The sequence below is a fragment of the Elephas maximus genome, chromosome 7 (genome assembly GCF_024166365.1).
Source record: "Elephas maximus indicus isolate mEleMax1 chromosome 7, mEleMax1 primary haplotype, whole genome shotgun sequence".
NCBI classification, from domain to species: Eukaryota; Metazoa; Chordata; class Mammalia; order Proboscidea; family Elephantidae; genus Elephas; species Elephas maximus.
The window spans coordinates 109545946-109618034 of NC_064825.1; the positions used below are offsets into that span (position 1 = coordinate 109545946).

The 72089-nt window shown below is 36.7% G+C and overlaps 3 protein-coding genes across 3 annotated transcripts; all 3 read right to left on the reverse strand.

The window, feature by feature from the left end:
• Window positions 1-1129: 1129 nt before the first annotated feature.
• LOC126080316 (olfactory receptor 8K3-like) lies at window positions 1130-2077 on the reverse strand. The gene has a single exon (XM_049891568.1). The coding sequence runs from the start codon at window positions 2075-2077 to the stop codon at window positions 1130-1132; it is 948 nt and encodes a 315-aa protein (XP_049747525.1).
• An 8966-nt stretch (window positions 2078-11043) lies between these two features.
• Window positions 11044-11997, reverse strand: LOC126080317 (olfactory receptor 8K3-like). Its single transcript, XM_049891570.1, has one exon. It carries the CDS (start codon window positions 11995-11997, stop codon window positions 11044-11046), a length of 954 nt encoding a protein of 317 aa, XP_049747527.1.
• Window positions 11998-63745: 51748 nt separating this feature from the next.
• Window positions 63746-64525, reverse strand: LOC126080318 (olfactory receptor 8K3-like; the record flags this gene model as incomplete). Its single annotated transcript, XM_049891571.1, has 1 exon — window positions 63746-64525. A coding segment is annotated over one exon (780 nt), but the record flags the coding sequence as incomplete, so codon positions are not given.
• Window positions 64526-72089: the final 7564 nt, after the last annotated feature.

A 72089-nucleotide genomic window follows, 5' to 3' on the forward strand; every position in this document is an offset into this window, starting at 1 on the left:
GAGGTCATCCAGAGTTGCTCCTAGGTGGAATTCCTTCCCCACTCTTAGATCTAGGCAAAATGGGTTGATTATAACAAAGTCACATGCAGAGCTGAAACTGTAGATTGCTCAATTGCAAACTATGTTGAGTTAACAGATTTACATGTGGAAGTAAAGGCATTAATAAGAAAAGAGTGGAACTCCAAAGTCTAGAATGGGGGCATTTGAGCAAATTTAGATAAGAGAGTAATTCAAAGCATCACCCTACACTGAGATTCCTTGCAACCTAGCCCAAATCTGATACTCCCCTCAGAAACTATGAAGGCTAAAACAGAAGGCAAGTGCTTACACAAACACACATACCCAAACCCTAGAACTGACACTGCAAAGTTTATTCTAATAGTTGAAAGAACACCAGAATCATTGTAGCGCCACTTTTGTACCTAGTACTTTTTCCCACTTCCACTCAGCATATCCACTCTCCTTCCCTGACTTCATGGTTCCCAGCACATTCTCCTGGAGCTCTGGAGGTGCACTGGTTAAGAACTTGGCTGCTAAACCAAATGTCAGCATGTCAAATCCACCAGCCACTTCTTGGAAACCCTATGGAGCAGTTCAACCCTGTCCATTAAGTTTTCTATGACTCAGAATCAATTCAGTGGTGAAGGGTTTTGTTTTACAGCACATTCTCAAAAAAAAAAAAAAAAAAAACAAATCCACTGCTCTTGGGGAGATTCCAACTACCAGCAACCCTATAGGACAGAGTAGAACTGATTCATAGGGTTTCCAAGGCTGTAAATCTTTGTGGAGAACAACTGACATATCTTTCTCCCATGGAGTGGCTAGTGGGTTTGAACTCCCGGTCTTTCAGTTAGCAGCTGAGCAATTTAATGACTGCACCACCAGGGCCCCAACACATTCTTCTGCACTATAAAATTTACTTATTTATTATGTTCGTGATCCATTTTTTCCCTTCAAGGTAGGAAAAGGTTTTTACTCTTTTGTTCATCAGTGCATTTAGAAGAGTGACTGACACATAGAAGGAAATTTATGAATATATGTGAAATATATTTTTGCTCACCATCCCCTATGGAGGCACACAGACAAGGTTTGAAGCCCATCATGTAATTTATAGGACCCACATGATGTGTTAAACGGTAGAAAAGATATTGCTTATTTTTTTCAATGTCCTATGTACGCCATATTTTACATCTTTGTTCCTCAAGCTATATATCAAGGGATTCAACACCGGAATAACCAGGGTGTAAAACATGGAAGCCACTTTATGAGTTTCAAAGGAGTGACTGGGCTCGGGCTGCACATACGTAAAGATTAAAGTCCCATAGAACAAGACCACCACAGTCAGGTGGGATCCACAGGTGGAGAAGGCCTTGTGCCTGCCCTCAGCTGAGTTCATCCTGAGAATGGCTACAAGAACGAGGAGGTAGGAAACAAGAACTATTAAAAGGGATGAAATCAAATCAATAGCTGCTGAGATGAGAATGATCAATTCAATTTCATGTGTGTTTGAGCAGAGCAGAGATACTAAGGGGAGACAGTCACAGTAGAAAAGACTGATGACATTGTAGCCACAGAAGGATAAATTAAAAATCTCTATGGTGATAAGAAGAGAAATAAATGCACTATAAAGGTAGAGAATTGCCACCAGCCCCCGACACATCCTTTGTGACATGATGACTGTGTAGAGCAGAGGATGACAGATGGCCACATAGCGATCATAAGACATTGCTGACAGAATGAATAATTCACTAATGATGAACAAGAGAAAGAAAGCTAGCTGTATAGCACAAAAATAATAGGAGATTGTATTTTCATCCACAAGAAAATTGACTAACATTTTGGGTCCCACAGTTGTTGAGTAACCAAGATCAGTGATAGCCAGGTGTCTGAGAAAAAAGTACATGGGAGTTTGTAGCTTGGAGTCTATCTTGGTGAGGATGATGATGCCCAAGTTGCCCACCACTGAGATCACGTAGATGATGAGGAACAGCCCGAACAATGGCGCCTGCAGCTCTGGGCGGTCTGTGATTCCCGTCAGAACGAATTCATTCAGCAGTGTTAGATTGTGTTTGCCCATCTTGGTCTATTAGGAAATCTGTTCTGGATAGAGATGTTAGCATAGCCAGTAGTTTTTATGCAGTATCATCTGGTAGGTTTTTATTATTCAAAAGCAATATGCTAAATGAATAAGATAAATGCAAACTTTCCAATATAGTTATTTGAAATTAAACCCACCTCCCTCAAATAAAGTATAGGCACATGAAGATAGAGATAGAGAGATAGGGAAAGAAGGAAAGAAAGAGGAATTTAATTTGTTATCAGTTGGGTAAAATTTGCTCCCCAAAGAACATTTGTCAATGCCTGGGACATTTTGGATGTCACAACTAGGAGAAGGGTACTACAGGTATCTAAAGGGAGCCTGGGATGTTACTAAACATTCTACTATATACAGGGTAACTCCACACAATAAGAAAATTTCTAGTCCAAGATGTCACTATGGCAGAAGTGGAGAAACCCTGTATTAAACATAGAGCTAGAGACAGACACAGATAAAGACATAGGCGTAAGTATGTGACAATGTAGATAGATGTACACATACATGCACATATACATATACATGTACATAGATTGGATACCTGGTGGAGCAGTGGCTGAGAGCTTGACTAATAACCAAAAAATGGGCTTTTTGAATCTACCAGGCTCTCCTTGTAAAATCTCTGGGGCAGTTCTATTCTGTCCTCTAGAGTCTGTATGAGTTGGAATCAACTTCGTGGCAACGTGTTTCATTTTTTATTTTAATACATATGGATATATGAAACAAAAATTAAAAAAAGTTAAAAATTTTAAGTGGTGTATATATGGATAATTACTGAACTTTCTTTTATTCATTTATATAATGACATTTACAAAATTATAATACAAATGTCTTTTTCATTATAAAAATTTTAAAGGGCAAATTCACTAAATGTGTGGAAACATTTAATATGCCTTACTTCAAAACAGAGGTGTATAAAAGCCCTTTTGCCACTGGTGTTACAGACTGACACAAAACACTTGACAGGTATTGAACAGATATATTAACAAGGAAAATCTAATCAATCATGGTGGTGATTATCTGTCTTTTACAGGGAAATATCTAGGTGGTAGATCCATGCAGATATAGGCCCTGTTATATCTCCACTTGTGGGTTATAAAATAAGGTACCTTAATTTCTTTATTCACATCTGCAAAATGATCACTTCCCTTCAGTGTTTTTGGAGAAATAAAAGACTATTAAATATTTCAATGCATTTACATTATGGGGATATAAGTCTCAAATATCAAGTATATGGTGGTTTTGTTGTTTTTAAAATGATGACAATAAGTTACCTGAAAGGAGTTTTCTTTACATATGCATATGTAAATTGTTCTAGCGTGACTTAGCTTCTATGTCAGGTTTATGATGATGAGTAGGTTGGGTAGCCTGTAATCCATGTAACTGAGCCCAGCCCTTCCCTCCCCCATCCTCAACTCCATGACTAAAGTTGGACCATTAGTATGCCAATGTTCTGGGTGATATATCTTATACTTTAATTAATGCATTTTAGTATAAGCTGATGGACTACTTACCTAAAGTTCAGCAGTTCAAAACCACCAGTGGCTCCCTGGGAGAAAGATGTGGCAGTCTGCTTCCATAGTTATTTACAGCCTTAGAAAACCTGTGGGGTCACTGTTGCATCAGGATCACCTCAACGGCAGTGCCTTTGAATATAAACTTACTTAAAATATGTCCTGCCCTAGAAGCAGCTTCATTATAACAAACATATACTAAGCTGTTTGTAACAAATCCGATATATTTTCTCATGGAAGTATCTAAGATAGTGAAAGGAAATTGAGAAAGTGTGGTCCATGTCACTGATGTTATATAATTTAATGCCATTAAAAAATTCCATTTAGGTAAAGAAATCCTCTAGCTTAAACTATTAGATAGTACATAATTCATATAAACACAAATACATTTAAATTAAAATGTATATACATATACTTAATATACCACAGATTAAAAAAAGAAAAATGCCAGAGAAGGATGAGGATGGCAGTATAAGGTAAAAGAATGAATGGTTTGAAATGATACTACTTACATGAAAATAGCAGTACCAGCAACCTCTGAGTCAGGAATAAGCAAGTAGAAAAATACAATCATATCATATTTAACAATAAAATGGTAACGGGAAAATACACTATCTCACATGAAATGTTGCTTGTAAGGTTGTAACCCTAAAGACACATATTGCTTATGTCACAAAAGAAGCCATTGGCCTCTTTCCACCTAAAACAGAGGAGAATGAGGAAAAACAAAGACTTAATGAAGCAATTAACCCAAAGGACATATGGCCCACATGAACCACAGCCTCCTCTATCCTGAGACCAGAAGAACTAGATGGTTCCTGGCTACCACTGCAGACCGCTCTGACCAGGATCACAATAGAAGTTCTGGGGCAGAAGTGTGAAAAAAAGTACAAAAAATTCAAATTAAAAAAAAAGTCCAGATTTACTGGTTTGAAAGAGGCTGGAGAAACTCCTGGCACAATTGTCCTTAGACAATCTTCTAATGTGAAACAATAGACAATCCCCATGGTCACCTGTCAGCTCAATAACAGACGGGGCTATTAAATTAAACAATAAAATCTGTGAAGAATGTGCCCCTTAGAACAATCAAATATAGGAGACCAAAAGGGCAAGAAGGTGAGGAAGGGGACAGGGAAACTTGACTAATGAACAGAGAGAAGCCAGGGAGGAAATGAGAAGAGTGCTGACAAATTTTGTGTAAGAATTTTTGATTGGAAAATTAATCTGCTATGTAAACTTACACCTAAAGCACAATAATATATATATATATATACATTTTAAAGAAGTTCAGAATTGGGTATCAGTAGATATTACAATTATGAGATCAACTACCATCAATGAATGCAATAAAAGCAAAGTAAATCTTGTTTAGTTGAAATGATGAAAGGCTGAAGGAAAAAAGTTCTTATATTGGTAAGTACTGCTTTTCCTATAAGGTAAGGGAAGGCAAGAGGACTTCCTCTCAACAGCTCTTGAGTTTCATGGAGAGCACCAAGTTATTTTCCATAGTTTACTATCTGTGTTGAGTATCTCATTCTCATTTTATAAAGCTATATTCCTTGAGAAAATTATGTCTTCATTTGGCCAAATTCCACAGGAAAATGAAGAATATATTATGTATTATACCATTGCCATAAAACTGGGTTCTTAAAAGTATCCTAGACTCTTAAACCATAAGTTGTAAGATGCAAATTTATTTCCTCATCAAGAGATTAGCAAAAATGTACATTTATACAGTTATTTAAAAATGCATTATATACTAAATTACACTTAAGAGGGACATATGAAGAGCCTAGAGCCAGCTTGTAACTACGGATTTGAAAGGACATCAACATTGAAGACTGAATACTGTAGCTTCATAATTCTGCTACAGTATTTTTAATCCTGCATTTTTATGTTTCCTTTACTTGCATATTTGAGCGCTATTTTTCACATAATTAGGCCACCTGGGTGGCAAAGACAGTTAAGCACTCAGCTACAAAGTGAAAGTTTGGGGGATCGAATCCAGTCAGAGGCGCCTTGGAAAAAAGAAAGATCTACTTCTGAAAGTTCACAGCCATTGAAAAACTATGGAGCACAGTTCTCTGATGCACACGGGGTAGCTATGAGGCAAAATTGACTCCAGGACTTTTTTTTTTGGTTAGTTTTTTATTCATATAATTACTTATAAAAAGTAAAAATATTTAGACATAATGATGATGTTTCAAAGATGCTTAGGAGCATTTAGCTCCTGAAACAAAGTGTGAATATTTGGAAAAAAAAAATGTGAAAAAAAAGGGAGAGAGGTCCTAGTATCAGGAACTACTGAAAAGTAGAATGCTCACAGAACTGACTCAGAAATCTTAATATTTTGCAATGACTTTGCCATTGAATAAAGGTGGAACCCTGCAAGTGTCACTGAAACATTCTAGATATTGGTAAAATATGGAAACAGTTTATCTTTTTACCTGCAATGAAGCCTCTATCTTGACTCCCCCAACTGTTTCCTAACATGGCAGAGTGAGAAGAATTTATGGATTTTTTTTTTACCCTAGGAGATTCTCCCCTAGGAGATGCCAAGCAATTTGGTGATTGTTCCTGAAGTATATGAAAGCTTAACAAAGTACCTGGGGGTGGCTTGTTAATTGTCCAGGACATTGTGTATTCATCGGTGACCAAATTTTTATTCATATCATGTGTATGCAGGTCTATGTTCATCTATTTCATGTAGCCTTGCATTTTACTCTTTGTTAGCATTCCATTTTTACCACACAGGGATCTGGATTAAAATATTGTATCTATGAAACAGAACTGTCAATATTCCCATTTCTATAGTGGTCTCTCCAAATGGATGACAACTGAAGAAATGCTTAAACGCTTTCTTATCACATTATTTAAGACTTAAATGGAATAAAAGTAATGCATTGTGCATATGTGAAGTATTACTTCCTAGTTTACCGTTTTTTTGTTGTTGTTGCTATTATTGCTATTTTCAAGTTTTTTTTTCTTTTTGACCTCATAAACAGAAATATTTCCCTTGCTTCTCATTTCATAGTCAATTGCCATCACGTGATTATGCTTTTTTTCTTGTTTGTCTTATTTTCCATCCTTATATTTCAATATTTTATGTTTTATTCATCCTGTCTGAACTTCATTCCAAAATTTTTTTCTCACCTTGATACATGTTCTGCTGTGCTTGACATAATGCTCTACCATATCAACACACCCTGGTAAAGTGTGAAATTTTGTGTGTAATGTCTCACTGTGGATATATATTTACTGTGCTATAAATATTTCTGCTGCACTTTGTAAATATTTTTAATGCATACATTTGTGATTTTTTTTTTTTTTTTTTTTTGCTTATTTCTCCTATATAACAGTATGTATACGGCGTAGTGGTTAAGAGTCTGGCTGTTAACCAAAAGATCGGCAGTTCAAATCCACCGGTTGCTCCTTGGAAACTCTGTGGGGCTGTTCTACTCTGTCCTATAGGGTCATTATGAGTCAGAATCGACTTAACAGCATTGGATTTCGTTTGGTTTTGTATACACATATATCTGCTAACTGAAAAGTTGGCTGTTTGAACCCACTAGCCTTTCTGGGGAGAAAAGACCTGGCCATCTGCATCCATAAAGATTACAGCCTAGGCAACCTATGGGACATTTCTACTCTGTCCTATAGGTCGCTATGATTTTCAATGTACTCGATGACACCTAACAAAACAAAAATTCTTGAATAGTACATATTTTGTTGCCCTCAACAGAACATTGTCTGAGTTTCTTGCTTCAGGAATGTTATCAGGAAAGACCAGTTTCTGAATGAGGACATCATATTTGGTGAAGTAGAGGGCCAATAAGAATGATGGAATCTCTCCATGAAATGAACTGACACAGTGGCTCCAACAAAGTAGTCGAACAAACATAATTGTAAGGATAGGACAGGGCCAGGCAATGTTTTGTTCTGTTTTTCATAAGGACATCATGAGTTGAGGTCACTCAGTGGCAGGTAGCAACAACGACTCTGGTGACTGTTTTCATTTCACATGATTCTATTGAGGTCCATCCATGCTGTTGCGTGCATCAATACTTTGTTCTTTTTTGGTGCTGAGTATTACTTTATGGAGGTACGGTTTGATCACCCATTCCCCCATGGAAGGACAGTTTGGGTTATTACTAGTTTTTAGCTCTTACAAATAATGTTTCTTTGAACATTTGTGTAAGGGTTTTTGCATGAACATAAGTTTTCATTTCTGTGGGATAACTGTCTAAGTGTGGGTTGTTTTAATATTGACAAAGTCCAATATACCATTTTGCACTTGGCATCCATATATTGGCATGTACCAATAATTCAGTAGTTTTTAATATTGAGTGGCATTAACTTGTTGGATATGCTACAATTTGTTCATCCATTCTCAAGTAAATGAACATTTGGGTTGATTCTAGTTTTTGAGTGTTACAAATAAAGTTTTTATGGACATTTTTATACATGAAATTATAAGGATAGATGCTGACATTTCACTTGGGTAGATATGAGTAAACTGGTTAAATTTTAGGGTAAAACTATGTTCAGCTTTTTAAGACCCTGATGCTTAAATTATTTTTTTAAGTATTTTCATCATTTTAATTTTCCACTAGGAGTTTATGAATGGTCCATTTCCCCCACATACTTACCAAACACCTGATATTCTAACAGATGTATAGAGTTATGTCATCAGTGTTTTAACCTGAAGTTCATTGAAGAATAATGAACTGAACATTTTAAATGTGCTTATTTGTCAGGAGAATATGTCCTATGAATTAGTGAGTGTTTGTTTTTATGATCATTTTTGGGGACTGTTTCTTTTATTCTTTTATTTTATTATTGTTATTATGTTTGCATTTTCAGGCCTCTCTCTGTATATATTATGGAGTCCTGGTAGAAAAGTGATTAAAGAGCTGGGTGGCTAACCAAATGTTTGGCAGTTTGAATCCACGAGCTGCTCCTTAGAAACCCTGTGGGGATGTCCTACTCTTTCCTATAGGGTCATTATGAGTCAGAATCTAATGGACACCAATGGGCTGGGGGGAGGGGATATATATTACGGACACAGGCCATTTATGAGATATATTATATGAAAACATTATCTTCCAGAATATATCTTGTTTAATACAAACATCTTTTGAAGAGCAGAAGTTTTAATATTTCATGTGGTTAAATTTTTTATAGATTATGTTTTTGGTGTTATCTCTATGAAAACTCCAAATGTATCTATAGAATCAATGAAACGGCAACTTAAAATTGAAAAGACTTTTTTGAAAGAAATTATAAGCTGAGAGTAAATTCACAAATAAATTCTAAGTTTTTTTTTTTAGTTCTATGACTTTATTATAGGCTCTATTAGATTATTTTTACATAAAAATTCTTGTCATCTATCAATAAATAGGGTTTTCCTCCAATCTGGATGCTTTCTATTTATTGATTGATTTACTTTTTTATTGCCTTACTGTGTTGCCTCGAACATCCACTAAAATGTGGAATACATATGGTGAGAGTAGATTTACTTGTTTTGTTCCTGGTCTTACTGAGAACCTATTCAATCTTCTATACCATGTGTGATGGTAGTTGTAGGTTGTCCCTGGGTGCTGTCTTTCAGTTTGAGAAAGCTCCATTTTAATATTAATTTGGCCAATGTTTTATCATAATTATTGGGACTTTTGAACTGTTTCTCTACATCTATTTATATGACATTGTCATTTTTGTTTGAAATTAAAGTGCCTGTCATTCATTGATTTTTTAATGTAAAACTATCCATGCATACCTGGGGCATGACTATTTGGTGTACTATTATTTTTACATATTGCCAGACTCAATTTCTTAAATTTTTCTTTAGATTTTTCACATACCTGCTCTGTTGTTTTCTTTTTCTTTAATGCCTTTGTTTACATTTGATATCACATTGTAATAACTATCCTCCTCTCTTCAGTTTTGTAGAAGAGTTTGTGTAGAGTCGGCTAATTCTTTTTCCCTGAACACATAACAGAATTTCCCAATCCAGCCACTTGGAATGATTCAGAATGGGCTGTGTTTTAAATTTCCATTTTGATATCCTCTTTATAAATGATATTTTTCTCACATGTTTTCTAGCCTTTACATGTATGGAAATATATCATAACCCACCTTGTAGGGTCCTAAAATAAAACTCAGTTTGGATTCTTTTCTAAAGACAACCTTAACATATCTAAAATTTAATGTTTTTTCTCTTTACAGATTTTCTGAATATTAAAAGACTAAGAAAATATGCTTGGAAAATTCGGAGGGAATATGTAGCAACTATGTCCAGAAATCATGGGAAATATATACAATGCTACATATCACACCTCACTCACTGGAAACACAGCATGGTCCAAACCGTGGATTATCTCCTTATGCTTTTTTCAAGCAGGATTATCAAAATGATGAATTCAAACAATCCATACTGATCAAACTAAAGTGCACACTCATATTCATCAAGTTTAAGAAAATTCAGCCAAACAAAAACAAGACAACAAACCTAACTCATCATACAATGGACCTCTTATGCAAGGCTACATAAACCATTAGAAAACGACTTCTAAACAAGAGTAATTGTTCTTTTCTAGAGAGATAAGGAGAACAATCTATGAGACAAAGACATGGAATTAGGAAGCAATATCAATCTGGGACAGAAAAAATGAAAAAACCTGGAAATTTCTGTGGTTGACCTCAATAAAATTATCTTAACTGTTATACCCACTGGATACAGACAAAATGGGGTAACTTAGACAAAACCAGACACCTAGCTGAACCTGTTGAAAATAATTTTATTTTGTTACTGTTTATATCAATATTACAATATGGTAATAGTAAAAATAATAACAAATAAACCAATTCTAAGGGCTCAAATATGATAGTAAAGGCCCTGATGATGAAAGGCAGGGATTTCAAGGTTTAGAAAGTGGACATCTGAGCAAATTCAGATGATTGAGTACTTCAAATAAACCCACTACACTGAGCCTTCTTTTAATCAGAATTAGCCACCCAGGGCAGAATGTGAGCAATAAAACAGAAGGTGTGTGTAAGCGCACACACACACACACACACTTTCTACTTTTTTTTTTCTACTAGATGAGGAAAACGCCAGGTACTTGGACATCTTCCTGTATCTACTATAGTTTCACTATCCCACTCAAGATATTCAATTTTCTTTTTTTTTAATCTAACATGCCCCTATCAAGTTTCTTAATTATTATGCTTATAATGCATCACTGCTGCTCAAGGAAGGCAACACTTTGTACTGTGCCACTTATTGATCTACTTACAGCTCTTAGTAGAGTGACTGGTAGAAGGCAATAGAGAAATATACGTTCAACTTACCTGTGTTTTTTGAGCTTGCTATTCCCCTTGGATGCACACAGAAAAAAAGTTTAAAGCCCAAATGTACTTTATATGAATCATATGTTAGAGTGAACTCTGAGAAAATATATTGCATAGTCGTCCTAAAGTCCTATGTAAGGCACATTTTACATATTTATTCCTCAAACTGTAGATCAAGGGATTCAACATGGGGATCACCAGGGTGTAAAATATGGAAGCCACTTTATCACTGTCAAAGGAATGACTGGACTTGGGCTGTAGATACATAAAGATTAAAGTCCCGTAGAACACTACCACCACAGTCAGGTGGGATCCACAGGTGGAGAAGGCCTTGTGCCTACCCTCAGCTGACTTCAATCTGAGAATGGAGGCAATTATAAGTATGTATGTGAGAAGAACTATTAAGAGGGATGAAATCAAATCAAAAACTGATAAAATAAAAATAACCAATTTGATTTCATGTGTGTTTGAGCAGAGCAAAGATACCAAGGGGAGACTGTCACAGTAGAAATGCCTGATGACATTGTGGCCACAGAAGGATAAATTAAAAATCTTTATGGTGACCAGAAGAGAAATAAATGTGCTGTAGAGGTAAGGGATTGCCACCAGCCCAGAACACGTTCTTTGTGACATGATGACTGTGTAGCACAAAGGGTTACAGATAGCCACATAGCGGTCATAGGACATTGCTGACAGAATAAAAAATTCAGTAGTTATGAATATAATAAAGAAAACTAGCTGCATAGCACAAAAATAATAGGAGATTGTATTTTCATCCACAACAAGATGTGCCAACATTTTCGGTCCCACAGCTGTTGAATAACCAAGATCAGTGATAGCCAGGTGTCTGAGAAAAAAGTACATGGGAGTTTGTAGCTTGGAGTCTATCTTGGTGAGGATGATGATGCCCAAGTTGCCCACCACTGAGATCATGTAGATGATGAGGAACAGCCCGAACAATGGTGCCTGCAGCTCTGGGCGGTCTGTGATGCCCATCAGAATGAATTCATTCAGCAGTGTTAGATTGTGTTTGTCCATCTAGGTCTATAAGGAAACCTATTCTAAATGGAGACATCAGCATCATCAATAGCTTTTATATAACATCATCTGGTAGATTTTTAGTATGCAAACCCAGTATGAAGAGTATATATCCAAATGTTCCATTTTAGGATATTTGAATACATACCCAACTCCCACAAATTTTACACACACATATACATATTAGATAGACTGATGGATACATTGGTAGATAGATAAAACAAAAATGAATGATATGTTAACCCTTTAGGTGTTAGGTACATGGATATTGATTGTATTCTTCTTAAAACTTGTCTTTTTCACATACCTAAAAAAATGCATGAATACATTTGAACCCTCTCCTTCAAAACATTATCTTATGAAAACTCATGCATATAGACGGTCCAGGATGGAACAATCAACATACTAAACAGGTTTTCAATAGATACATAATTGATCACAGTGGAAATTATTTGTCTTTATACATGAAAACATCCCTAGAAATATATATATATTGATGGAACCTCTGCTATTTTTCCATTTGTAATGTATACAATATGGTACTTTGGGCAAATAGCATAGGTTTTTTTTTTTTTTTTTTTTTTTTATATATATATGAATCTTTTCATCCCCATCTGAAAAATCATAACCCAACTCTTTAAATGAGAGTTAAATTCTTCAAGGTGTCTATGCTAGTTGAAAATAACTCTAAAATAGTATGTGCCTAGTACTGTTTGTTCTACCTATTTGTCCATCTTTCTGTCTGTTTATATACCTATCTATCTATGGGGCAGTTCTACTCTGTCCTGTAGGGTCGCTATGAGTCGGAATCGACTCGACGGCAACGGTGGTGGGATGGATCTCATTATCAGCTATCGTTTTTTGATGTTGACAGAAATTACTTGAAATTATCATTTTTTGTTGTTAGTTGTTTTGATCTTTAAGATATTTATAAGTATATTCTTCTGGACTGTGACTTAAGTTCTTTGTCACCATTTTCAGGATGAATAGGTTCATTAGAGATGTTATGCTTGTAACTGACCCCAGCCCCAGAGTCTATAACAACCACTGTATGACTAAAGCACCTAAAAGTGCCATTCTTTAGATTACTTTTTTTTTGGTCTACTTAAAATACTTTCTCCTCCAGTTGGGCATTCATATTGTAACTGACACATTCTAAGTTTTTTGTAACAAATCAGGTATACATTTTTTTCTCATGGAGAAACCTAAGAAATATGAGGAAATCTGGACAAGTAGTGAAAACCTGATGCCATAAACTCTCCCTTGTAAAAAAGTATCCCGTACTTTTTATGAAAAAGAAAGCATAAAAAATCACAATATGATACAGTAGCATAGGTGAAGAAGAAAATGCACTGATGATGATATCTATGGGAATTACCAGAAGTTATTTAAAATCTTTATTAATACAAAGCATGCTCCATTAAAATTGGGACTTTTATGTGGCATGAGATATCACAGATGAATTAAAGTATAATCTTTAAAAAATGTATCTGAATATACCACAGATGTTTTAAAAATAAAACAGTAGCTCTACAGATTAATATAAAAAAATCAGAGGTTTGAAACTTTGCGATATCATTGCTTCAGAAGTATGTGTGTGTGTCTATCCAACCGTCCATCTACCTATCTATCTACCTATCATCTATCTACCTATCTACCTACCTATCTATCTATCATCTATTATCTATCTATCTATCTATCATCTATCTATCTATCATCTCTCTAGCATCTATCTATCTAGCATCTATCTGTCTATCTATCTATCATCTATCTATCATCTATCCACCTAACTATCTATCTCTATCTATCTATCTACCTATCAATCTATCCATCTTCGTACCTGTCTAAGTATGTATCTATCTGGCATGTATCTTTTCCTGAATACTACGAGCAGAGCAGTCTCTGAGTAAGTTATTAGTCAGCAAATGCAGACATTAAATTTCATAGCATTATGTTATAAAAGTGAATAAATGAAGTGCACATTTATCTCATATAAAACACATCAAGAATAATGGTGGAAAGCAGACAGAATTGAAACAAAATTCTTAATATTTTTCTATGGCTTTGTTATCAATTAAAATGTCACTAAAATATTCTAGTATTAGTAATACATGGCAATGCATAAAAATTCTACATTTTACCTGTAATGAATCTGTTTTGACACCCATGCGCTTCTAAACATGGCATAGTTGGAACAACTTATAGCATTCTCTCAGCCCTTGAGGCTCTCCCTGAGGAGAAACCAAGAAATGTGTTAATTATTTCTGAAGGACTTGAAAGCTTAACAAAATGTCTAAGATATTTGTTAGTTTTCTAAACAATTTGTATTCACCTGGAAGTAAGTTTCTTTTAGATACATTTATTCATTTATTCTCAGTTAGATTTCAATTTGTCCATCCAAGGATTTAGAGTAAAATATTTTACCTTTGTTTCAGATCACTCACTATACCATTTGTATAATGTTCTCAAATGGAATAAAATTAGTACATTTCATAAATATAATTCACCACATCTTTGTGTTTTTTTCTCTGTTTTCCCTATTTTTTTGCCTTGGGGAAGGATATTAGACACTTTGACATCTCCTATTATTGCAAATTGTCTGTTTAAAGCTTCTCTCTTATTTTAATTTATTGGATTAAAATATTATGTTCTATTGGCGTGACTCAACATGAGAAGTAACAGCTACATACATCCATTAATAGTTGGAATATGGAGTGTATGGAATATGAATCTCAGAAAATTAGAAGTTGAAAAAAAGGAAATGAAATACATAAAGATCAATACCCTAGGCATTAGTGAGCTGAAATCGACCTGTATTTTCCATTTTGAATTGGACAGTCACATGGTATACTACACCAGAATGAAAAATTGAAGAGGAATGACATCATACTTATCCTCAAAAACATTTCAAGACCCATCATGAAGTGCAATGGTGTCAATGATAGGATAATATCCAAAAGCCTCCAAAGAACACAAGTTAGCACTACTAGTATTCAAATTTACCCACCAAGCAGTATTGCAAAAAATGAGAAATTGAAGACTTTACTAACTTATGAAGTCTGAAATGCATCAAAATTGCAATTGAGATGTATTGATTGTTAATGGTGGATTGGATTGTGAAACCTGGAAAAAAAGAAGAATTGGTAGTTGGAAAATATGGCATTGGTGATAGAAATGACACCAGAGATTACATGTTTGAACATTGAAAGACCAACAAATTCTTCATCACAAGTAACTTTTTTCAAGGACAGAAAAGGAGAGTATACAAGTGAACCTTGCCAAATGGAATACACAGGAATCAAATTGACTACATCTGTTGAAAGAGATGATGGAGAAGCTCAATAACATCAGTTAGAGCCAAGCCAGGGGCCAATATTGGAATGCACCATTGGTTGCTCATATGCAAGTAGAAGTGGAAGCTAAAGAAAATTAGAGCAAGTCATAGAGAGCCAAAATACGACCTTGAATACACCCCACCTGAGTGTAGAGATCATCTCAAGAATAGATTTGACACATTGAACACTAATAAGCAAAGATTAGACAGGTCTGGAATAACATCGAGCATCATAGACGAAGAATGCAAAAAGGTCATTAAAAAGGAAAGAAAGAGAAAACCAAAATGGATGTCAGAAGAGACTCTGAAACTTGCTCTTGAACATAGAGTAGCTAAAGAGAATGGAAAAAAATAATGAAGTTAAAAACTGAACTGAGATTTCAAAGGGTGGCTCAAGAAGAGAAAGTAAAGTATTGTAACGAAATGGGCAAAGGTCTGGAGTTTAAAACCCAAAAGGGAAGAATATGCTCGACATTTTTCAAGCTGAAGGAACTGAAGAAAAAATTCAAGCCATGTGAGCTAATAATATGGCATGTTATTCATACCTTACTAAAAGGTTTTAATAAATAAAAGTAACAGGAAAAAAAGCCAATTTCTCTGACATTCTAGATAAGAAATAAGAGCTATATCCATGCATAAAGCACTTTAAAAGATGCAGAACCCATGCTTACTCAAGTAGATATTAAACATCTTTATGATTAGAAAAATTATGAAAATTTAATGACTTTGTAAAAAAAAAAAGCCTTGAAAACAATCATTATTTTTAATTTCTGTGTCAGTCATTTTAAAATATGTTCAAAATTTCCATGGAATCAATTGGTTGACCTGGACAAAGGAAAGTTCAACGAAGAAATGAGTTTTAAAAGTGCCAGCATTTTGTATGAGAGAATAAGTGTTCAATTTTTATTTTGCCTAATCTAGGGTTGACTAACTTCTGTTGCTTCAAGTAATAAACTAATATTTTAGGCTAAGAATTATGGAAATAGAGAAATACACCTAATTCAAGAAAGAGGGTTTAATTGAAAAAAAAAAAAAAGTCTAGTAGTGGGACCTGATGGCTCTCATTGATCAGTACCTCAACAAAATCAAAGTTAATACATTTGCCAATTTCTTGTCCTTACATTAATTCCAAAAAAAAAGTTGAAGCTCTCCCAGTAAAAATGTCCAGGAAGCAGAAGATGATAGGCAATAAATCTCCTCAGAATTCCCCCTTTTTTGTGATTAACATATTTTTTTATTGTAATTTAAATGAAAGTTTCCAGAACAAACTAGTTTCTTAAATAAAAATAGTACGCATATTATTTTAAGACATTGGCTAACAACCCCACATTTCAACACTCTCCCTTCTCAACCTTGGGCTCCCTGTTACCAGTTTTCCTGCTCCCTCCTACCTTCTAGTCCTTGCACCTGGGCTGGTGTGCCCCTTTAGTCTCATTTTATTTTGTGGGCCTGTCCAATCTTTGGCTAAATGTTGAACCTCAGGAGTTACATCATTACTGAGTTAAAAGGGTGTCCAGGGACCACACCCTCAGGATTTCTCCAGTCTTTGTCAGGCCAGCAAGTCTGGTTTTTCTTTCAGAGTTAGAATTGTGTTCTACAATTTTCTCTAGCCCTGTCCAAGACTCTTCATTGTGATCCCTGTCAGAGCATTCAGTGGTGGTAGCCAGGTACCATCTAGTTGTACTGGACTTATTCTTGTGGAGGCCGTGGTAGATGTGGTCCATTAGTCTTTTGGATTAATCTTTCCCTTGTATCTTTAAAAAAAAAAAAAAGAAAAAGTTTTTTTTTTTTTTTTGTATCTTTAGTTTTCTTCATTCTTGCTTGTTCCCAAAGTGGCAAGACCAGTGAAGTATCCTAGATGATCTCTCATGGGCTTTTATGACTCCAGACACCACTCACCAAAGTAGAATGTAGAACATTTTCTTTATAAACTCTGTTATCCCAATGGAGCTAGATGTTCCGCGAGGCTATGGTTCCCACAGCCCTCAGGGGAGCAATTCAGGCCTTCAGGTAGTTTGGATGTGCCCATGGAGCCTCCATGACCTTGCCTTGTACAAGCTGTGCTGGCTTCCCCAGTATTGTGTACTGTCTTTCCCTTCATCCAAATTACCATTTAGCAATTGCCTATTTAGTGTGCTTCCTTTCCCAACCTTCCTCTCCCTTGGAGACACCCCTTTTAAAGAAGTAACATCAATCTTGACAAGCCACTGACTGACTTCTACAAATCATTAGCTGCTGTGATTTAGCTTTTTTGCTTTGTTTTGTTTTTAATTCTACTTCCATCTTAATTTTTTAAAAAGCTGGCTGAACTCACAAAGGCAGAAAGCCACAATTTTTTTTTTTAAATGGGAACTTCCTTGTTTATTTTTAACATCTTCCTTACCAAACCAAAAACCAAACCTTCACCATCAATTCGATTCTGACTCATTTTGACCATATAGGACAGAATGGAACTGCCCCCTAAGGTTTGGAAGGAGTGGCTGGTGGATTTGAACTGCTGCTCTTTTCATTAGCAGCTAAGCTCTTAACCCCTGTGTCACCAGGGATTCTATTTCTTACTACTTAATGATAATTCCTGAAATCCCCCACTGCAAGTTTATTACAAACCTGCTCAGACTATGTCTTGCATCCACTTTATTATGGTTTTCCCCTGGTTTGAGCAAGTCAAGTATCCAAAATGTCCAAAATTAACCCATTAGGTTGCTGAGTCAATTTATTAATTCATTGTCTTTATTGAATTTATTTTTTCTCCCGGGCCTTTTCCTAGTAATTCACTATTTTATGAATCCCATTGCTACTTCTCTTCTTTTAATCTGATACTTTTTGTCATCTCAGAAATGACATCACTAATGCAGAAAAATGACATTAAGAGGTAATTTAGAGTAGTTATTATGAGCCTGGAACATGGAGCTAGACCTTGTTTGAAACTTGGTTCTAATGCTTAAGACCACTGTTACTTTCATGATTTATTTATCCTTCATGAGTTGAACTTGGATAATTTATTTACCCTCTCTGAACCTCCATTCTTGGGGAATCTCACCAATGCAGGAAGGTGTCAGGAAAACAAGTACTTAAGGTTCTCAAATGGCTCATAAGTCCAGTTCTGATGAATTTGTGGTTTTCTTTACTCCAGTATGGTCGATTCGAGCTTTGAGCCCATTGAATTGGACAGCTTTTGAGGTAGCCAAGAGGACTTCAAAGGGGCTGGTCCACTTCTGCTGAATGGAGTTACCTTTCCACGCCTTGAGAAGAACCTAGTCACCAAACTGGAATGGATGAAGGACACCTTTGTCTCAGTCAGGCTCCTCAGGTGAGTGTACCTGTGGAGGGAAGACAGAGGCACCCGAAGGACCAGCAAATATTTAGTAACTTGAACATCTCCAACCTCATGGAGGGAAGGAGGTTAGTCATAATTAAGGCAGGCTATGTTGGTCGTGTTGGGGTTATCTGATAAAGTGTGCTCATATAGTAGCTCAACAGAACTAAGATCTAATTTGCCTCTAGGAATGGATTGAACTCTCAGGAAGGCCAAAGGCAGAACAGTTTTCCATTATCAATTTGGTCTCTTGGCACAGCTTTGCTAGGTGTCTCCCCCAAAGTCTGGTTAGCCCACCATACTTTGCAGCTGGACTGGCATCTCCAGGCTATGTGTAAGTTCCAATTAATGTCCTGGTCTGTTGCCATCAATTGTACCTCCAAGTTCACAAAATGGGGCCCGTTGTTGTTGTCAATTAGATGGGAAGCCAAATCAAGGGATGACTTCATTTAGGAGGTGTTTCACAAACTCATCATCATCATCATAGTGACCCTATAGGGTCGCTATGAGTCGGAATCAACTCGACAGCAGTGTTTTTTTTTTTTTTTTTTTTTTTCCGCAAACTCAATTGCCCTTTCAGTTCTGCAAGGAAAAGCTTCAACCCAATTAGTGAAGGGGTCGATAAAGACTAGCAGGTGTTTGTAATTGCCAGGAGCTCGAGACATCTCAGTGAAATCTCTAGGCGTTGCCTCAGTTCACTGGACTTCTGGGGGCACTTCAATAGTGTTCTTGGGATTATTCACACAGGAGGGGCAGCTCTTTACCACTTCCGAAATAGTGGTGTTCACCTTTGATCCAATTAAATGTCTCTTAACCCAGTAATACAATTGTATCAAAAGCCTATTGCTCCATCCTGCTGCATTCTAAGGGGTCTGTGTCATTTTCCACTAGGCTTGGTGTAAAAGCTTGGCAATACATCTGAATTTTGGAATCCAGATGTTGCAAAAACTAACCATGCCCAAAAAACCTGGGTGCTATCTCCAGTTGGTAAGGGCCGCCAGTCTGCAGATAGCATCTTGTTAGACAGGGAGGAATTCTCACTCTGCCTATCTGATTTTAGAACTCAGATAAATCACCTCCTTTTGGTAGACCTGAGCATACTTCTGAGGACTGATACCCTACATTTCCTTAAAAGTTCGAAACCTCTATGGTATTCTGGAGGCAAGCATACTCACTATGGCTAGTGATGAGTAAACATACTGGAGGAGTTTACCATTGGTCAGGGTCAATTGTCTCCATTTCTTAGCTGCAGTAAGCCCGAAAGGAGTGGGGCTGTTTTTAAACCCCTAGGGAAAGACTTGTCTACAGAGTTGTTGCTTTTGTCCATTATCCAAGTCTTTTTACTAAAAGGCAAAGACTTCCTTTTTTTTTTTTTTTTTCCACTCAGACGCAGAAGAATGCATCTTTCAGATCCAGTAGAGTGAATCTGGAAAAACTGAGCATCGAGGTAAAAAGCAGGGTATATGGGTTAGAAACTGCAGGGTGGAACATGCCTTTTACCTGATTGATGGCTCACAGATTCTGAATAAACTGGTATTCTCCATTTTTCTTTTTCACTGGCAGGATGGGGGTGTTGAACTGTGACTGACACAGTCTGAACAGTCTGTGTTTCGTGTATCTGGTGATGATTTTGCCCATACCTGTCAGGCCTCTGCCCAGATGGGGTACTGCTTAAGTGGAGGGGGAACTATGCCAGGTTGGAGCTCAACTGCCACCAGGGAAACATTTTTGGCACATGCCGGCACATTGTTGGTCTATACCCATAACCACAGGACCAATGCATGCTTGATGTTTGGCCCTACTGATCCATGGTAGTGTCCTTCCATGCTGTAATTGGTGGGTGACTGTGTGGTAGGGGCCATCTACACTCACCATCCATTCTGTGCTTGCAGTTTGCACAAGTTTCTTTTCAGCAATGTAATTGGACAGTCAGACATGTAGAGAAAAGAATGTGTTAATGACTTTCCTTGTATACAGCAGCTTAGAGACTGGAAGAAGGGATGGTTCTCCTCTTACCTGAGACTCCCACACTGACACAGTTTGTTTTGTTGGGGCTGTCTTTTTCAGGCTCAGGACAGAGTGGGTTGCTCTGGTATCCATTAGAAACTGTACAGTTTCCCCCCCACACATACCCCTTCATTATAATCAGTGGCTCAGGTGGGAGACTTTCCTCCAGTCCTCCTCAATTAGAGTCTTTACCCATTGGCATCATGGGCCACTGGGCAACCCCATGCTCTTTCTTACCACTGGGTAAGAATTTAGGGCTTCTCTCTTCCAATATCCTCTTTCTTTTTACTAGGTGCACTGGTCTCTACTTAATGGGGTCAGGGCCTTCCACCTTCCTCTCTCTTCAGGGGTCCCCCTCTTCTTCAGCTGCCAGGAAACAGGTCATTTCCCTAGAAGGCATTGTCCAGGAATGTGGCCTTTCTCTTATGATCAGTGATTTTTCTCTTTTTCTCTTCCTGATCCCTATAGGAATATACCTGGCAGGCAAGCTCAAAAATACAAGATCCCTAACTCCTCATGTTCCTGAAGTTTTGGAGTTCTCTCTGTATATCCTGGGCACTCTGATAAAAATCATATTCATGATGTCAGCAATTTTCAGATTCTCAAGGTCTGTGACTGTCTAAATGCCTCATACACACATGTTACACACTCATACCACTTAATTAGTTGCACCAACCTAATAACTGACACCTAGAGCCTTTTATACCCTCAAGAGTCAATTCCTGCCACTCTAACACCCTTAAACTTTTTTTTTTTTTTTTTTTTTTTTACCTAGGAATTATTCTCTTATTTACCAAATAAACCCAAATATCTAGAGCCTTCAATGCCCTCAATGCTTAATTCTTCCTGCTTCTCAGGACTCATCTACCATCTAATGTAGGTACTTACCAAATAATCCAGGTGTGTTTTGTATCTCCTATGAAGTCTTTGTTGGGTCCCAGAAAAATCATCTTCCAGGGCTATGAGAAGGTCTCTCGGAGAAATCTCCTAGTGGCACTAGACGTCCGCCTGGTCTGTTGTCCAATCCGCCTCTGGAACTGAGCAGATGACTCCTGGCTGGCTCACCAGAAACATTGCCAGGTGGAAACTTCAGATTCTGCTTGGCTCAACTCATCTCAGCCAATAAATAATAACCAAAGCAGAAGAGTAGGAGAGTACAAACGTGTCTTTATTTCACTGTGCAAGGAAGGGAAACAGTTGGGGCTGCTGTTGCCAAGACGGCTCAGAGAGGGTGAGGAGAAAGGTTATTTATAAGAGGTTTACAAGTAGAAAGGTCATACAAGTTACATCAGCAACATTACTAACCGTACTACACAGATGGGTTTTTACACAGGTGCAGTAAGATTTACATATAGCTTCATGCATCGCGTGTTCAGAATTTGGTGGTTAAACTCCACCTAGAGGCACGGTATTACTATATATGAGAGCTAAAAGGCTGTCCTGGATGCTAACATAGTGCCTAAGTTTGTTTTTGTCAATTTCATCTAGTTTTGGAAAGCAATTAAGGAGAAGAGAACCAGGATTTTAATGTAAAGCTATGGGGCATGCCAAGCAAAGGAACCAGGGTTCTCATGTAAAGCAAGGAGCAGACCAAGCAAGCTGCTCAAGGAAGTGGAATTTTCCCCAGCCTTGGGAGCTCTGTCTTATCGTGACCATCTTTGCTTTCTAACTCTTTCAAACTTTCAAAAATATTTATGCTCACAGGACAATATAACATGCATCTTTCCCTTATATTCCAATGAAGTATTTTTGTTCAAATTTCATTGGCTACACAGGGGATTTCCATTCATGATCCTGAATGAAGGAAATAATTTAGACTCTAGGAACTTCAATAAAACTAGAAACTTTGAAAAGAAAAAAAAAGTACATGATAAAATTTGAGGAGTAACATGGAACAACTATATGCATAACGCAAGACAGCTGCATCCTTACCACATCACATTCTTTACCTTATTTAGAAATGCAGCACGGAGTAAATCGTGGGATTATCTCATTTTGCCTCTCATAAGTAGGGTGAACATAAGTCAATGAAAATATAATGCATAATAAATATTGACCAAAGTTTAGGAAAGCCAAACCTGTGAAACAGAGGTAATAAACTTAACTCATCATAGAATATCCTGTTACCCAAGGAAATACTCAAAAAATAATTGAACAAACATTTAAAAATTTTTTCATATAGATAAGAAAACATAACAACCCATGAAACAAACAAACAAAAAAGATAAGTATTAAATAAGAACAACTAGTAAGGAAGGAATTCCAAACCTGGGAGCAACTCTGGAAGACCTCAAGAAATTTATCTTAATTGGTGTATTCTGATCTATATGCAAATTAAGATAAATTTCTTGAGGTGTTCCAGAGTTGCTTCCAGGTTTGAAATTCCTTCCCCACTCCTAGATCTAGGCAAAATGGTTGATTATAACAAATTCAGATGCAGACCTGAACCTGTGGATTGCTAAATTGCACATTATGTTAACATATTTACATGTGAATGTAAAGCCATTAATAAGAAAAGAATGGGTCTCCAAAGTCTAGGATGGGGGACATTTGAGCAAATTTAGATGACTTGATAACTTGATACTTCACATCATCACACTACACTGAGACTCCTTGAAACCTGGCCCAAATCTAATACTCCCACCAGAAACTATGAAGGCTAAAACAAAAGGCAAATGCTTACACAAACACACATACGTAAATGCAAGAACTGACACTGCAAAGCTTATTCTAATAGTTGAAAAAACACCAGGGTCATTGTAGCTCCAATTTTGTACTTAGTACCTAGTTACTTTTTCTACTTCCACTCAGTATATATCCACTCTTTGCCTGGTAGTGCATTGGTTAAGAACTTGGCTGCTAACTAAAAGATGAGCATTTCAACTCCACCAGCTGCTCTTTGGAAATCCTATGGAGCAGTTCTACCCTGTCCATTAAGTTTTCTATGACTCAGTATCGACTCAATGGCAAAGTGTTTTGTTTGATAGCACATTCTCAAAAAAAAACAAAAAAGAAAAAACAAATGCGCTGTTGTTGAGGAGATTCTGACTCCTAGTGACCCTATAGGACAGAGTAGAACTGGTTCATAGGGTTTCCAAGGCTGTAAATCTTTGTGGAAGACAACTGCCACATCTTTCTCCCATGGAGTGGCTAATGGGTTTGAACCACCCATCTTTCAGTTAGCAGCATAGCAATTTAACCACTGCACCACTAGGGCCCCAACACCTTCTCCTGCACTATAGAACTTACTCAATTATTATGTTTGTGATCCATCTCTTCCCTTTAAGGAAGGCAAAGGATTTTACTCTTTTGTTCATCAATGCATTTAGAAGAGCGGCTGACACATAGAAGGAAATTTATAAATATTTGTGAAATATATTTTTGCTCACTGTACCCTATGGAGGCACACAGACAAGGTTTGAAGCCCATGACGGAATTTATAGGAACCATATGATGGGGTAAACTGTTTTTTCCATATCCTATATATGGCATATTTTACATCTTTGTTCCTCAAGCTATATTTCAGGGGTTCAACAGTGGAATAACCAGGATGTAAAATATGGAAGGAACTTTATCAGTTTCAAAGGAATGACTGGACTTGTGCTGCACCTATGTAAAGATTAAAGTCCTATAGAACAAGACCACCATGATCAGGTGGGACCCACAGGTGGAGAAGGCCTTGTGCCTACCCTCAGATGATTTCGTCTTAACAATGGCTACAAAAATGAGCAGACAAGAAACAAGAACTATTAAAAGGGATGAAATCAAATCAATAGCTGCTGAGATGAGAATGATCAATTCAATTTCATGTGTGTTTGAGCAGAGCAGAGACACTAAGGGAAGACAGTCACAGTAGAAAAGACTGATGACACTGTAGCCACAGAAGGATAAATTAAAAATCTTTATGGTGGCAAGAAAAGAAATAAATGCACTATAAATGTAGAGGATTGCCACCAGCACCAGTAACACCCTTTGTGACATGATGACTGTGTAGAGTAGAGGGTGACAGATGGCCACATAGAGATAATAAGACATTACTGACAGAGTGGATAATTCACTCATGATGAACAAGAGAAAGAAAGCTAGCTGTACAGCACAAAAATAATAGGAGATTTCATTTTCATCCACAGCAAAATTTACTAACATTTTGGGTCCAAGGGCTGTTGGATAACCAAGATCAGTGATAGCCAGGTGTCTGAGAAAAAAGTACATGGATGTTTGTATCTTGGATGATGATGCCCAAGTTGCCCACCACTGAGGTCATTTAGATGATGAGGAACAGCCCGAACAATGGAGCCTGCAGCTCTGAGTGGTCTGTGATTCCCATCAGAATGAATTCATTCAGCATTGTTAGATTATGATTTTCCATTTTGGTCTATCAGGAAACCTATTCTGGATAGAGACATCAGCATCGTCAATAAGTTTATGTAGTATCATCTGGTGGATTTTTAGTATAGAAAGGCAATATGCTAAATGAATAAGATAAACCCAAACTTTCCATCATAGATATATGAGGGTAAACCCACCTCCTGCAAATAAAGCATAGATACCTGAAGATAGAGACAGAGAGAGATGGAAAGAGAGAGAAAGAAATAAGGAGAGAAAGAGATAGCTAACTTGTATCAACTGGGGAAAATTTGCTCCCGAAAGAATGTTTGTCAATGCCTGGGACATTTTGGATGTTACAACTAGGAGAAGGGTCCTGTAGGTATCTAATGGAGGCCTGGGATGTTACTAAACACTCTACTATATACAGCATAACTCCCCACAATAACAAAATTTCTAGTCCACAATGTCACTAGGGGGAAGATGAGAAATCCTGATATAGATACACATACAGATACAGATATAAATGTAGATGTAGCTATACATACAGTAAAGATATAGGTGTAGGTAGGTGTACATGGAGGTGTATGTGTACATGTACTTGTAGGCACATGTGTACCTGTAGATGCACATGTACATATACATGCAAACATACATACAGATGCAGATGTAGATGCAAGTACACGTACACATACCCAGAAACAAAAACCTAGTGCTGTCAAGTCGATTACTATATACATATACACATACACATACGCACACACACACACATACACATATACATACACATACACACACACACACATACACATGCACACACACACACACATATATATATATACATAGATGGGATCCCTGGTAGAGCAGTGGTTGGTTAAGAGCTTGGCTGCTAACCAAAAAGCCAGCCTTTCAAATCTACCAGCCACTCTTTGCAATCCCTATGGGGAAGCTCTACTCTGTTTTACAGAGTCTCTATGAGTTGGAATTGAATTGATGTCAATTTTTTTTTTGTATATATATACGCATAGATATACGAAGCAAAAATTTTAAAAATTAAAAAATTTTAGATGTTAGGCATATGAATGGTTACTAAACTTTCTGTTTGTCACTTATTTCATGACAATCACATAATGACATTTACAAAATTATAATACATATATTGATTATAAAAATTTTAAACTGGAAAGTCCCATAATGTTTGGAAACATTCAGTATGCCTTACTTCAAAACATAGTCCAATAGAAGTCCTTGTGCCACAGATGGTGCAGACTGAAACAACATCCTTGACAAGTATTGAACACATGTCTTGCCAGGGAAAATCTAACAAATCCTGGTGGGGATTACTGGTCTTTATACAGGGGAATAGCCAAGGTGGTAGACATATGCAGATATAGTCTCTGTTATTCCTCCATTTGTGGCTTATACAGTAAGATACCTTAAGTTCTTTATCTACACCAGCGAAATGACCACTTCCTTTCAGGGTTGTTGAAAAACTAAATGAAGATTAAATGTTTCAATGTGCTTAAGGTATCAGGCCATAACTCTCAAATATCAAAATACAGTGTTTTTGTTGTTTTTAAAATGACAACGGCAAGTTATCTGAAAGGAGTTTTCTTTATATATGTATCTGTAAATTCTTCTAGTGTGACCTAGCTTCTATGTCAGGGTTAAGACGATGAGTAGGTTGAGTAGTGCCTTATCCATGTAGCTGACCGGAGCCCTTCCCTCCCCCATCATCAACTCCCTGACTAAAATTGGACCATCAGTGTGCCAGTCTTCTGGATTATATATCTTCTACTTTTCTTAAACGTTTTAAGCTGATTGACTGCTATCCTAAAGGTCAGCAGTTGGAAACCACCAGCTGCTCTGCAGTAGAAAGCTGTGGCAGCCTGCTTCCATAGAGATTTACAGCCTCGGAAACCCTTTGGAGTCACTGATGAGTCAGGATCACCTTAAAGGCAGTGCGTTTTAATATAAATTTACTTAAAATATATCCTAACCTAGGAGTATTTTCATTATAACCAACATATAAGTTGTTTATAACAAATCAAATGTATTTTCTCATGAAAAATTTACAATAGTGAGATGAAATTTGAGCAAATGGTGAGAAAGTGAGTTCACTGTCATTGATTTTACAAATGAAGTTTCATTAAGAAATTCCATCTGGATAAAGAAATCCTCTAGTCTCAACTATCATATAGCACATAATGCATATAAACTTAAGTATATTAAGTTAAAATGTATGCACATATCCCTAATAAACTACACAGTAAAAAAAAAATGCCAGAGAAGGATGAGGATGGCAGTTTAAGGTAAAAGAATAAATGGTTTGAAATGGTACTACTTACAATGAAAATAGCGGTACCAGCAGCCTCTGAGCCAGGAATAATCAAGCAAATAGAAAAACACAATAGTGTCATATTAAATAATAAAACGGTTACAGCGGAAATATACTGTCTCCTGTAAAACATTACTGAAAAAGTCGTGACCTACACCAACACAATGCCTATGTCAGAAAAGCAACTATTGGTCTCTTCCTGACTAGACAAGGAAGAATGAAGAAAACTGAAGACTAAAGCAATTAGTCCAAAGAACTAATGGGCCTCTTGAATCCCAACCTCCTCTAACATGAAACCAGAAGAACTAGATGGTGCATGGCTACCACTACTGACCACTCTGACCAGGATCACAATAGAAGGTTGGGGGCAGAATGGGTTAAAAAATGTAGGACAAAATTCAAATTAAACAACAACAAAAAGAACAGATTTACTGGTTTGAAAGAGGCTAGAGAAACCCCTGAGACTATTACCCTAAGGCAGTCTTCTAATGTGAAACTCTGGACACTCCCAGAGGACAGCTTTCAGCCCAATAATAGATGGGGCTATTAAATTAAACAATAACATCTATGAAGGACGTACCCCTTACAACAATCAACTATAGGAGACCAAAAGGACAAGAAGGCAGGGAGGGACAGGGAAGCCTGCCTAGTAGAAACAGGGGAGCCAGGGAGGAAATGAGGAGAGTGCTGACACATTTTGTGTAAGAATCTTTGGAAAATTAATTTGCTATGTAAACTTTTACCTGAAGCACAACAAAATGTTTTTGTTTAAAAAAAAAAAAAAACAGTAATTGTAATATCAGTAGATATTACAATTAGGAAACCAACTATCTTCAATGAATGCAATAAAAGCAATGTAAATCTTGTTTAGTTGCAATAGTGAAAGGGTGAAGAAAAAAAGTTCTTATATTGGATAAGTACTGCTTTTCCTCCTATAAGGTAAGGGAAGATAAGAGGACTTCCTCTCAACAGCTCTGGAGTTCCGTGGAGAACACCAGATTATTTTCCATAGTTTATGATGTTTGTTGAGTATTTAATTCTCATTCTATAAAGCTATATTCTTTGAGAAAACTCTATCTGCCAAATTCACTGGAAATTAAAGAATATGGAATATAGTACACTATTATGGTCAATCTAGCTACTTAGTTCCTAAACTCCAAAAATTGCTTTTCACATCTCAACAAGAGGTGTGAGATGGAAATGTTTCCTCATCAAGAGATTAGCAAAAGTGCACATTTAAACAGTTATTTAAAAATGCATTAAATATTAAATTACACTTGCGAGGGACATAAGAAGGGCCTAGGGTCACTATATAGCTAAGGATTTGGAAGGACATCAACACTGGAGACTGAATACCTGCAGTTTCGTAATTCTGCTACAGTGTTTTTTAATACTGCATATGCTTCCTTTCCTTTCATATATGAACTCTATTATTCACATAGTTAGAACACCTGGATGGCACAAACAGTTAAGCACTCAGCTACAAACTGAAAGGTTGGGGGATCGAGTCCACTCAGAGGTGCCTTGGAAGAAAAAAAGATCTACTTCTGAAAAGCCACAACCATTGAAAGACCTATGATCACAGTTCTCTGATACACATGGGGTAGTTTTGATGCAAAATTGACTCAAGGACTCTTTTTTTTTTTAATATATCTTTGTTTTTGTTTCTTTTTTATTCATATAGTTATTTATATAAAGTAAAATACTGTTTAGACATATAATGATAATGTTTCATAGGTGCTTATGAGGATTTAGCCTCTGAAACAAAGTGTGAATATTTGGGAAAAAAAAAAAAAAAACATGGAAGGAAAAGGAAGAGGCATTCTAGTCTCAGGCATTATTGAAAAGCAGAGTACACAGACCTGACTCAGAAATCCTAATATTTTGCAATAACTTTGCCATTGAATAACAGTGAAACCATGCAAGTATCACTGAAACATTCTCGATATTACTAAAACATAGAAATATTCTATCTTTTTACCTGTAATGAAGTCTCTCTATTGATTCCCCCATGTGTTTCTTAACGTGGCAGAGTGAGAAGAATTTATGGCATTTTTTTCATCCATGGAGATTCTCCCTGAGGAGATGTCAAGCAATTTGTTGATTGTTCCTAAAACACTTGAAAGCTTCACAAAATATCTAGGGGTTGCCTGTTAATTGTCCAGGACAATTTGTATTCACCAGTAAGCAAGTTTTGCAATCATACAGTGTGTATACATGCCTGTACTTATCTATTTCATATATTCTTGCATTTTACTTCTGCTAACTTTCCCTTTTGACCACACAGGGCCCTGGATTAAAACATTGTATCGATGTAACAACTATGAATATACTCTGTTTCTACAGTGGTCTCTTCAAATGGATGACAAAATAAAGAAGTGCTTAAACACTTTCTTATTAAATTATTTAAAAGACTTAGATGGAATAAAATGAATGTATTGTGCACATGTGAGCTATCATTTCCTAGTTTGCTGTTTTTATTGTTGCTGTGTCTGCTGTTGTCCAGGGCTATTTGGTTTGTTTGTCAGCTTTGTTTCCTACCTCAGGAACAGAAATGTTACCCTGGCTTCTCATTACATGGTCAATTACCATCATCAGTCTGCTTAAGAATGTTGCTTCTTTGTTTTATTTTCCTTTATTATATTTCAATATTTTATGTTTTTCCATCCTGCCCAATCCTCATTCCAAAACATCTTTCTCACCTTCATACATATCTGACTGTGCCTCACATATGCTCTACGGTATCAGTATACCTTTGTGTCTTAGGCTGAGTTCTCTAGAGAAGCAAAACCAGTAAAGCGTATAAATTATATACATATATACACACACATAAAGAGGTTTATGTCAAGGGAATGGCTGTAGAGGCTGGAATGTGCCAAGTCCACGGGTCAGGATAGAGGTTTCTCCTGATTTATGTAGGTTCAGGAGCTGGGTACCCCAACATCTGCAGGTCAGACAGCAGGACTCTTGCTCATGGGCTGAAGTTCTGTGAATCCCAAGATCAACAGGCAAGACTTCAAGCAATCTGCTGGATCAAATTTCCAAGAACCAGAGGCCTGCAGGATCCAGAGCGAGGTAAAGCCAACAAACCTTGACAGAATGTTTACTTATATTTCATGCAGACTACATGTACTCACTGGTTAGCTACTCACAGCAGATCCCATCATGGAGGTAATCACATCACAGGACTGCCATATTCCTGAAAATCAGCCCAGCCAAGTTGACGCACAACCTTAACTGTCATACCTTGTAAAGTGAGATAGTTTGTGTGTAATATTTTATTATGTATATACATTTATTGTGCTATAAATCTTCTTGCTGCATTTTAAATATACTGCAACATTTATGCTTTTTTTTGCTTATTTGTGATACAGAATGTGTATATATGTATATATGCATATATATACATGTATATATATATATATACAATTTTTTTCCAATGTTTACACACTCAGTACTAAATGAAAATTTGTCAGTTTAAACCCACATGCCATTATGGGGAGAAAAGTCCTGGCCATCTGCACCCATAAAGATTACAGCCTTTGGGGCATTTCTACTGTGTCTTATAAGCTGAGACTGTGAGTCTCAGTTGACTCAAAGACATCTAACAAAACAAAAATTGTTTACTGATAGATATTTTGTTGTCTCCAACAGAACAGTGTCTGACATTTTCGCTTTGTGCATGTCATCAGGAAAGACCAGTTTCTGGAATTGTACACCATATTTGGTGAAATAGAGGACCAAATGGAATGAGGGAAGCCCTCCATGGAACGGATTGACACAGTGGCTGTAACAATGGACACAAACATACCAAGGATTGTGAGGAGAGCACAGGGGCAGACAACGTTTTGTTCTGTTTTCCATAAGGTCACCATAAGTTGTAGTCAACTCAAGGGCAGTTAACAACAACAACCTTTTGAGATGGACTTTTTTCATTTCACATGACTCTATTCAGGATCGTTCTCAATGTTGTGTGCATCAATAATTTGTTTCTTTCTTGCTGAGTCTTATCTCATGTATGGATTTACTACAATTTGCTTAACAATTTACCCGTTGAAGGATATTTTGGGCTGTTATCAGTTTTTAGCTATTATAAGTAAAGTTTCTATGAACATTTTTTTCTTTCTTTTTTTATTGTGGTTTATGTGAAACTTTACAGAGCAAATTAGTTTCTCATTAAACAGTTAATACATAAATTGCTTTGTGACACTGGTTGACAACGTTGTGAAGTGTTGGCACTTTTTCTTTCTTCACCCTAGGCTCTCTGTTTCCAGTCATCCACTTTTCCTGTCCCTTCCTGCCTTCTCATCTTTGCTTTTGGGCTGGTGTGCCTATTAGCCTTCTATACAAGATTGAACTATGAATTATGTCCCCCAAGTGTGTTATTCTGGCCCCAGAGACCTGTTGAATCTCTGACTGAAGGATGAGCCTCATGAGTGACTACAGTGCTGAGTTTATAGTGTGTCTACAGGCAATACCCTTGGGGTTCTCCAGTCTCTGTCAGACCAGCAAGCCTGGTCCTTTGTGTGTGTGTGTGTGTCTGTGTGTGTGTGATTTTTATTTTTATTCTACATTTTTCTCCCATTCTGTCTGGGACCCTTAACTGTGATGCCTGTCAGAGCAGTTGGTGGTGGTAACCGGGCACTTTCTAGTATTTCTCCACTCAGTCTGGTGGAGATTGTCGAAATTGTGGTCCCTTAGTCCTTTGGATAATCTTTCCTTGTGTCTTGTCTTCTTCTTTCTCCTTTGCTCCAGTCAGGATGGGTTCAGTAGATGTATCTTTGATGGCCACTCACATGGTTTTAAGACCCTAGTTTCTACTCACCACATTTGAATGTAGAATATTTTCTTCATAGACTATGTTATGCCAGTTGAGCTAGATGTCCCCTGAGATCATGGTTTCCTGCCCTCAGCACAGTAGTTAAGTCTCTCAGGGCATTTGGATGTCTGTGAACCTTCTACAACGTTGCGCTAGTCAAGTTGTGAAGACTTACCCACTCTTGTGTGCTGTCTTATACTTCACCAAATTTACTACTTATCTACTAATTTGTGTGAGGGTTTTTGTATGACCATAGGTTTCATTTCTCCAGGATAAATATCTAAGTGTGAGCTGTTTTAGTTTTGACAAATTCCAATTTATTGGTTTGTACTTTTCATCAGTGTATTTGCATGTAACAATAATTCAATAGATTTTATTTTTGAGTGGTATTCATTTTCTTGAACATACCACAATTTATTCATTCTCAAGCAGTTAAACAGTTGGATTAATTCTAGTTTTTGAATATTACTAACAAATTTTCAATGGACATGTCTTTATAAGGAAAAATGCTGTCGCGTCTCTTTTTAGATATATATGAATAAAACAGCCCAATTTTATGGCAAAACTATGGTTAGCTTTCTAAGACCCTAATGTTTAAAACAAATTATTTTTAATATATTTATATCATTTTAAGTTTCCACTAGCAGCTTATGACTATTCTGGCTCCTCCACGTACTTACCAACTACCCGATATTCTAATAGATGTAAACAGTTATATCATTAATGTTTTAACTTGAAATTCATTAATTAAGAATGATGCTGACAGAGACCTGCTCCACCCCCCTGAACTAACCCCGGGAGGGGGACCAGCCGGTTCCACGGGCGGCGTGGGACGCAGCCGGTAGGAGAAGTCCCCGGGAGGCAGTGACTGATCTTGGAGCAGAAAGAGCAACTTCCGAGCCAGGGAACCGTCCCGCAGGGATTTGGACTGGACGCAGGTACGCCATAAACACGGAGAGTTGCTCCACCCCCCTGAACTAACCCCGGGAAGGGGACCAGCCGTGTCGCGTGGGCGGCGTGGGACGCAGCCGGTAGGAGAAGTCCACGGGAGGCAGCGACTGGTATTGGAGCGGGGAGAACAGCATCCCAGCCGGGACACTCGGTCACGGCACAAGCACGGGGAGCTACTCCACCCATCTGAACTAACCCCGGGAGGAGGCCCAACTGGTTCTCAGGGGCGGCACGGCCACGTGGCTGGAGGGATGAGAAGTCCCCAGGAGGCAGCGACTGATTTTGGAGTCGAGAGTGCACCGTCCCAGTAGGGGAGCCTTGACGCTGGGCGTGGGGCTGGAAGTGGAGGATCTGACCATGACTCCAGCGGGCCAGACCCCCCGGGGGCAATCTCCACACAGCCAGCACACATAGGCGACGCGCCCACAGGAATCTCAGATATAATAGTCATTCCAAGCAAGACAAGCAACTCTGGCTATATTCTGAGGTGCTACTCTCCTAGCTCTCTGTTCCCTCCCCCACCCTCCCCAGGCGGCTTCATTAACATCTGAATAGCCTGAGCCAGAGGGAGAACTCTGATAGGGATCTGACTGCATTTTTTTTTTAGCGGATTTTCTGGAAAAACTAGTTTCCCAGTGATGGCTCAGAGACAACAATCCATATCAAACCACTTAAAGAAGCAGACCGTGACAGCTTCTCCAACCCCCCAAACAAAAGAATCAAAATCTTTCCCAAATGAAGATACAATCTTGGAATTATCAGATACAGAATATAAAAAAACTAATTTACAGAATGCTTAATGATATCACAAATGAAATTAGGATATCTGCAGAAAAAGCCAAGGAACACACTGATAAATCTGTTGAAGAACTCAAAAAGATTATTCAAGAACATACTGGAAAAATTAATAAGTTGCAAGAATCCATAGAGAGACAACATGTAGAAATCCAAAAGATTAACAATAAAATTACAGAATTAGACAACGCACTAGGAAGTCAGAGGAGCAGACTCGAGCAATTAGAATGCAGACTGGGACATCTGGAGGACCAGGGAATCAACACCAACATAGCTGAAAAAAAATCAGATAAAAGAATTAAAAAAAATGAAGAAACCCTAAGAATTATGTGGGACTCTATCAAGAAGGATAACCTGCGGGTGATTGGAGTCCCAGAACAGGGAGGGGGGGCAGAAAACACAGAGAAAATAGTTGAAGAACTCCTGACACAAAACTTCCCTGACATTATGAAAGACGAAAGGATAGCTATCCAAGATGCTCATCGAACCCCATTTAAGATTGATCCAAAAACAAAAACACCAAGACATATTATCATCAAACTCACCAAAACCAAAGATAAACAGAAAATTTTAAAAGCAGCCAGGGAGAAAAGAAAGGTTTCCTTCAAGGGAGAATCAATAAGAATATGTTCTGACTACTCAGCAGAAACCATGCAGGCAAGAAGGGAATGGGACGACATATACAGAACACTGAAGGAGAAAAACTGCCAGCCAAGGATCATATATCCAGCAAAACTCTCTCTGAAATGTGAAGGTGAAATTAAGATATTTACAGACAAACACAAGTTTAGAGAATTTGCAAAAACTAAACCAAAGCTACAACAAATACTAAAGGATATTGTTTGGTCAGAGAACCAATAATATCAGATATCAGCACAACACAAGGTCACAAAACAGATCGTCCTGATATCAACTCAAATAGGGAAATCACAAAAACAAACAAATTAAGATTAATTAAAAAAAAAAAATACACATAACAGGGAATCATGGAAGTCAATAGGTAAAAGATCACAATAATCAAAAAGAGGGACTAAATACAGGAGGCATTGAACTGCCATATGGAGAGTGATACAAGGCAATATAGAACAATACAAGTTAGGTTTTTACTCAGAAAAATAGGGGTAAATAATAAGGTAACCACAAAAAGGTATAACAACTCTATAACTCAAGATAAAAACCAAGAAAAACGTAACGACTCAACTAACATAAAGTCAAGCACTATGATAATGAGGATCTCACAATTTACTAAGAAAAACGCCTCAGCACAAAAAAGTATGTGGAAAAATGAAATTGTCAACAACACACATAAAAAGGCATCAAAATGACAGCATTAAAAACTTATTTATCTATAATTACCCTGAAGGTAAATGGACTAAATGCAACAATAAAGAGACAGAGAGTCTCAGACTGGATAAAGAAACACGATCCATCTATATGCTGCCTACAAGAGACACACCTTAGACTTAGAGACACAAACAAACTAAAACTCAAACGATGGAAAAAAGTATATCAAGCAAACAATAAGCAAAAAAGAAGAGGAGGAGCAATATTAATTTCGGACAAAATAGACTTTAGACTTAAATCCACCACAAAGGATAAAGAAGGACACTATATAATGATAAAAGGGACAATTGATCAGGAAGACATAACCATATTAAATATTTACACACCCAATGACAGGGCTGCAAGATACATAAATCAAATTTTAACAGAATTGAAAAGCGAGATAGATACCTCCACAATTATAGTAGGAGACTTCAACACACCACTTTCGGAGAAGGACAGGACATCCAGTAAGAAGCTCAACAGAGACACGGAAGATCTAATTACAACAATCAACCAACTTGACCTCATTGACTTATACAGAACTCTCCACCCAACTGCTGCAAAATATACTTTTTCTTCTAGCGCACATGGAACATTCTCTAGAATAGACCACATATTAGGTCATAAAACAAACCTTTGCAGAGTCCAAAACATCGAAATATTACAAAGCATCTTCTCAGACCACAAGGCAATAAAACTAGAGATCAATAACAGAAAAACTAGGGAAAAGAAATCAAATACTTGGAAAATGAACAAAACCCTCCTGAAAAAAGACTGGGTTATAGAAGACATCAAGGAGGGAATAAGGAAATTCATAGACAGCAACGAGAATGAAAATACTTCCTATCAAAACCTCTGGGACACAGCAAAAGCAGTGCTCAGAGGCCAATTTATATCAATAAATGCACACATACAAAAAGAAGAGCCAAAATCAGAGAACTGTCCCTACAACTTGAACAAATAGAAAGTGAGCAACAAAAGAATCCATCAGGCACCAGAAGAAAAGAAATAATAAAAATTAGAGCTGAACTAAATGAATTAGAGAACAGAAAAACAATCAAAAGAATTAACAAAGCCAAAAGCTGGTTCTTTGAAAAAATCAACAAAATTGATAAACAATTGGCTAGACTGACTAAAGAAATACAGGAAAGGAAACAAATAACCCGAATAAGAAATGAGAAGGACCACATCACAACAGAACCAAATGAAATTAAAAGAATCATTTCAGATTATTATGAAAAATTGTACTCTAACAAATTTGAAAACCTAGAAGAAATGGATGAATTCCTGGAAAAACACTACCTACCTAAACTAACACATTCAGAAGTAGAACAACTAAATAGACCCATAACAAAAAAAGAGATTGAAACGGTAATCAAAAAACTCCCAACAAAAAAAAGCCCTGGCCTGGACGGCTTCACTGCAGAGTTCTACCAAACTTTCAGAGAAGAGTTAACACCACTACTACTAAAGGTATTCCAAAGCATAGAAAATGACGGAATACTACCCAACTCATTCTATGAAGCCACCATCTCCCTGATACCAAAACCAGGTAAAGACATTACAAAAAAAGAAAATTATAGACCTATATCCCTCATGAACATTGATGCAAAAATCCTCAACAAAATTCTAGCCAATAGAATCCAACAACACATCAAAAAAATAATTCACCCTGATCAAGTGGGATTTATACCAGGTATGCAAGGCTGGTTTAGTATCAGAAAAACCATTAATGTAATCCATCACATAAATAAAACAAAAGACAAAAACCACATGATCTTATCAATTGATGCAGAAAGGGCATTTGACAAAGTCCAACACCCATTCATGATAAAAACTCTTACCAAAATAGGAACTGAAGGAAAATTCCTCAACATAATAAAGGGCATCTATGCAAAGCCAACAGCCAATATCACTCTAAATGGAGAGAACCTGAAAGCATTTCCCTTGAGAACGGGAACCAGACAAGGATGCCCTTTATCACCGCTCTTATTCAACACCGTGTTGGAAGTCTTAGCCAGGGCAATTAGGCTAGACAAAGAAATAAAAGGTAACCGGATTGGCAAGGAAGAAGTAAAGTTATCACTATTTGCAGATGACATGATTATATACACAGAAAACCCTAAGGAATCCTCCAGAAAACTACTGAAACTAATAGAAGAGTTTGGCAGAGTCTCAGGTTATAAAATAAACATACAAAAATCACTTGGATTCCTCTACATCAACAAAAAGAACACCGAAGAGGAAATCACCAAATCAATACCATTCACAGTAGACACCAAGAAGATAAAATACTTAGGAATAAATCTTACCAAGGATGTAAAAGACCTATATACAAAGAAAACTACAAAGCTCTACTACAGGAAATTCAAAAGGACATACTTAAGTGGAAAAACATACCCTGCTCATGGATAGGAAGACTTAACATAGTAAAAATGTCTATTCTACCAAAAGCCATCTATACATTTAACGCACTTCCGATCCAAATTCCAATGTCATATTTTAAGGGGATAGAGAAACAAATCACCAATTTCATATGGAAGGGAAAGAAGCCCCGGATAAGCAAAGCACTACTGAAAAAGAAGAAGAAAGTGGGAGGCCTCACCTTACCTGACTTCAGAACCTATTATACAGCCACAGTAGTCAAAACAGTCTGGTATTGGTACAACAACAGACACATAGACCAATGGAACAGAATTGAGAACCCAGACATAGATCCATCCAAGTATGAGCAGCTGATATTTGACAAAGGACCAGTGTCAATTAACTGGGGAAAAGATAGCCTTTTTAACAAATGGTGCTGGCATAACTGGATATCCATTTGCAAAAAAATGAAACAGGACCCGTACCTCACACCATGCACAAAAACTAACTCCAAGTGGATCAAAGACCTAAACATAAAGACTAAAACGATAAAGATCATGGAAGAAAAAATTGGGACAACCCTAGGAGCCCTAATACAAGGTATAAACAGAATACAAAACATTACCAAAAATGATGAAGAGAAACCCGATAACTGGGAGCTCCTAAAAATCAAACGCCTATGCTCATCTAAAGACTTCTCCAAAAGAGTAAAAAGACCACCTACAGATTGGGAAAGAATTTTCAGCTATGACATCTCCGGCCAGCGCCTGATCTCTAAAATCTACATGATTTTGTCAAAACTCAACCACAAAAAGACAAACAACCCAATCAAGAAGTGGGCAAAGGATATGAACACTCATTTCACTAAAGAAGATATTCAGACAGCCAACAGATACATGAGAAAATGCTCTCGATCATTAGCCATTAGAGAAATGCAAATTAAAACTACGATGAGATTCCATCTCACACCAGCAAGGCTGGCATTAATCCAAAAAACACAAAAGAATAAATGTTGGAGAGGCTGCGGAGAGATTGGAACTCTCATACACTGCTGGTGGGAATGTAAAATGGTACAACCACTTTGGAAATCTATCTGGCGTTATCTTAAACAGTTAGAAATAGAACTACCATACAACCCAGAAATCCCACTCCTCGGAATATACCCTAGAGATACAAGAGCCTTCATACAAACAGATATATGCACACCCATGTTTATTGCAGCTCTGTTTACAATAGCAAAAAGTTGGAAGCAACCAAGGTGTCCATCAATGGATGAATGGGTAAATAAATTGTGGTATATTCACACAATGGAATACTACGCATCGATAAAGAACAGTGACGAATCTGTGAAACATTTCATAACATGGAGGAACCTGGAAGGCATTATGCTGAGCGAAATGAGTCAGAGGCAAAAGGACAAATATTGTATAAGACCACTATTATAAGATCTTGAGAAATAGTAAACCTGAGAAGAACACATACTTTTGTGGTTACAAAGAGGGGAGGGAGGGAGGGTGGGAGAGGGTTTTTTATTGATTAATCAGTAGATAAGAACTGCTTTAGGTGAAGGGAAAGACAACACTCAATACATGGAAGGTCAGCTCAATTGGACTGGACCAAAAGCAAAGAAGTTTCCGGGATAAAATGAATGCTTCAAAGCTCAGCGGAGCAAGCGCGGGGGTCTGGGGAACATGGTTTGCGGGGACTTCTAAGTCAATTGGCAAAATAATTCTATTATGAAATCATTCTGCATCCCACTTTGAAATGTGGTGTCTGGGGTCTTAAATGCTAACAAGCGGCCATCTAAGATGCAGCAATTGGTCTCAACCCACCTGGAGCAAAGGAAAATGAAGAACACCAAGCCCACATGGCAACTAAGAGCCCAAGAGACAGAAAGGGCCACATGAACCAGAGACCTACATCATCCTGAGACCAGAAGAACTAGTTGGTGCCCGGCCACAATCGATGACTGCCCTGACAGGGAGCACAGCAGAGGACCCCTGAGGGAGCAGGAGATCAGTGGGATACAGACCCCAAATTCTCATAAAAAGACCAAACTTAATGGTCTGACTGAGACTGGAGGAATCCCGGCGGCCATGCTCTCCAGACCTTCTGTTGACACAGGACAGGAACCATCCCCGAAGACAACTCATCAGAAATGAAAGGGACTGGTCAGCGGGTGGGAGAGAGACGCTGATGAAGAGTGAGCTAATCATATCAGGTGGACACTTGAGATTGTGTTGGCACCTCTTGTCTGGAGGGGGGATGGGAGGATAGAGAGAGAGGGAAGCCGGCAAAATTGTCAAGAAAAGAGAGACCGAAAGGGCTGACTCAAGACGGGGAGAGTAAGTGGGAGTAGGGAGTGAGATGTATGTAAACTTATATGTGACAGACTGATTGGATTTGTAAACGTTCACTTGAAGCTTAATAAAAGTTATTAAAAAAAAAAAAAGAATGATGCTGAACATTTTTATATGAATCTTTGTCAACTGCATATTTTCTTTGGATAAGGTATTGTTCATTTTATAACCATTTTTGTAGACTGTTTCTTTCCTTTTTTTTTTCATTTTTGAAAACCCTGTATTTATTATGGAAACAAGTCATGTATGAGATATATTGTTGGAAAATATTTTCTCCCAAAATAGAACTTGTTTTTATATGTGTCTTTTGAGGAGCAGAAGTTTTAAATTTGTGTGGTAAAACATTTTATGGATTTTGCTTTTCATGATTGTTGTAGGTGACTGTGCTGATATAACAGAATTCCACATGTGGATGGATGGCTTTAAAAAACAGAAGTTTATTCTCTCACCACTTACCCTTTGCTGTTGAGTCAATTCTGGTTCATCTCACAGTTTAGGAAGCTAGAAATTCAAATTCAGGACACCACCTCTGGGGGAAGGTTTTCTTTTCCTGTTGGCTCTGGGGAAAGTTCCTTGTCATCAACCTTCCCCTGATCTAGGATCTTCTCAGCTCCTGGACCCCAGGTCCAAAGCATGTGCTCCATTACTGGTGATTCTTTCTTGGTGGCATAAGCTCCTACTCCTTTCTGCTCCTTTTACTCTTTTATACCTTAAGAGAGATTCACTCAAAATACATCATAATCCTGTAGGTTGAGTCCTTTCTCATTAACATAGCTGTCTCTAATCCTGCCTCGTTAACATCACAGAGGTTAGGATTTACAACACATACAATAATCACATCAGATCACAAAATGTTGGACAAGGACACTGTACTGGGAATCCTGGCAAGCCAAGTTGAAGCATGTTTTGGGGGGACACAATTCAATCCATTACCGGTGTTTTATCCTAGAAATTCCCAGATATATCTATATAGTGAATGCCAACCCACTTAAAATTCAGACAGGCTTTTTTTTTTTTTTTTAATTGATCACTAACCTCAAAGCAAAGTCACAAAGAAATGCTAAGTTAACTTTTTAATACTATAACTCTATTGAAGGCTCTATTAGATTTCGTACACGTCATCTAACAGTAAAAAGAGTTTCACCTCTTCCTTTCCAATCTGAATGCTTTCTATTTATTCATTTTTTAATGGCCTTATCATGTTTTCTAGAACATCCACTAAAAAGTCTGATAAATTTGGTAAGGGTAGATTTACATGTTGTGCTCCTGGTCTTCCTAAGAATTTATTCAATCTTTCATACCCTGTGTGATGGTAGCTGTATGTCCATCATGGGTGCACTCTATCAGTTTGAGGAATTTCCATGTTAACATTGTTGGTAGATGTGGTTAGTTGCCCATCAAAACAGTTCTAACTCATAGCGACCCTATGTACAAAAGAATGAAACACTGCCCAATCCTGCACTATTCTCACAAGCATGGTTATGCTTGAACCCATACTAGAAACCACTGTGTCAGTCCTTCTCTTGATGGTCTTCATTTTTTTCACTGACATCCTACTTTATTGTTGCTGTTGTTAGGTGCCTTTGAGTTGGCTCTGACTCAGAGAGGCCCTATGTACAACAGAAAAAAAACACTGCCTGGTCTTGCACCATACTCACAATTGTTATGCTTGAGCTTATTGTTGCAGCCAATGTGTCAATACTCCTTATTAGTGGTCTTCCGTTTTTTTGTTGTTGTTGTTGTTGACGACCCTGTACTTTATCAAGCGTGATATCCTTCTCCAGGGACTGATCCTTCCTAATAACATGTCCAAAGTACATTAGATGAAACATCACCATCTTTACCTGCAAGGAGCATTCGGGTTGTACGGCTTCAAGATGGATTTGTTTGTTCTTGTGGCAGTCCAAGGTATATTCAATGTTCTCCCCCAACTTCACAATTCGAAGCAATTCAAAGGCGCCCATTTTTCTTTGGTCTTCTTTATTCACTGTCCAGCTTTTGCATGTATATGACACAATTGAAAACACCATGACTTGGGTCAGACATCCTTGCTTTTCAACACTGTAAAGAGGTCTTTTGCAGTCAATTTGCCCAATTCAATGCATCATTTGATTTCCTGACTGCTGTTTCCATGGCTGTTGATTGTGGATCCAAGTAAAATGAAATCTCTGATAATCTCAATCTTTTCTCCATTTATCAAGATGTTGCTTACTGGTCTAGTTGTGAGGATTTTTGTTTTCTTTATGTTGAGGTGTAATCTATCCTGATGGCTGTGGTCTTTGATCTTCATCAGTAAGTGTTTCAAGTCCTTTTCACTTTCAGCAAGCAAGGTAGTGTTATCTGCATATAGTAGATTGTTAATTAGTCTTCCTCCAATCCTGATGCCCCATTCTTCTTCATATAGTTCACCTTCTCAGATTATTTGTTCAGCACACAGATTGAATCAGCATGGTGAAAGGATATAACCCTGACACATCTTTCCTGGCTTTAAACCATGCAGTATTCCCTTGTTCTGTTTGAACAACTGAATCTTGATCCATGCACAGGTTCCTCATGAGAACAATTAAATGTTTTGAAATTCTCATTCTCCACAATATGATCCATAGTTTGGCATGATCCACACAGTCGAATGCCTGAGCATAGTCAATAAAACACAGGTAAATATCTTTCTGGTATTTTCTGCCTTCAGCCAGGATCTGTCTAATATCAGGAATGATTTCCCTGCTTCCATGTCCTCTTCTAAATCTGGCTTGAATTTTTGGCAGTTCCCTGTCGATATAGTCCTGCAGCTGTTTTTGAATGATCTTCGGCAAAATATTGCTTGCATGTGATATTAATGATATTGTTGGGTAATTTCTGTTTTCAGATGGATCACCTTCCTTGGAGATAGGCATAAATAAGAATCTCTTCCAATTGCTTGGCCAGTAGCTGTCTTCCAAATTTCTTGGCACAGATGAGTGAGCACTTCCAAGGTTGCATCCATTTGGTATTTCATCAATTCCCAGAGCCTTATGTTTCATCAATGCCTTCAGTGCAGCTGGGACTTCTTCCTTCAGCACCATCAGATCCTGATCATATGTCACCTCCTTAAATGGTTGAACATCACCCAATCCTTTTGGTATAGTGACTCTGTGTGTTCCTTCCATTTTCTTTTGATGCTTTCTGGTAATATAATATTTTCTCTTTAGAGTCTTCAGTATCACAACTTGAGGCTTGAAATTTTACTTCAGTTCTTTCAGCTTGAGAAATGCTGAGCATGTTCTTTCCTTTTGGATTTCTATTTCCAGGTCTTTGTACATATCATCATAATACTTTGTCTTCTCGAGCTACCCTTTGAAGTTTTCTGTTCAGCTCTTTTACTTCATCATTTCTTCCTTTTGCTTTAGCTACTCGACCTTCAAGAGCAAGCTTCAGAGTCTCACCTGACTTCCATTTAGGCCTTTTCTTTCTCTCCTGTCTTTTTAGTGGCTTCTTGCTTTCTTTATCTATGATGCCCTTGGTGTCATTCCACAACTTGTCTTACCTTTGGAAATTAGTATTGAAGGCATCAAATTTACTCCTGCAACGGTCTCTAAATTCATGTGGGCTATACTCACGGCCATACTTTTGTCTTGTTCTGACCAATGATATTGAGCTTTTCCATCATCTGTTTCCACAGATGTAGTAGATGTAGTAGATTTAGCTTCTGTGAATTCCATCTGGAGAGGTCCTTATTGGTGAAAAATGTTATTTTCAATGAAGAAGCCGTTGGTCTTGCAAAATTCTATCATATGATCTCTGGCATCATTTCTATCACCAAGGCTATATTTTCCAACTACCATTCCTCCTTCTTTGTTTCCAACCTTTACATTCTAATCACCAGTAATTATCAGTGCATCCTGATTGCATGTTCAATCAATTTCAGACTGCAGAAGTTGGTAAAAATCTTCTATTTCTACATCTTTGGCCTTAGTGGTTGGTTCATAAATTTGAGTAATAGTTATATTAACTGGTCTTCCTTGTAGGCAGGTGGATATTATCTCACCACTGACAGAGTTGTAGTGCAGGATGGATCTGGAAATGTTCTTTTTGGAGATGAATGCAAGGCCATTCCTCTTCAAGTTGTCATTCCCTGCATAGTAGATGATATGTTTGTCTGATTCGAAATAGCCGATACCAGTCCAATTCAGCTTACTCATGCTTAGGGGTTCTTACTTCATGCACCTCACATTTTTATTATTAATGGGTGTTTGCAGCTGTTTCTTCACTTTTTCAGTCCAGCCACATCAGCAAATGAAGTTCCCAAAAGCTTGAATCCAACCACTTGATTAAGGTTGACTCACTTTGAAGAGTCAGCTCTTTCCCAGTCGTATTTTGAATGCCTTCTAACCTGAGGGGCTCATTTTCCAGCACTATATCAGACAATGTTCCACTGCTATTCGTACGGTTTTCATAGGTTAATTCTTTTCAGAAGTAGCCTTCCAGGTCCTTCTCTCTAATCTGTCTTAGTCTGGAAACACAGCTGGAACCTGTCTGCCATGGATGACCCTGCTGGTATTTGAATACCAGTGGCATAGCTCCCAGTATCATAGCAACACACAAGCCCCCGCAGTACAACAAATTATACTTATCTTAAAACTTTTGTCTTTTTCATATACCTAAAAAAAAAGGGGGTGCATTTTGAACCCGCTACTTCAAAACATTGTCTTATGAATACCTATGATTATAGATGGTCCAGGATGGAACAGTCAACAGACCAGACATATTTTGAATAGAGACTGTCATGAATTGAATTGTGCCCCCCAAAAATATCTGTCAACTTGGCTAGGTTATGGTTCCCAGTATTGTATGATTATCTACAATTTTATCATCTGATATGATTTCCACATGTTGTAAATCCTATCACTATGATGTAATAAGTTGAATTAAAAAAAAAAAAAAAAGATTGCCTAGCAGCAGTTATAGTGATGAGATTACAAGATTAGATTGTGTCTTAAACAAATCTCTTCTGAAATATAAAAAAAGAGAAGCTAGCAGAGAAATATGGGGACCTCGTACAAACATGAAAGCTGTGCTAGTAGCACAGCGAGTCCTTTGGACCGGAGGTTGTTTTGCTGACGTGCTCTCAGGGCAAGGGAGACTGAGGACAAGGACCTTCCTCCAGAGCAGACAGAGAGAAAAAGCCTTCCCCTGGAGCCGGCGTCCTGAATTCGGACTTTCAGCCTACTAGACTCTGAGAGAATACAATTCTCTGTGTTAAAGCCATTCGCTTGTGGTATTTCTGTTATAGCAGCACTAGACAACCAAGACAGATTTATAAATTCATATATATGTATGTATCTCTATATAGAGAGAGATAGAGATAAACTGATTACAATGGAGCTTATTTGTCTTTGTACATGAAAACATCACTAGAGCTATATTTATATAGATAAAGCCTCTGCTATACCTTCATTTGTAATGCATACAAAGTGGTACTTTGGGCAAATAACATAAATTATATGAATCTGTTTATCCCCACTTGAAAAATCATATTCCAACATTTTTTTGGCAGCGTTGTCAGGAAGTGTAAATGAGAATTAAAAGCTTGAATATGTCTACAATACATGAAAATAACTGTAGTATGTCCCTAGTATGATTTGTCTATCTACCCACCTACCTACATACCTGCCTGTTAGTCTGTCTATCATCTATCAATCTATTACCTATCTACCATCTTACCTATCTAGCTGTATATCTCTATATCTATCATGTATATATATATGCTAGATATAGATAGATATATAGATATATCCATCATCGTCTATATTTTTTGGATGTTGACAGTAATTATTTAAAATGATTTTTTTGTTAGTGTTAATTGTTTTGATCTTTAGACTGTGATTTAAGCTCTTTGTGACCATTTTCATGAATAGGTTCATTATGACCCTGTCCTTGTAACTAACTCAGCCCCACATTCTCTAACACCAGTTCTATGACTAAAGTGTCCAAAAGTGCCATACTTTACATTTTGTTTGTCTACTTAAATTATTTTCTCTTCCATTTGGACATTTGTATAATAACTGACAAATTCTAAGTTTTTTGTAACAAACCAGATTCATATTTTTTTTCCTTGTTGAGAAACCCAGGATATATGAAGAAATCTGAACAAATAGTGAAACATTGATCTCATAAACACTCCCTTGTAAAAAAAAAAAAAAAAATCCTCTACTTTTTTTGAAAAAAAAAGTTTAAAATATCACTATACGGCACAACAGCATAGGAGAAAGGGAAAACATGCTGATGATGACATACATGTAAATTAATGGAAGTTATTAAAAACTGGATGAACATGAAGCATCTTCCATTAAACATCGAAACTCCTATGTGTCAGGAGATATCACAGATCAATTTTTTAAGTAAAATTTTTAAAAACTGCATCTGAATATACCACAGATATTTTAAAAATACAATAGGCCTACAGCTTAAGGTAACAGAATTGTTGGTTTAAAACTTTGTGAGCCCTGCTCCCTATGTTCTATCTATCTATCTATCTATCTATCTATCTATCTATCTATCTATCTATCTATCTATCTATCTATCTATCTATCTATCTATCATCTATCTATCTATCTATCTACCTATCTACCTATCTACCTATCATCTATCTATCTACCTATCTACCTACCTATCTATCTATCTATCTATCTATCTATCTATCTATCTATCTATCTATCTATCTATCATCTATCTATCTATCTATCTACCTATCTACCTATCTACCTATCATCTATCTATCTACCTATCTACCTACCTACCTATCTATCTATCTATGTATCTATGTATCTATGTATCTATCTATCTATCTATCTATCTATCTATCTATCTATCTATCTATCTATCTATCTATCTATCTATCATCTATCTATCTATCTATCTATCTATCTATCTATCTATCTATCTATCTACCTATCTACCTATCTACCTATCATCTATCTATCTACCTATCTACCTATCTATCTATCTATCTATCTATCTATCTATCTATCTATCTATCTATCTACCTATCTACCTATCATCTATCTATCTATCTATCTATCTATCTATCATCTATCTATCTATCTATCTATCTATCATCTATCTATCATCTATCTATCATCTATCATCTACCATCTATCATCTCTCTCTCTATCATCTCTCTATCTCTCTATCTATCTCTCTATCTATCTCTCTATCTATCTATCTATCTAATCTATCTATCTATCTATCTATCTATCTATCTATCTATCTATCTATCTATCTATCTATCTATCTATCTATCTATCTATCTGTCATCTATCTATCTATCTATCTATCTATCTATCTATCTATCATCTATCTATCTATCTATCTATCTGTCATCTATCTATCATCTATCTATCTACCTATCATCTATCCATCATCATCTATCATCTAATCTAATCCATCTATCTGGCATATATCAATTCCTGAACACTATGAACAGAGTAGTCTCTGAGTAAACTATTAGCAAACAGAGAAATTAAATTTCATAGCATTAATTACAAAAATAAATACATGAAGTCCACATTTATCTCATATAAAACATACTAGGAATAATGGTGGAAAGCAGACAGAATTGAATTAAAAATGTGGCCTTGAAAATGTCACTAAAACACTCTCAATGTTAGTAAAACATGTTATTGCATAAAAATTTTTACCTTTTACCTGTATTTAACCTGTTTGACACCTCCACGGGATTCTTAGCATGGCACAGTGGGAACAACTTGAAGCTTTCTCTCAGCATTTAAGGCTCTCCCTGAGGAGACACCAAGCAATGTGTTAATTAAGTTTGAAGCGCTTGAAAACTTCAGAACATATCTAGTGTGTCTGTTAATTTTCTAAATAGTTTGTATTCACCAGTGATTTTCTTTTAGATATATCTACTCATTTATTCTCAGTTAACTTTCAACTTGTCCCACCCAGGGATCTGAATTAGAATATTTTACCTTTAGGACAGACCACTCAATATTCCCCCATTTCCATAATGTTGTCATAAGGAATAAAATTAGCAATTTTCATATTATGATATATCATTTCTTTGTGCTTTTTCTGTATTTTCACTTTTGTTTATTATTATGCTTTAGGTGAAAGTTTACAGTTCAAGTTAGTTTCTCATACAAAATTTATACATATGTTTTTATGTGACCTTAGTTGCTACTTATATAATGTGAATGCACACTCCCTCTTTCCGCTCTTGATTTCCTGTGTCTGTTCCACCAGCTCTTGCCCCTTTCTGCCTTCTCATCTCGCCTCCAGACAGGAGTTGCCCACTTAGTCTCCTGTATCTACATGAACTAAGATGCACACTCTTCACCAGTATTGTTTTATGTTTTATAGTCCCGTCTAATCTTTGCCTGAAGAGTTGGCTCTGGGAATAGTTTTAGTTCCGGGTTAACAGAGAGTCCGGGGGCCATGTTTCTCTAGTCTCAGTCAAACCATTAAGTCTGAATTTCATGAACTTGAGTTCTGCACCTCATTTTTCCTCTGCTCCTTCAGGAGCGGTCAGTTGTGTTCCATGTCACGGAGGACATTGGTGGTAGCTGGGTAGCATCTAGTTCATCTGGTCTCAGGCTGATGGAGTCTGTGGTTTATGCGGCCCATTTTGTCTCTTGGGCTAATATTTTCCTGGCATCTTCGGTGTTCTTCATTCTCTTTGCTCCCGTTTCATTGGGACTAATTGATGCATCTTAGATGGCTTCTCACAAGTTTTTAAGACCCCAGATGCCACTCACCAAAGTGGGATGCAGAGCATTTGCTTAATAAGCTTTGTTTTGCCAATTGACTTAGATATCCCCCAAAACCATGGTCCTTAGACACCCACCCCTGCTATTTTGTCCCTTGACGTGTTTGCTTGTGTTCAGGAAACTTCTCAGCTTTTGGTTTAATCCAGTTGTGCTGATTTTCCCTGTATTGTATGTTGTCCTTCCCTTCACCTAAGATAATTCTTATCTACTATCTGGTGGCTCAGTGCTTAATTTCTACAGCTACTAACCAAAAGATCGGTGGTTCAAATCCACCAGGTGCTCCTTGTAAACCCTATGGGGAAGTTCTACTCTGTCCTATAGGGTTGCTATGAGTTGGAATAAACTCAACAGCAGTGGGTTTTACCTAGTTAGTGAATTCCCTGTCCCTCCCTCCCTCCCTACCCTTATAACCATCAAAGAATATTTTCTTCTGTGTTTAAAACTTTTCTTGAGTTCCTACAAATGTGGTCTCATACAATATTTGTCCTTTTATGACTGACTGATTTCACATAGCAAAATGTCTTCCAGATTCACCCATGTTGTGACAGGTTTTGGGAATTCATCATTGTTCTTTATTGTTGTGCGGTATTCTGTTGTGTGAATACAGAATAATTTGTTTATCCATTCATCTGTTGATGGACATCTACACTGTTTCCATCTCTTTGCTATGGTGAACAGTGCTGCAATGAACATAGGTGTGCACATATCTATTTTTCCAATGGCTCTTATTTTTCTAGGATATATTCTAAAGAGTGGAATTGCTGGATTGTATGGTACTTTTATTTCCAGATTTTTAAGGAGGTGCCAACTCAATTTCCAAGGAGATTGTACCATTTTACATTCCCACCAGCAGTGTATAAGTGTTCCAGTCTCTCTACAACCTCTACAACATTTATTATTTTATGCTTTTGGATTAATAATAGCCTTGTTGGGGTGAGACGGTATCTCCTTTTAGCATTGATTTGAATTTCTGTAATGTCTAAAAATGATTGTGAGCATTTCCTCATGTATCTGTTCGCTGCCTGAATGTTTTCTTTGCTGAAGTGCCTGTTCATGTCTTTTGCCCATTTTTTAAATTGGGTTACTTGTTTTTTTGTTGTTGTTGTTGGAGTTTTGCAGTATCATCTAGGTTTTAGAGATTTGACCATGTTCAGATATGTCATACCCCCCAATTTTTTTTCCCAGTCTGTAGGCTGCCTTTTTATTCTTTTAGTGAAGTCTTTTGATGAGCATAAGTGTTTGATTTTTAGGAGCTCCCAGTTATCTAGTTTCTCTTCTGGAGTTTGTGCATTGTTAGTGATGTTTTAAATACTGTTTATGCCATGTATTAGGGCCACTATCATTGTCCCTAATTTTTCTTCCATGATCTTTATCATTTTAGGTTTTATATTTAGGCCTTTGATTCATTTTGAGTTAGTTTTTGTGCATGGTGTGTGGTAGGAATCTTGTTTCTTTTTTTGCACATGGATATCCAGTTATGCCAGTACCATTTGTTAAAGAGGCTGTCTTTTCCCTGTTTATCGGACTTTGAGCCCTTGTGAAACATCAGCTGCTGACAGGTGGATAAACTTATGTTTGGATTCTCAATTCTGTTCCTTTGTACTATGTACCCATTGTTGCACCAGTACTAGGCTGTTCTGAGTACAGTGGATGTATAATAGGTTTTAGAATCACTTAGCATATGGTTCTTCTCCAGTAGTGCTTTACTTATCTGGGGCCTCTTCCTTTTCCATATGAAGTTGGTGATTTGTTTTTCCATCTCGTTAAAAAATGCCATTGGAATTTGGGTAGGGATTGCATTTAATCTGTAGATCACTTTGGGTGGAATTTATATTTTCACGATGTTGAGTCTTCCTATCTGTGACAAAGGTAAGTTTTTCCACTCAGGTAGATCTCTCTTGGTTTCTTTTAACAGTGTTTTGTAGTTTTCTTTGTATAGGTCTTTTACATCTATGGTTAGATTTATCCCAAAAGTATTTTCTGTTCTTGGGGAGCTATTGGAAGTGGTATTACCTTGGTGACTTCCTCTTCAAAGTTTTATTTGTTGGTGTCAGGAATCCAACTGATTTTTGTATGTTTATCTCATATGTTGACCCTTTGCTGAAATCTTCTATTAGTTTCAGTAGTATTGTTGTGGATTCCTTGGGGTTTTCTGTGTATAAGATCACATCATCTACAAACAGGGGTACTTTTAATTCATCCTTTTTAATTTTGATGCCGTTTATTTCTTTTTCTTTCCTAATTGCTCTGGCTAGGACCTCCAGCACAATGTTGAATAAGCACAGTGATAAAGTGCTTCCTTGTCTGGTTCATGTTCTAAAGGGAAATGATTTCAGACTCTCTCCATTTAGGCTGATGTTGGCTGTTGGCTTTGCATAAATACCCTTGATTATGTTCAGGAATGTCTTTTCTTTTCCTATTTTGCTGACAGTTTTTTATCAGGAACGGATGTTGGACTTTGTCGAATGCCTTTTCTGCATCAATTGATAGGATCATTTGTTTCTTATCTTTTGTTTTATTTATGTGTTGGATTACATTGATTGTTTTTCTAATGTTCAACCATTCCTGCATAAAAAAATGAATCCTACTTTGTCATTGTGTATAATTTTTTGATTTGTTGTTGAATTCTATTGGCTAGAATTTTGTTGAGGATTTTTGCATCTGTGTTCATGAGGGATATTGGTCTGTAATTTTTTTTTTTTTGGTGTGGTGTCTTTACCTGGTTTTGGTACCAGATTTATTCTGGCTTCATCAAATGAATTCAAGAGTACTTCATCCTTCTGTATGCTCTGCAATACCTTTAGTAGTAGTGGTGTTAACTCTTCACTGAAAGTCTGGTAGAATTCTCTAAGGAGCCTATAAGGGCCAGGGCTTTATTTTTGTAGGGAGTTTTTAAATTACCTCTCCATCTCTTCTTTTGTTATAGGTTTATTTAGTTTTTCTACCTCTGTTTGTTTTAGTTTAGGTAGGTAGTGTGTTTTTAGAAATTTGCCCATTTCCTCTAGATTTTCAGCTTTGTTGGAGTAAAATTTTCCATAATATTCTGTTATGATTCCAAGATCTATCATGAGGTATAATGTTGTCAGTGATATGATAATATTCATATGCCAAAAAAGACCAGTTAATACTGCTATTACTGTTATTATTCAAATTTACTCAACCAATTCCGGATATCTTAATTCATCAGAATTGTAATCAAAATCCACTGTTAATTACTAGTTATTAGAATTTTAAAGTTGGAAAAATACAAGGATTGCTAGATGGAAACTATGGTGATAGAAATTATGCCAGGGATTGCATGTACAAATATAGCAAGACCAACAAATTCTTCATTATAAATAGCATTTTTCAACAAAAGAAATGGAGACTATATATGTGGTCTTTGGCAGAAAGAATACACAGGAATCAAATTGAGTACATCTATGGAAAGAGATGATGGAGAGGCTCAATATCATCAGTAAGAACAAAACCAGGCACCAACTGTGGAACTAACAATTGATTGCTCATATGCAAGTAAAAGTTAAAGCTGAAGAAAACTAGAGCAGGTCCCTGACAGCCAAAATATGACGTTGAATATATACTGCCTAAAATTAGTAATTATTCCAAGTATTGATTTGTCATATTGAACTCTAATGACCTCAGATTAAACAAGTTTGGATGCTATCAAAGACAGCAGAACTAAAGGAATCAAAAGATCATTAAAAGACAAGAAAGTAAGACAAAACTAAATGGATGTCAAAAGGTACTCTGACACTTGTTCTTAAATGTAGAGCAGCTGAAGCAAAAGAAGAAATAATAAAGTTGAAAAGAAGATTTCAAAGGCAGGCTCAAGAAGACAAATTAAAGTATTATGATGAAATGTGCTAAGACCTGGACTTAAAAACCAAAAGGGAAGGACATGTTCGACCTTTCTCAAGCTGAAAGAATGGAAGAAAAAATTCAAGATATGTGAGTAAATTTTATGGTATGTTATTTATAGCTCAATAAAAGGATTTAAACAATAAAAGTAACAAGAAAAAAATCCAATTTTTCTGACTTTCTGGATGTGAAATAAAAGATATATCCATGTATAAAGCACTTAAAAGATGCAGAACACATACTCACTTGAGTAGGAATTAAACGTCTTTATGGTTAGAAAAATCATGAAAATGTAATGACTTTGAAAAAATAAAACCTTGAAAAAATTCTTATATTTTATTTCTATGTCAATTATTTCCTTTAAGTTCAGAATTTCCATAGAATCAATTGGTTGTGATGGTCATAGAAGAGTTCCATGAAAAAGTGAGCTTTAAAAATGAAAATATTTCCTATGAGAGAATAAATGTTGAATTTTCATTGTGTCTGCTCTAGGGTTGACTGATTTCTATTGCTCCAAGTAATAAAAGAATATTTTGATCTAATAATTATGTAAATAGACAGGTACATCTGATCTTGTACTTTCCCGTTATTTCATATATTGTGCATTTTGCTGGTATTTAAGTAATATAATATCATATTAAATATTTGTATTCTTCTCATCAAGGAGACTATACAGGTTTGTTATTGTTGCTAGCTGCTGTTATATACAGGCAAGACTGGCTATAATTATGAGGTGAACTTCTGCTAGAATATGACACAGTGGAAACTGGGAGAAACACCACATATTGCAGTAAAGGGCATACCCCTCACAGTTTTAGGATGTGCCATTCACATATGCTAGAAATTAGAATATCACTCTTCCTGTAACTTGACTTCTGAGACTTCTTCTCCTCAGCATTTGTGTTCACCTTTCCACCAGTTTACTCTTTCTCCACGGAATCCCCCAACATATGTAATACCATTTTGTCAATTCCCGCAGCCCCCTCTGCTTAGTGGTAATTTTCTCTAATAGAAAAATCATATGCAGGTACTATTTGATGCTCGGTGGGAGGGCTCAGTCCTTGGACAAGGACATCATGACTGGTATAGTAGAGGGTCTGTTAAAAATAGGAAGACAATCAACGAGATGGATTGACAGTGACTGCAACAATGGGCTCAAAGATAGCAAAGATTGTGAGGTAGTGCAGGACAAGACACTCTTTCGTTCTATTGTTCGTGGGGTTTCTTTGATCAGTGTTAACTCCAGGCACCTAACAACAACTATTAAGATTATTGGTGATCATTAAATATTTTAATGAATCACAGATTATTTCTTATTGTAACTTGTAATAATATTTAACTTGTATAACAAGCTCCTCAGTATTTTCTTATCATTCTTTCTCTTTCTCTCTCTTATTTTCAGGAGCTCCTTCGAGGAAAAACTACATAAGTGGATTAGACAAATTTCTTTTCTTTTCATGGATATCGCTGAGTTGCGTGTTGTTCCCTTTGGTCTCTATGATTACTGTTGTGGGAAGCTCTCTGATGTTCGCAATAATCTTGGCAATACCCAATATATTGCACATTTACAGATGGTTCTTCCACATCTTATGCTATATAAATGGCAAAACCCAGAACTCCAGGGTGCCCAACTTTCACAATTGTATGTAGTGCTTCTGTCTCTCCTCATTGTATCATCTAGAAATTCTATTCCCGGGCATGTAATGAACACTCAATAAGTAAATGCATCACTCAAACATTAGCTCAAGAAAAAGAATTTATTTCATTTAGAAACAGAAAAAGGAAATGAAAAAATATCCAGTATTGGGGATTGATGGCTCTCATTTGTTCAAGTAGCTCATCAAAATCAATGTTAATGCATCTGGCAATCTTTTGTCCTTAAACTACATTTTCCCCAAATTGAAGTTCACACTGCATCAAAGTACAGGAAGTAGATGATGATGGCAAATAAATCTTCTCACAGACCTCATTTTTTAAGGAAGTGACATCAGTCCTTTCTTCATTTTTAAAAGGTGGCTGAACTCCTCAAGGCAAAAGTCTACAAATCATTTGTTAAAATGAGAACATCCCTGTTTATTTATTTATAACATCTTCCTTTTTTAAAAAAAAAAAACAAACAAACCCATGCAGTCCAGGTGATTCTGACACCTAGTGACCCTACAGGACAGATTAGAACTGCCCCCTAGGGTTTCCAAAGAGATGCTGGTGGGTTCCAATGGCTGACCCTTGGGTTACCAGATGAGCTGTAACCACGGTGTCACTGTGGCTCCTGTTCTTTACTACTTTATGATAATTCCCGATACCTGCCACTGGACGTTTATTATAAACCTGCTCAGAGTATGTTATGCATCCACATTGTGATGGTGTCCCATTATGTAGTTCGAACAAAACGTGCATCCAAATGAATCGTTAGCTTGCTGTACCAGTTTACTAATTCATTGTCTCTATGGAATTTATTTTCTCTCCCAGACATTATCCTAGGCATTCACTACTTTTTGAACCTCACTGCTATTTCTCTTCTTTTAATCTGATATGCTCTGTCATCTCAGGGATGACATCATTAAAGCAGAAAATTGACATTAAGAAGTTGTTTACACTAGCTGTTCTGAAACTGGAACCTGGAACCTGGAGCAAGACCATGTCTGAAACTTGATTCTAATGCTTAAGACCACATTGAACTTGGACTATTTATTTATCATTTGTGAGTTGAACTTGGTTCATTTATTTACCCTTTCTGAACCTCCATTTTATCATCTAAAATACCTAAATATTAACAGAAACTGCTTCACAGAGCAGTTGTGAAAATTAATTAAATCTTGAAGAATGACAATGATAAGCAGTCAAGAAGTATGAGATATCATTACCTGGATGTGCTCATTGTTGCTGTGGACCACTTGGCGTGACTTGTCTCATCCAATAAGCCAGAGACTCAAGTGGGAGTGTAGAAAGGCACGGTTATTTCATTGTGCAAGGGAAGAAACAGTTGGGGCTGATGTTGCCATACTGCTCGGTGAGAAAGAGGCAAAAGGTTACCTTTAAGGGGTTTACGAGTAGGAAGCCCATTCAAGTTACAACAGCAACACTATTAAGCATAGTACTTAGGTGCAATGTGGTGTAAATGTAACTTCATACATAGTGTGTTCAGAATATGGTGGTTAAACTCTACCCAGAGATGGAGAATTTACTATGTACTATATGTATGTATGTATGTACTATGTATGAGGTTTAAAAGGTTATCTTGAATGTCCACATGGCATCTAAGCCAGTTTCTGCCAATTTCCTCTAGTTTGGTCAGCATCTAAAAAAGAGGGGAACCAGGATTTTAATGTGAAGTTATAGGGAATATCAAGCAAAGAAAGCAAAATTCTAATGTAAAGCTAAGGGGGGTGCCAAGCAAGCTGCTCGAGGCTGACCTTTCAGTAAGCACTTTAATCACTGTGCCACCAGGGCCCCAACACTTTCTTATCTACTATAAAATTTACTTAACTATTGTATTTGTGATCTATCTCTTCACTTCAGGGAAGGCAAAAGTTTTTACACTTTTGTTCATCAGTGCATTTAGAAGAGTGACTGACACACAGGATATTTACAAATATATGTGGAATATATTTGTGCTAGCTATACTCTTTGGGGAAACCCAGGTGGAGTAGTGGTTAAGTGCTATGGCTGCTAACCAAAGGGTTGGCAGTTCGAATCCACCAGGCGCTCCTTGGAAACTCTATGGGGTGGTTTTACTCTGTCCTATAGGGTCTTTATGAGTCAGAATTGACTTGACGGCACTGGGTTTGGTTTTTTGGCTTATACTCTATGGAGGCACACAGACAAGTTTTGAAACCCATCATGTATTTCATAGGAACCATATGACGCATCAAACTATAGAAAAGATGTTGCATATTTTTTTCCATGCCCTAGGTAGGGCAGACTTTACATCTTTGTTCCTCAAGCTATAAATCAAGGGATTCAACATGGGAATCACCAGGGTGTAAAATATGGAAGCTACTTTATCAGCCGGAAAGGAATGACTGGACTTGAGCTGCATGTATATAAAGATTAAAGTCCCATAGAACACTACCAAGATTGTCAGATGGGATCCACAAGTGGAGAAGGCCTTGTGCCTGCCCACAGATGAGTTCATCCTGAGAATGGCTACAAAAATGAGCATGTAAGAAACAAGAACTATTAAAAGGGATGTAATCAAATTAATAGATGCTAAGATGAGAAAGACCAATCGAATTTCATGTGTGCTTGAGCAGAGCAAGTATAATAAGGGGTTAATGTCACAATAGAAATGACTGATCACATTGTAGCCACAGAAGGATAAGTTAAAAATCTTTATGGTGACAAGAAGAGAAACAGACATGCAATAAATATAGAGGATTGCCACCAGCACCTGACACAACCTTTGTGACATGACGACTGTGTAGAGAAGAGGGTTACAGATGGCCACGTAGCGGTCGTAGGACATTGCTGACAGAATAAATAGTTCACCATTTATGAACAAGACAAAGAAAGCTAGCTGTGTAGCACAAAAATAATAGGAGATTGTATTTTCATCCACAACAAAATTGACTAGCATTTTAGGTCCCACAGTTGTTGAATAGCCAAGATCAGCGATAGCCAGGTGTCTGAGAAAAAAGTACATGGGTGTTTGTAGAGTAGAGTCTATCTTGGTGAGGATGATGATGCCCAAATTGCCCACCACTGACATCATGTAGATGATGAGGAACAGCCCGAACAATGGAGCCTGCAGCTCTGGGCGGTCTGTGATTCCCGTCAGAATGAATTCATTCAGCACTGTTAGGTTGTGTTTGCCCATCTAGGTCTATCAGGAAACCTGTTCTAGATAGAGACATCAGCATAGTCAATAGGTTTTATGTAGCATCATCTGGTAGATTTTTAGTATACAAATGCAATATGCTAAATGAATAAGATAAATCCAAGCTTTCCAATATACTTATTAGACATTAAACTCACCTCCCACAAATAAAGTATAGGCATATGAAGATAGAGAGAGAGGGAAAGAGGGAAAGAAAGAGAAATCTAACTTGTTATCAGTTGGGTAAAATTTGCTCCCCAAAGAACATTTGTCAAGGCATGGGACATTTTGGATGTCACAACCAGGAGAAGGGTTCTACTCGTATCTAATGGAAGCCTGGGATGTTACTAAACATTCTACTATATATAGGGTAACTCCCACACAATGACAAAATTTCTTGTCCAGAATGTCGGTATGTCGGAAGTTGAGAAACCCTGTAGTAAACTGAGATAGAGATAGACACAGATAAAGACACAGGTGTAAGTGTATGTGAACATGTAGATGTAGACATACTTTTACATACACATGCATATATACATATACACAATACATATACATCTACATGTACATAGATGGGATTCCTGGTGGAGCAGTGGTTAAGAGCTTGGCTGTTAATCATTAAATTGGGTTTTTGAATCTACGAGCCACTCCTTGTAAAACCTATGGAGCAGTTCTATTCTGTCCTCTAGCGTCTCTATGAGTCAGAATCAACTTGATGGCAACTTTTTTTCATGCATATAGATGTATGAAGCAAAAATAAAAAATTAAAAAATTTTAATTGGTAGGTGTATGGATGATTACTAAACATTTTCTTTTCATTTATATAATGACATTTATAAAATTATTATACAAATGTTAATTTCATTATAAAAGTTTTAAAGCGCAAATTCACCAGATGCGTGGAAACATTTAATATGCCTTACTTGAAAACATGGTGCTATACTAAATTACACTTAAGTGGGACATAAGTAGAGCCTAGACCCAGCTCGTAACTACGGATTGGAAAGGACACCAACTTGGGAGAGTGAATACTATAGCTTCATAATTCTGCTACAGAATTTTTAATACTGCATATGCTTCCTTTACTTTCATATTATTTAGACATGATGATGTTTCAAAGATGCTTGGGAGCATTTAGCCTCTGAAACAAAGTCTGAATATTTGAAAAATAATAATAATGTGAAATATTGAAAAGTAGAATGCTCACAGAACAGACTCAGAAATCTTATTATTTTGTAATGACTTTGCCATTGAATAAAGGTGGGACCCTGCAAGTGTCACTGAAACATTCTGGGTATTGGTAAAATATGGAAATAGTCTATCTTTTTACCTGCAGTGAAGCCTCTGTCTTGACTCTCCCAAGTATTTCTTAACAGGACAGAGCGAGAAGAATTTATGGCTTTTTTTTTTACCCTTGGAGACCCTCCCTGAGGAAATGCCAAGGATTGTTCCCGAAGCATTTGAAAGCTTAACGAAATACCTGAAGATGGTTGGTTAATTGTCCAGGACATTTTGTATTCACCAGTGACCAAATTTTTATTCATATTGTGTGTATGCAGGTCTATGTTCATCTATTTCATGTAGTCTTGCATTTTACTCTTTGTTAACATTCATTTTTACCACATGGGGATCTGGATTAAAATATTTTATCTGTAAAACAGAACTGTCAATATTCCCGTTTCTACAGTGGTCTCTTCAAATGGATGACAAGTGATGAAATGCTTAAACATTTTCTTATTGCATTATTTAGAAGACTTAAATGAAATAAAAGTAATGCATTGTGCATGTGTGAAGTATTACTTCCCAGTTTACTGTTATTTTTGTTATTGTTGCTGTTATTGCTATATTCAAAGTTTTTTTTTCCTTTTTGACCTCATAAACAGAAATATTTCCCTTGCTTCTCTTTTCATAGTCAATTGGCATCGTGTGTTTATGTATTTGCTTGTTTGTTTTATTTTCCTTCATATTTCAGTATTTTATGTTTTTTCATTCTGTCCAAACCTCATTCCAAAACTTTTTCTCACCTTGACACATGTTCTGCTGTGGTTCATATAATGCTCTACCATATCAACACACCCTCAGAAGGTGTGATCTTTTGTGTGTAATGTGTCACTATGAATACATATTTACTGTGTTTTAAATATTTCTGCTCCATTTTGTTATCATAAATATTTCTAATGTATCCATTTGTCACTTTTTTTTTTTTTTTTTGCTTATTTCTCCCATATAATGGTATGTATGTGAGGTAGAGGCTAAGAGTCCGACTGTTAACCAAAAGATCGGCAGTTCAAATCCACCAGGTGTTCCTTGGAAATGCTGTGGGGCCATTCTACACTACCCTATAGGGTCATTATGAGTCAGAATCGACTCGACAGCACTGGACTTTGTTTGGTTATATATCTATATCTCACTGCTAACTGAAAAGCTGGCTGTTTGAACCACTAGCCTTTCCAGGGAGAAAACACGTGGGCACCTGCACCCCTAAAGGTTACAGCCTAGGCAACCCTACGGGACAGTTCTACTCTGTCCTATAGGTCCCTGTGATTTCCAATGGACTGGATAACACCTAAGGAAACAAATATTCTTGAATGGTACACATTTTGTTGCCTCCAACAGAACATAGTTTGGCTTTCTTGCTTCACGCATGTTATCAGGAAAGACCAGTTTCTGCATGAGGACATGATATTTGGTGAAGTAGAGGGCCAACAAGAACGAAAAAATCTCTCTACGCGATGAATTGACACAGTGGCTGCAACAATGCAGTTGAACACGCTGATGATTGTGAGGCTAGGACAGGGCCAGGCAGCGTTTTCTTCTGCTTTACATAAGGTCGCCATGAGTTGAGGTCACTCAATGGCGGGTAACAACAACAACCTTTGGTGAATGACGGTTTTCACTTCCCATGATTCTATTGAGGTCCATCCACCCTGTCGTGTGCATCAATACTTTGTTCTTTTTTACTGCCGAGTATTATTTCATGTATGGATTTAGTGCAGTTTAAGTATCCATTCACCCGTAGAAGGACATTACGGGTTGTTACTACTTTTTAGCTATTATAAATAATGTTTCTTTGAACATTTGTGTAAGGGTTTTTATATGAACATAAGTTTTCACATCTGTGGGATAAATGTCTAAGTGTGAGTTGTTTTAATTTTGACGGAGTCCAATGTATCAATTTGTATTTCTCATCCATATATTTGTATGTACTAGTAATTCAGTAGTTTTTTTTATTGAGTGGTATTAACTTGTTGGAAATACCACAATTTATTTATCCATTCCCAAGTAGATGAACATTTGGGTTGATTCTAGTTTTTGAGTATTACAGATAAAGTTGTTATGGACATTTGTTACATGCATTTATAAGGATAGTTGCTGTCATTTCACTTGGGTAGATATGAGTAAATTGGTAAAATTTTAGGGTAAAACTACGTTCAGCTTTTTAAGACCCTGATGCTTAAAACAAATTATTTTTTTAAGTATTTTCATCATTTTAATTTTCCACTAGCAGTTGATGAACATTCCATTTCCCCCACATACTTACCAAATACCTAATATTCTAATAGATGTATAGAGTTATGTTTTAAATTGAAATTCTTTGCTGAAAATGAACTGAACATTCTTAATGCGCTTATTGGCCAGTGGAATAGCCGTATGAATAAGTGAGTGTTTGTTTGTGTGATCATTTTTGTGGCCTTTTTATTATTATTATATTATTATTATTATTTTTGTGCTTTGGGGCCTATCACTGTATGTATTTTGGAGACCTGGTGGAAAAGTGATAAAGAGCTGTGCAGCTAACCAAACAAATGTTTGGCAGTTCGAATCCACCAGCTGCTCCTTAGAAACCCTGTGGGGCGGTTCTACTTTTTCCTATAGGGTCACTATGAGTCAGAATCTAATTGACACCAATGTGCCACGGGGATGAGGGTACATATTATGGACACAGGCCATTTATGAGACATATTTTATGAAAATATTATATTCCAGAATTTAACTTGTTTTTATACAAGTGTTTTGTGAAAAGCAAAAGTTTTAATATTTCAAGTGGTCAAACCTTTTATGGATTTTGTTTTTGGTGTTATATCCATGAAATCTCCAAATGTATCTATAGAATCAATGAAGGCCTACTTAAAATCCAAAAGACTTTTTTTAAAAAATGTAAGCTGAGAGTCAATTCACCAATAAATGCTAAGTTATTTTTTTAGTTCTATGTATTGTAGGCTGTATTAGATTTTTTACATTAAAAAAAACCATGTCATCTATCAATAAATAAAAGTTTCCTCTGTCTTTTCCAATCTGGATGCTTTCTGTTTATCTATTGATTTAATTTTTTATTGCCTTCTTCTGTTGCCTAGAATGGCCACTAAAATGTGGAATAGATTTGGTGAGAGTAGGCTAACTTGTTTTGTGTCTGGTTTTACTGAGACTGTATTTAAACATTCACACCATGTGTGATGATAACTGTAGGCTGTTCATGGGTACCCTCTTTCAGTTTGAGAAAGTTCCATTTTAATATTAATTTTGTCAAAGTTTTATCACAATTATTGGTACTTTTAAAATGCTTCTCTACATCTATTTATATGGCATTGTTTGCCATTTTTTTTGAATTATGGAGAATGTCATTAATTGATTTTTTAATGAAAAACTAACCATGCATTTCTGGGGCATGCCTAATTTGGTGTACTATTATCTTACACATCGCCAAAGTCAATTTCTTAATTTTTTCTTTAGATTTTTCACCTATGTGCTTTGTTGTTTTCTTTTAATGCCTTTGTCTGCCTTTGATATCAGGGTGAAGCTATCCTCATACAGGAAAAGCAAAATACCCCTCCCTTCAGTGTTGTAGAGGCATTTATGTAAAACTGGCTCATTCTTTTTCCCTAAATGCTTAACAGAATTTCCCCAATCCAGCCACGTGAAATGATTGGGAATGGGGAGTGTTTGAAATTTCCATTTTGATACCCTCTTTTTAAATGATATTTTTCTCATGTGTTTTCTAGTCTCTACATACATGGAAATATATCATAACCCACCTCATAGGGTCCTATTCTAAAACCCAGATTGGATTATTTTTTTAAAAGACCACCTTAGCATATCTAAAATTTAATTTTTTCTCATTACAAGTTTTTTGAATATTAAAAGAATAAGAAAATATACATGGGAAGTTAGGAGGGAATATGGAGGAACTATGTCCAGAAATCATGGCAAATACATAAAATGCTACATATCACACCTCTCTCACTAGAAACACAGCATGGCCCAACCATGGGTTTTCTCTTTATGCTTCTTCCAAGCAGAGTAATCGAAATGATGAATTCAAACAGTAGATGCTGGTCCAAATAAAGTGCACGCTCATATTCATCAAGTTTAAGAAAATTCAGGCAAACAAAAACAAGGCAAAAACATAACCCATCATACAATAGACCTCTTATGCAAGGGTACATAAGCGATTAGAAAATGACTTCTAAACGAGAGTAATTATTGTTTTCTAGAGAGATAAGGATAACAATCTATGAGACAAAAACATGGAATTAGGAAGTACTATTTTTTATCAACCTGGGACGGAAAAAATGAGAACACCTGGAAACTTCTGTGGTTGACTTCAATAGATTTATCTTAGCAGGTATACCCACTGACACAGGCAAAATGGGCTAACTTAGACAAAACCAGGTATCAAGCTGATCCTGTTGAATATGTTAATTTTGTTACTGTTTATATTAATATTACAATATAGTAACAATAAAAATAATAACAAAATATACAGACCCTAAGGCCTCAAATATAAAGTAAGGGCACTGATGATGAAAGAGAGGGATTTCAACATTTAGAAAGTGGACATTTGAGCAAAATCAGATGACCGAGTACTTCGAATCAACCACCACACTGAGCCCTCTTTTAATCAGAATTACCCACCCAGGGCAGAGTGTGAGCAATAAAACAGAAAGTGTGTTGGAGTTTGAACACACACACACACACACACACACACACACACACACACACACACACAGACACTTTCTACATTTTTTTTCCTACTAAATAAGGAAAACACCAGGTACTTGGAAATCATTGTGTATCTACTAGAATTTCACTATCCCACTAAAAATAGTCAATTTCCTTTTTTTTAATCTAACACCCCCAACACATTCTAATATACTATCAACTTTCTTAATTATTACACTTGTAATGCAGCACTTCTGCTCAAGGAAGGCAACGCTTTGTACTGTTTCATTTATTAATCTATTTACAGCCTTAGTAGAGTGACTGGTAGAAGGCGATATAGAAATACATGTTATCTGTGCTTTTGGGCTTGCTATCCCCTCTAGAGGCAGAAAGAAAAAAGTTTAAAGCCCATAATGTAATTTATATGAATCATATGTTACACTGAACATTGAGAAAATATATTGCATAATCGTCCTAAAGCCCTATGTAAGGCATATTTTATGTCTCTATTCCTCAAACTGTAGATCAAGGGATTCAACATGGGGGTCACCAGGGTGTAAAATACGGAAGCCACTTTATCAGTGTCAAAGGAATGACTGGACTTGGGCTGCACGTACATAAAGGTTAAAGTCCCATAGAACACTACCGCCACAGTCAGGTGGGATCCACAGGTGGAGAAGGCCTTGTGCCTGCCCTCAGCTGAGCTCAGTTTGATAATGGATACAATTATGAGTGTGTAAGAAACAAGAACTGTGAGAAGGGATGAAATCAGATCCAAAACAGATAAGATGACAATGACCAATTTGATTTCATGCGTGTCTGAGCAGAGCAAAGATAATAAGGGGAGACAGTCACAGTAGAAATGCCTGATGACACTTTCTCCACAGAAGGATAAATTAAAAGTCTTTATGGTGACCAGGAGAGAAACGAATGTGCTATAGAGATAGGAGATCGTCACCAGCACCCAACACGTCCTTTGTGACATGATGACTGTGTAGCGCAGAGGGTTACAGATAGCCACATAGCGGTCGTAGGACATTGCTGACAGAATAAAAAATTCACTAGCTATGAACATAATAAAGAAAGCTAGCTGTGTAGCACAAAAATAGTAGGAGATTGTATTTTCATCCACAACAAAATTTGCCAACATTTTGGGTCCCACAGTTGTTGAGTAACCAAGATCAGTGATAGCCAGGTGTCTGAGAAAAAAGTACATGGGAGTTTGTAGCCTGGAGTCCATCTTGGTGAGGATGATGATGCCCCAGTTGCCCACCACTGAGATCATGTAGATGATGAGGAACAGCCCAAACAATGGCACCTGCAGCTCTGGGCAGTCTGTAATTCCCAGCAGAATGAATTCTTTCAGCAGTGTTAGATTATGCTTGTCCATCTAGGTCTACCAGGAAACCTATTCTGGATAGAGACATCAGCATCATCAATAGCTTTTATGTAATATCATCTGGGAGATTTTTAGTATACAAAACCAGTATGAATAGTATAACTCCAAATGTTCCATTTTAAGATATCTGAATATGTACATACCCAACTCCCAACAATTTGACACACGCATATACACATACACCTATTAGATAGATTGATGGGTACATTGATAGATAGAAGAAACAAAAGTGAATATGTTAAACCTTTAAATAAATACATGGATATTTATTGTACTCTTCTTAAAATTTTTGTCTTTTTCACATACCAAAAAAAAATACGTGGATATATTTTGAACCCTCTCCTCCAAAATATTATGAAAACTCATATTTATAGATGGACCAGGGTAGAGCCATCAACATACTAGACAGGTTGTGGATAGATATATAATTGATCACAGTGGAAATTATTTGCCTTTATACATGAAAACATCCCTAGAGAGATATGTATATAGATGCAACCTCTGCTATACCTCCATTTGTAATGTATAAAATGCTTTACTTTGAGCAATTAAGATAAGTTATATGAATCTTTTTATCCCCATCTGGAAAAATCATACCCCACCTCTTTTTTGCAGGGTTGTTAGGAAGGATAAATGAGAGTTAAATGGTTCAATGTGTCTACAATACTTGAAAATAACCCTAAAATACTATGTGCCAAGTACTGTTTGTCTACCTGTCTATTTGTCTGTCTCTCTGTTTGTCTGTATATCTATCATCTATCTGTCATCATCCAGTGTTTTTTGATGTTGACAGAAATTACTTGAAATTATGTATTTTTTCTTGTTGTTAATTGTTTTGATCTTTAAGATATTTACAGGTATATTCTGGACTGTGACTTAAGTTCTTTGCCACCATTTTCAAGATGAATAGGTTCGTTAAAATGTTATCCTTATAACTGACCCCAGCCCCATAGTCCGTAACACCCATTCTATGACTAACGTTTCTAACAGTGCCATTCTTTAGATTACTTCCTTTACTGGTCTAATTAAAATACTTTCTCCTCTAACTGGGCATTCTTATTGTAATTGACACATTCTAAGTTTTTTGTAACTAATCAGGTGTATTTTTATTTTCTCCATGGAGGAACCTGAACTTTCTGAGGAAATCTGGACAAATAGGGAAAACTTGATGCCATAAACTCCCCCTTGTAAAAAAAAGTATCCTCTACCTTTTATGAAAAAGAAAGTTTAAAAAAATTACGTTATGACAGTAACATAGGAGAAAAAGAAAATATAATGATGATGACTCTATGTGAGTTACTGGAAGTTTTAAAATCTTTTAGAACATGAAGCATGTTCCATTAAACATCGAAACATTGGAACTTTTACATGGCATGAGATAGCACAAATAAATTTAAGTATAATCTTTAAAAAATGTAACTGAATGTTCCACAGATGATTTTAAAAAAAAGGATAGCCCTACAGGTTAATATAACAAAACTGTAGGTTTAAAACTTGGTGATATCACTGCTTCATAAGTATGTGTGTATGTCTTTCTACCTACCCACATATCTATCTATCATCTATCTAATCTATATATTTACCTATCTATCATCTATCTATCTATTTATCTATCTACCTATCATCTATCATCATCTATCTATCATCTATCTGTCATCTATCTTCTATCATCTATCTATCTATCTATGTATCTATGTATCTATCTATCTATCTATCAATCATCTATCTATCATCATCTATCTATCATCTATCTATCATCATCTATCTATCTACATATCTCATTATCTATCTGGCATGTACCTAATTCTGAATACTATGAGCAGAGGAGTCTCTGGGTAAACTATCAGCATACAAATACAGAAATTAATCCCCAAGCATTAAATTATAAAAGTGAATAAATGAAGTACACATTTATCTCTTATAAAACCTATCAAGAATAATGGTGGAAAGCAGACAAAATTGAATCAAAATTCTTAATATTTTTCCGTGGCTTTGCTATCAATTAAAAATGGGGCTATGAAAATGTCATTAAAATGGTCTAGAATTTAGTAAAACATGGTACTACATAAAAAATTCTACCTTTTACCTGTAATGAATCTTCTTTGACACCCCATGCGTTTCTTAACATGGCATAGCGGGAAAAAACTTATAGCTTTCTCTCAGCTTTTGATGCTCTCCCTGAGGAGATACCAAGCAATGTGTTAATTACATCTGAAGCACCAGAAAGCTTAACAAAACGTCTAAACAATTCGTATTGAGCAGGAAGTAAGTTTCATTTAGATACATTTACTCATTTATTCTCTGTTAAGCTTCAATTTGTCCATCCAAGGATCTAGAGTAAAATATTTTACCTTTTGGCCAAGGCCACTCAATATGCCCCATTTGCATAATGTTCTCAAATGGAATAAAATGAGTATATTTCATAAATATAATGCACCATGTCTTTGTGTTTTTTCCATATTTTTGCTGTTTTTTTTTTTTAACTTGGGGACAGATATTAGTCACTTCGGTACCTACTATTATTACAAATTGCCTGTTTAAGACTTCTCTCTTATTTTATTTTATTAGATTAACATATTCTATTTTATTGGCATGACCCAACATGAGAAGAAATAGCTATGAACATCCATTAATAATTAGAACATGGAATTATGAAGTATGAATACCAGAAAATTCACAGTTGTAAAAAATGAAATGAAACACATAAAGATCAATATCCCAGGCATTTTTTTTAGTGAGCTGAAATGGCCTGGCATTTTCCATTTCGACTTTGACAGTCACATGATGTACTATGACGGAATGAAAAATTGAAGAGGAATGACATCACACTCATCCTCAAAAAGTACATTTCAAGACCTATCATGAAGTACAATGCTGTCGTGATAGGATAATATTCAAAAGCCTCCAAAGAAGATAAGTTAGTACTACTAGTATTCAAATTTACCCACCAAGAACTAATGCCCAAAATGAGGAAACTGAAGATTCTACCAACTTATGACGTCTGAAATACATCAAAATTGCAATCAAAATAAACTGATCATTAATGATAATTAGAATGTGAAAGTTGGAAAAAAGAATTGGTAGTTGGAAGATACGGCCTTGGTGATAGAAACCATGCCAGAGATAACATGTTGGAATATTGCAAGACCAACAAATTCTTTATCACAAATAACTTTTTTCAAGAACAGAAATGGAGAGTATACAGGTGAACCTTGCCAACTGGAACACACAGGAATCGAATCAGCAGCATCTGTTGAAAGAGATGATGGGGAAACTCAATATCGTCAGTCAGCACCTAGCCAGGGGCCGACAGCAGAACAAACCCCTGAGTGCTCACACGCAAGGGCAAGTTGAAGCTGAAGAAAATTACAGCAAGTCCAAGAGAGCCAAAATACGACCTTGAGTATATCCCACCTGAGCTTAGAGATCATCTCAAGAATAGATTTGACACATTGAACCTAATGACCAAAGATTACACAAGTTTGGATTGACATCAGGCATTGTAGATGAAGAATATGAAAGTCATTAAAAAGGAAAGAAAGAGAAAACCAAAACAAATGTCAAAAGAGACTCTGAAACTTGCTTTTGAACATAAAGTAGCTAAAGAGAGTTGAAGAAATAATGAAATTAAAAACACAACTGAAGTTTTCAAAGGGAACCTCAAGAAAACAAAGCAAAGTATTATGAAGAGATGTGCCAAATATCTGGAGTTAAAAAATCAAAAGGGAAGAATATGCTCGACATTTCTCAAGCTGAAAGAACTGAAGAAAAAAACCAAGCCATGTGAGCTAATAATATGAAATGTTATTTACATCTTAATAAAAGGTTTTAATAAATAAAAGTAACAAGAAGAAAATCCAATTTAACTATCTAGATCTGAAATAAAAGATATATTCATGCACAAAGCACTTTAAAAGATGCAGAACCCATGTTTACTTGAGTAGATATTGAAAGTCTTTATGGTTAGGAAAATCATGATAATTTAATGACTTTGTAAAATATAAAGTCTTGAAAAAAGTACTTATGTTTTATTTCTGCGTCAGTCTTTTTAAAATAAGTTAGAAATTTCCGTAGCCTCAATTGTTTCAGATGGACAAAAAAAAAATTCAATGAAGAGATGAGTTTTAAAAATGTGAGCATTTTCTATTAGAGAATAAGTGTTCAATTTTTATTTTGCCTAATCTAGGGCTGACTAATTTCTATTGCTCCAAGTAATAAACTCATATTTTAGGCTAAGAATTATGTAAATAGAGAAATACTTCTGATCTTATACTTTGCTGTTATTTCATATATTATAGTCTGCATGTTTGCTGGGATTTAAAAACTACATTATACTAAATATTTTTACTCTTCTCAACAAGGAGACTATACAGGTTTGTTATTGTTGTTAGGTACTGTTGTATACAGGTAATCCTGGCTATAAATAAAGGGTGAACTTCTGCTAGAATATGTCACTGTGGAAATTGGAAGTCATACCCCACGTTGTAGTGAAGTTCATGCCCCTTGCAGTTCTAGGAATGTGTCAGTCACATATGCTGGAAATTGGAATAACCCTTCTCCTGTACCTTGACTTCTGAGTCTTCCGTACCTCAAAGCACTTCTGTTCAGCTCTCCACTGGTTTACTCTTTCTCTAGGGAATCCAGCTACGTAGGCAGTAAAAATTTGTCAATTCCCTCAGCTCCCTCTGCTTGGTGGTAACTTTCTCTAATAGAGAAATTATATGCAGGTTCTATTTGACACGTGGTGGGAGGGACCAGTCCCTGGAAGAGGACGTCACGGTTGCTACAGTAGAGGGTCAGTGAGAAATAGGAAGCCCCACAACGCGATGGATTGACACAGTGTCTGCCACAACGGGCTCAAACATAGCAAGGACTGTGAGGTGGTGCAGGACAAGGCACTCTTTTCTTCTGTTGTTCATGGGGTTTCTGTGATTAGAACCAACCTGATGACACCTAACAAAAACAACAAGTCTTAAGATTATTGGGGATTGTTGAATATTTTAATGAATCACACATTAGCTCTTATTCTAATTTTAAATAGTACTTAACTTGAAGCTTCTCAGTATTTTCTTATCATTCTCTGTCTCTGTCTTATTTTCAGGAGCTCCTTCAATGAAAACCTGTATACGTGGATTAGACAGTTTTTTTTTTTTTTTTTTTGGTTGATGGATATTCCTTAGTTGTGTATTGTTCCTTTTGATCTACATGACTACTTTGGTGGAAAGCTCTTGGATGTTTACAGTAATCATGGCAATATCCAATGTAGGATAAATTTTCAGCTGGTTCTTTCACATCTTAGGCTACATGGATATCACAACCTACAATTCCATGGTGCCCAACATTCACAACTGCATGTGGTGCTTCTGTCCCTTGCACTGTGTCATCTAGGAATTCTTTTCCCATGCAGGTAATAAAACACTTTATTAGTAAATGGATCAGTAGCTCAAGAAAGAGGGTTTAATTTGAAGAAAAAAAAAAAAAAAAAAAGGCCAGTAATGGGGCCTGATTGCTCTCATTGCTTCAGGATCTCAACTTTAATATATTTGCCAATTTCTTGTCCTTATGTAAAATTCCCCCCAAAATTGAAGCTCACACAGTAACAATGTCCAGGAAGCAGAAGATGATAGGGAATAAATCTCCTCAGAGATCCCCCTTTTTGTGATTAACCTATTTTTTCATTGCAATTTAGATGAAGGTTACAGAACAAAGTAGTTTCTCATTAAACAGTACACATGTTGTTTTAGGACATTGGTTAACCACCCCATGACATGTCAACGCTTTCCCTTCTCAACCTTAGGTACCCTATTATTAATTTTTCTGTTCCCTCCTTCCTTCTAGTCATTGCCACTGGCCTGCTGTGCCTTTTTAGTCTCATTTTATTTTATGGACCTGTCCAATCTTTGGCTGAAGGGTAAACCTCAGGGGTAACTTCATTACTGAGCTGAAAGGGTTTCTGGGGGCCATACACAAAGGGTTTCTCCAGTCTCTGTCCGGCCATCAAGTCTGGCCTTTCTTCCTGAGTTAGAATTTTGTCCTACATTTTTATCTAGCTCCATCCTGAACCCTCTATTGTGACCCCTGTCAGAGCAGTCAGTGGTGGTAGCCAGGCACCACCCAGTTGTACTGGACTGGGTCTTGTGGAGGCCATGGTAGATGAGGTCCATTACTCTTTTGGAGAAATCTTTCCCTTGTACCTTTATTTTTCTTCATTCTTGCTTGCTCCCAAAGGGGTGCAACTAGTGGAGATGGCTGCTCATGGGCTTTTAAGACCCCAGACAGTACTCACCAAAGTAGAATGTAGAACATTTTCTTTATAAACTAAGTTATGCCAAATGAACTAGATGTTCCCCAAGACCATGGTCCCCATAGCCCTTAGCCCAGCAATTCAGCCCATCAGGAAGTTTGGATGTGTCTATGAAGCTGCCATGATCTTGCCTTGTACAAGTTGTGCTGGCTTCCCCCTCAGTGTGTACTGTCTTATCCTTCACCAAAGTTACTCTTTATCTATTGCCTGTTCAGGGTTTTTCCATCCCCATCCCTCTGCTCCTTTGGAGACCCCCCTATTTAATGAAGTAACATCAACCTTGACAAGCCCCTGACCAATTTCTACAAACCATTAGCTATAGGGATTTAGCATTTTTTTTTTTTTTAATTCTACTTCTATCTTAATTTCTGTAAGCTGGCTGAATTCCTCAAGGTGGAAAGCCACAAATCATTTCTTAGAATGGAAAATTCCTTGTTTATTTACTTTTAGCGCCTTCCTTACTAAATCAAAAACCAAGCCTTTGCCAACGATTCAATTCCTACCTATTTCGACCATATTGGACTGAATAGAATTGTTCCCTAGGTTTTGGAAGGAGTGGCTGGTGGATTTGAACTGCCACCCTTTTTGTTAGCAGCTAAGCTCTTAACTACTGTGTCACCAGGGATTCTGTTCCTTACTACTTAATGATAATTCCTGATATCCCCCAATGCACATTTATTATAAACCTGCCAAGACTATGTCTTACATCCACTTCGTGATGGTTTTCCTTTATTTGGTTTGAGCAAGACTAGCATTCAAAATGAACCCATTAGGTACGTGAGTTAATTTATTAATTCATTGTCTTCGTTTCATTTATTTTCTCTCCCAGACATCCTCTTAGTTATTTGCTCTTTTATGAACCCCGTTGGTACCTCTCTTCTTCTAATTTGATACTTTTTGTCATCTCAGAGATGACATCACTAATGCAGAAAATTGCCATTAAGAGGTAATTTAGAGTAGTTGTTATGAGCCTGAAACTTGGAGCTAGACCGAGTTTGAAACTTGGTTCTAATGCTTAAGACCACTCTAACCTTGTACAATTTATTTATCCTTCATGAGTTGAACGTGGATAATTTA

Bases quoted from the DNA above. Each gene is read 5' to 3' on its own strand.
- LOC126080316 (XM_049891568.1), bottom strand. From the start codon at position 2,077: ATGGGCAAACACAATCTAACACTGCTGAATGAATTCGTTCTGACGGGA.
- LOC126080317 (XM_049891570.1), bottom strand. From the start codon at position 11,997: ATGGACAAACACAATCTAACACTGCTGAATGAATTCATTCTGATGGGC.